The 72,089-nt window shown below is 37.8% G+C and overlaps 1 protein-coding gene across 2 annotated transcripts; it reads right to left on the reverse strand.

Annotated features, from left to right (window-relative positions):
* Positions 1–22,790: 22,790 nt before the first annotated feature.
* LOC113357665 (probable transcription factor PosF21) lies at positions 22,791–26,830 on the reverse strand. Of its 2 annotated transcripts, none has more exons than XM_026601105.1 (5): positions 26,491–26,830; positions 24,864–26,230; positions 24,648–24,780; positions 24,456–24,540; positions 22,791–23,305 (listed from the first exon to the last, which is right to left on the reverse strand). In XM_026601105.1, exons 2-5 carry the CDS (start codon positions 26,111–26,113, stop codon positions 23,064–23,066), a joined length of 1,710 nt encoding a protein of 569 aa, XP_026456890.1. In that variant the 5' UTR covers positions 26,114–26,230; positions 26,491–26,830; the 3' UTR covers positions 22,791–23,063. The 2 variants fall into 2 exon arrangements, with proteins under 2 accessions (XP_026456890.1, XP_026456891.1); XM_026601106.1 differs by having other exon boundaries at positions 24,864–26,182; positions 26,491–26,829.
* Positions 26,831–72,089: the final 45,259 nt, after the last annotated feature.

A 72,089-nucleotide genomic window follows, 5' to 3' on the forward strand; every position in this document is an offset into this window, starting at 1 on the left:
TAGCTACCTTATGTGTAATACCATATTTCTTCATCAGAAGCCTAAAAGGTCCATTACAAAATTGGACCCTCCATCACTAATTATAGCTCGCGGTGTACCAAAACGTGTAAGTATATTATTTTTCAAGAACTCAATCACAACCCTATGGTCATTGGTTTTACACGCAACCGCCTCAATCCACTTAGATACATAGTCTACAGCGACAAGGATGTATAGGTTACCAAAAGAATTGGGAAACGGACCCATAAAGTCAATACCGCACACATCAAAGACCTCAACAATTAGAATCGGGTTCAAGGGCATCATGTTCCTACGAGAAATGGTTCCTAATTTCTGGCAATGTTCACAAGTAACACAGTAATTGTGGGAGTCTTTAAACAACGAAGGCCAATAGAATCCACACTGCAATATCTTAGCAGCAGTCTTCTTAGCACTAAAGTGACCTCCACAAGCATGATCATGACAAAAGGAAATAATACTGGACTGGTCACTCTCAGGTATACATCTCCTAATAATCTGGTATGGACAATACTTAAATAAATAAGGATCATCCCAAAAGAAGTGCTTAACCTTGGCTAAAAACCTAGAACGATCTTGTTTACCCCAATGTTGGGGTATTCGACCAGTAACAAGATAATTCACTATATTCGCATACCAAGGTGCTTGGGTAACAAATAACAGTTGTTCATCAGGAAAGCTATCCCTTATAGGAAGGGATTCATCATGGGAATCAACAACTAGCCTAGACAAGTGGTCTGCTACTACATTTTCGGCACCCTTTTTGTCTCTAATGTCTGGAGAGAACTCTTGCAACAAAAGTATCCACCTAATCAATCTAGGTTTCGTATCCTTCTTATACAAAAGATATTTCAAAGCAGCATGATCAGTATATATGACGATCTTAGAACCTAAGAGATAGGGCCTAAACTTGTCTAAGGCAAACACAATGGCTAACAGTTCCTTCTCGATAGTGGTGTAGTTCAACTGGGCATCATTCAGAGTTTTGCTAGCATAATAAATCACATGAAGTAATTTGTTTTCTCGCGGACCTATCACAACACCAATAGCATAATCTGAAGCATCACACATGATCTCAAAGGGTAGGTTCCAGTTGGGTGCCTGGACTATGGGGGCGGTAGTGAGTAAAGTCTTAAGCTTCTCAAAAGCCTTTAAACAAGCATCATCAAAGACAAACTTAACATCTTTTTCAAGCAAATTGCAAAGAGGTCTAGAAATCAAGCTAAAATCCTTAATGAATCGATGATAAAAACCATAATGCCCTAAGAATGACCTAATATCTCTTACGGTTTTGGAGACCGGTAAAGTTTTAATAAGGTCAACTTTGGATCTATCTACCTCTATACCCTTCGAAGATACGATATGCCCTAGAACAATTCCTGAACGAACCATGAAGTGACATTTCTCCCAATTAAGCACTAGATTCTTTTCCTTTCACCTAGTCAACACTAATGACAAATGATGCAAGCACTCATAGAAAGACGAACCAAATACTGAAAAATCATCCATAAAGACCTCTAAAAACTTTTCTACCATATCCGAAAATATGCTCATCATGCAACGTTGAAAAGTCGCAGGGGCGTTACATAGCCCGAAAGGCATGCGTCTATACACAAAGGTATCAAAGGGACAGGTAAAAGTAGTTTTTTCTTGGTCTTCTGGGGCAATAACGATCTGATTGTAGCCTGAGTATCCATATAGAAAAAAGTAATGACTATGTCCAGGTAATCTCTCTAGCATTTGGTCGATAAAGGGAAGGGGAAAGTGGTCCTTCCTAGTGACCTTGTTCAATTTCCCATAGTCAATACAAACACGCCAACCCGTGGTCACTCGGGTCGGGATTAACTCATTGTTATCATTCTGGACTACAGTAATACCGGATTTCTTGGGAACAACCTGAACGGGGATGACCCACTTACTGTCTGAAATGGGGTAGATAATGCCTGCATCTAACAGCTTAAGAACCTCGGTTCGAACTACTTCTTTAATATTAGGGTTTAGTCTTCGTTGCATCTCTCTAGATGGTTTGGTATCTTCCTTTAAATAGATCTGATGCATACAAACAGTAGGACTTATACCCTTAATGTCAGCTATGGTCCACCCTAAAGCTTCCTTGTTGTTTTGAAGGACGGTCACTAGCCTACTTTCCTGATCACTATCCAAGTCGGAAGCAACAATCACAGGTAAAGTCTCAGACGGGCCTAAAAACACATATTTCAGGGTATCTGGCAATGGTTTTAGGTCCAACTTAGGAGGCTCTTCTAACGAAGGAACTAGTGTAGACTTAGAAACTGGTAGTGGTTCGAACTTAGGTTTCCATCCGTTACTAGTGTCTAACAAAGGGGTTGAATCTAACAAAGTATTCACCTCATTAATCACATTATCATCATCGAAATCAATCCCAAAGTGAGCTAGGTATTTCTCTAACGGATCTTCTAACAAAGTGTTTGGTAATGACTCCTCGACTAATGTTCCTATCATGTTTTCCTCTTCTATGCTCGAGTCATCTAGTTCAGATGGTAGCTTACTAATATGAAAGACGTTCAGCTCAATAGTCATATTACCAAAAGACAAATTCATAATACCAGTTCGACAATTAATGATCGCATTGGATGTTGCTAAAAATGCGCGACCTAAAATCACTGGTATCTGGTTCTCTAGGTCAGGGACAGGTTGGGTATCTAGGATAACAAAATCCACTGGATAAATAAACTTTTCGACCTCAATAAGAACATCCTCGATCACACCACGAGGAATTTTAACGGACCTATCAGCTAACTGAAGTGTCATCTGGGTAGGTTTCATATCACCAAGTCCTAGCTTGAGGTACACATGGTATGGAAGTAAATTAACACTGGCTCCTAAGTCAACCAAAGCTTTCTCAACACGGTATTTACCTATTGTGCAAGAAATGGTAGGGGACCCTGGGTCTTTATACTTAGGAGTAGTGGTATTCTGAATAATGGAACTCACGTGACTAGCTAGGAAGGATTTCTTTTGGACACTAAGCTTACGCTTTCGTGTACACAAGTCCTTAAGAAACTTGGCATAAGCGGGAATCTGCTTAATCGCATCCAACAATGGTAGGTTGATAGTTACCTCCTTAAAAACCTCTAATATATCATTAAAGTTGGACTCCCTCTTAGTTGGAACTAGCAGCTGGGGAAACGGGACTCTGGGAACAAAGTCGGGCTCAGCAGGACCCTCATTGGTCTCTTTAGAGACTCTATCAGTCTCCTCATTTTCTGGCTCAGAAGGGTGAACTACAACATGTTCACTATCAGGCATGGCAACCTTATGTCAACTTTCTTTCCACTCCTAAGGGTTGTAATAGAGTTCACATGATTGTACGATTTCTCTGCTTTAGGATTGGGTTGAGTTTGACTAGGAAACTTACCTTTTTCCCTCAAAGATTCATTTATCTGACTAACCTGGTTTTTTAACTCAGAAATAGCTTGGGAGTTAGCATAACCTATATTTTTACTTTCTTCTATCCCTTGAGCAACCATTAGGTTGATCTTATCAGAGTTTTTAATAAACGAGGCTAGAGTGTCTTCTAAACTTGTGATATTTTTATCCGAAGGGTTCTGAAACTGGGGTTGACCTGAAGAGTTCTTAGCATAATCAAAACCTGGGGGAGGCTGAGAATTACTAGACTGACCTTGATTATGTCCCTTAGACCAAGAAAAATTAGGATGGTTTCTCCAACCAGGGTTGTAGATTTCTGAGTATGGGTCAAACTTCTGACGGTTCTCAAACCTAGCGTTGTTATAGACATCATGGGATTGTTCTTCACTAACATGACCTTCCCAAAACGAGTTATTGGGCTCTACTCCACAACTAGAGACTTGGGCGACTCTAATCCTATCATCAGGTTCAACAAGAGACCTATATTTAGGCTGATTCAATTCCAAAGCTTCTAACCTTCTAGACAAAGCAGCAAACTTAGCATCTGACTCGAAGCTTGTATCTACCACATTGGTGCTACTTCTATTGACCAAGAGTCTTTTAGGGGGTTCAACACAAGACTCCCACTGTTGGGATTCTTCAGCAATAACTCCTAAGAAGGTAAAAGCATCATCAGCATTTTTACTGGTGAACTCACCAGCGCACATAGACTCGACCATGGCTTTGGTCGAATAATCTAAACCATTATAAATAATCTCAACAAGTTTCATCTTATCAAATCCATGGTGAGGACACTGGGATAGGAGATCATTGAATCTCTCTAAAAACCTATAAAGAGACTCTCCCTCTTGTTGCACACTAGCACTAATTTTCTGCCTAACAGCTGCAGTTTTATGCTTAGGGTAGAATTTCATATAGAAAGCAGCAACAAGTTCCTACCATGTTTCAATGGACTCAGGTGGTAGGTTGTTCAGCCAGGTCTTGGCTTTATCTCTAAAGGAAAAGGGAAACATCTTAAGTTTCAAAACTTCATCAGTGAGGTCTTTTATTTTAACTGTACCACAGATTTCCTCAAAGTCCCTAATATGAAAATAAGGGTTCTCATCATCTTTTCCTAAGAACATAGGGATCATCTGAAGAATACTAGGTTTTATCTCGAAATTAGTCGTACTGGCTGGCAATTTAATGCATGAAGCTCGGTTGGTCCTAGTTGGGAACATGTAATCTTTCAAAGTTGTCATCGCTGGCACAACTGAAGTACTAGGGGTACTTTCCTCACAAAGAGACAAATTCTCAAAACTGAAGTTTCCAAAAACGGGGCTCTCAAAAGAAGAGTCTTCGAGCTCCCCGCCTTCACAAGAAGAACTACTAGGTTTATCACTAATCAAGCGACCTAGAGTGTTTCTTTTCCAAGCCCACTCTCGAGTAACCTCGGGCATACACTAGAAAAACAAAAGAAAAAAAAAATCCTAAAAGGAAGGGAAGTTCTATGCAAACACAAACAAGGCTAACTCCACCACAGCAAACCTACTGATTTCTAGCAAACAAAAAGCATGATGGCTCCACTTAGATTGTTTCTAGAGCAACTTCTAATCCTTCGAATGGGAATTCGTTACAATTTAAGCAAACCCCTCTGGAATCAATCCGAGTCAAAGTAAGTTGAATAGAGGTGAGGGAAGTTGCGTAGAGCTTTGATACCCAAGGCCTCACCGCATTCCAAGGCGGCGCAGTCACGCATTCAACTCACAGAAACCATCATGAACTTCGAAGTATGCTCAAAAGAGTAACCAATATTTTTCGAACAACTTTCCTATTAAGCTCGTTACCCTATAGGTCTCGTACTATTCCAAATTTTAGGTTTAGGTTCGCGTTTGGTTTTGTTTTTCTAAGGAGGGAAAGAAGAGAACATTGATGAAATCCAAACCCTTATCTTGTATGGCCAGTCCTTGCCCTTTACTAGGAAATTAAAGCAGTCGTTTTCAAGTCCTCAGCATATATGCAAACGAAGGAATACAGTAACTCGCTGACAGGGGATTAGCGAGTGTTTCGACAAACTTACCTCCCGTTCCAGACAGGGGATGAACCGCTGAAGTCGACTCGGGCCACAACTCCAATGTCGTGTATGAACCCGAGGGGTCGAGGTGATATCGTAATCACCGTCCTTCTCTGCAAATAGTTTAATATTTAATACTACCCTTCCGTAGGGTTTAAAAATAAAAGAATGTCCAAATGTCCAAGTCCAAAGTCCAAAAGAAAAGGAAAGTCTAAAAAAAAAAATGACTCTCTTTTTTTTTTCTCTCTTTTTGTAATAAAAACAAAAAAAAAAATTCTTCTTTCGCTCCTTTCGCTTTGTCTTTTACTCCAAGTCTTTAAGTATTCACCAAAGCTTTGGCAAAATTTTCTTTCGCTCCATATTCCAAAATCTGTAAGGAAAAGACAAAAACCCAAAAACATAAAGAAGAACAAATAAAATAAAAACAAATAAAAACCTAAAAAATCTAAAAACTCTAGCCTAAAGACAAGCCCGCGTCGGCGGCGCCAAAAATTGATGTTTTTTTTCAATTGAGTTGTAGTAATAAGGTTCGTTGAGGCTTGTGAAAGCAATGGATTTTTAGACTTATAAAACATAAAAATAAAGAAAACTTATTACAAAATTGACTTCAAGATATGAGAAAATAACCAAGACACTGATTCCATTATTACACATGAATTAATGATGGTAAATAATCCAAAGCTCTAATTATCTTTTAAGTCCTTTATATCTTAACTCACTAATAATCAAGCAAATTCTCAAACATCAATTGTATCACTTAAGCATAGATTATCTAAACAAAGCATAACCTGTCTAATTGAATCACAACTGATTAGGAAAATTAGGCAAACAATTTAAAACTCTACAAAAGCAGTGATTGAGTGAATTATAATTAAATATTAGAGAAAATAAAATAGTTACCAATTATTCATGCGTAAATAGCTTCCTCATTGCCTTGGTTGTGGGAGAATTAGCCGCTCATCATGTTGGAAACACGCTCAAAAATCATTATTATTTCTCAAAGGGTGTTTACAAATGATGAAAATGGGAGAATTATAATAAAACCGGGTTTGTAACAATTATATTTGTTACAAATCAAAAAAAAATGATACAGAGGATGTGACTGTTACTGTTGCTCTAAGACCCACGGCTCTGTGTCGCAGACGCTGTAGCAAATAAGTTTGTCGTACTTGTGTCGATGTCACTGTATTTATACGACCCACGGCTAAGTGTCGTTGTCACTGTTGGAAAACGACTGTCCTGGTAAGTCTGTTCTTCGTGTTCTTCAGCTTTGCAGCAACAGAAATGGAGTTTCTGCAGCTTGATTTTTCGACTCTGTGGTGCTCTATTCCTCTCCCAAGCTCTCCGTGATCCATGTCTGCTATCCCAGAAACTATTTATAACCCAACAGCCTCAAAATATCACGCAATAACTTCATCGAATTATCCATTACTCGGTATTGATGAAAAATATTCTCGGGAATATTTTCTTCCACTTTTAGCTCTTCCACGCGTATACAGCTACTGAATCTTCCTCATTTAACTTCTCCACGCTTCTGCAGAGACCCAGCTCAATCCAAACACGATCAGCACACGTTTAACCACGTTGTAATCCCGTGAATATCTCATCCAGCGTACGTGTTGCTCTGACTTTTTCTTGCGGGAGAATCCATCCAATTTTAATCAATCAAATCACTCATGATAGTTTTGTTGGGACATATCACAACTACCCAACAAATTTCATCCCTTTAATCTACCTAGAACTCCTTCAAACTTCGATCGAAAATCACACAGTTCTGTTCTTCATTTTCCCGCCAAAATGAAATTTTGAATTTGTTAAAGAAGGTCACCCCTTATCCAGTGGTCGCCCCTTATCCGTTGCTGGAGTCCGAATAACATATGTCCTCCGGGTGCCTTTAACAACTTCTTGAGCCGAATTTTCCATCAATATTTATTTCCAAAAAATACCTACAAACACACAAAACACCATAATAAGTACGAAATCGAGTACTAACAATACGAAACATTGAGGACAAATTAAACACATAAATGCGTCTATCAAAAACCAAATTTCTTCAAAGCAGCAATCACAGCTTCCCAGCATACTGTATCACAAGCTTTCTTAAGGTCTATCTTTAAAGCACATCTAGCTGGACCTTTTCCTCTATGGTAATTCCTTACTAATTCATGAGCAATCATAACATTATCTTGAATGCTCCTACCAGAAATGAAAGCAGATTGTGGAGAACTAATTAAGGAGCCCATAAGATTTTTCATTCTAATAGCAATGATCTTAGTGATGCACTTGTAAATAACATTACAACATGAAATTGGTCTAAAGTCAGTGATTGAAGAAGGGCAATCAGACTTAGCTATAAGAGTAACAAAAGTGTTGTTAATCTCTTTAAGTAATTTAACTTTACTAAAGAAGTTTGATATGGCAGCAACAAAATCATCTCCAATTATAGACCAAGCTACCTTGAAGAAATAACTAGAAAAACCATCAGGTCCAGGGCTTTTACCAGAATGAATGGTTGATAGAGCATAGACCACTTCATCTCTAGAGATTGGGGCCACCAGTTGAGGAGTTTCAGCATCAGATAAGAGCTTACCAAAAGAAATATCCTGCATAACTGCCTCAATACCAGAAGAATCAGGGGATTGGCCAAAAAGAGTCTCAAAATAATTTACACAGTCAGCATCAATACTCTTATCATCCTCTAATCTTTCTCCTTCTCTAGAAACCAAAGTTAAGATATTATTTCTAGATTTCCTTTCCTTCACAAAATTATGAAAGAATCTAGTATTTGAATCACCCACATTCATCCATGAATCTTAGAATTCTGTTTAGCTAGAGATTCCTCATGTCTAGCTAAGGTAGCATACTTCCTCACAACATCCCTCTCAAGCCTAGCAGTTGTAACACATAGAGGAGAAGATTGTAGCCTAACTTGAAGATTAAGCATATTCTTCTCAGCTTCTACAACTTGTTCAGTGATTTTCCAGAATTTTAGAATCCTCCAATCAATAATCTTTTACTTCACCATCTTAAGTTTAGTAACCAGCTTCATCATAGGATTACCTCTAACTAGATGAGACCAAACTTCTCTAACAATCTCCAAGAATTCAGGTTCATCAGCCAGAAAATTACATAACCTGGGGGGGGGGGGGGGGGGGGGACATGCATTCTGCCTCCAAAACAAGTAACCACACTAGGGCTATGATCAGATAAACCAGCAGGTAGAAATTCAGCAGCAGAATCTTAGAATTGAGTAAGCCATTCAAAATTAACCATAACTCTATCCAATTTAATTAACAATCTATCTTCACCAACTTGATTATTACACCAGGTATAGAAGCACCCTGAGTACCTTAAATCAAATATATGAGCATCTTTAGAACATTTCAGAAATCAAAAAATTGGGAATTAGTAACTTCCACCCTGCTAAATTTGTCTTCAACTTCCAATATAGAGTTAAAGTCTCCCAAAAGAATCCAAGGAGCTGTATTGTAAGAAGCAAAGGCATTTATATCTTCCCATAACAATCTCCTTGTAATTAAATCATTATCACCATACACCATAGTTACCACAAAATGAATATTTTGGCCATATAAAATATCTAAGAAAATAGCTTGAGTTGAAGAGTGAATAACAGAAACCTTCATCACCTCTGGATCCCAACCAACCAAGATTCTTCCATGAATATTGTTAACATAATTATCAATAAAGTGCCAAGAAGGCTTTAATCGATGTTTTATTCTACTACTTTGAGACTCTTGAACATGAGTCTCAATTATTCCAACTAAAGACAAATTATTATTACTAATAAAATTACTAACAACTACTTGTTTCAAGGGATCATTTAGTCCCCTGATATTCCAACCCCCTAATTTAAACAACATTAATAACATGGCCAGAAATTTTCTTATGCCCCTTAGCTGACTTTTTAGGTTCAAATATTCTTAGATTATTCTTAGGATTACCTTGTCCAGAAGTCTTCTGAATAAAATGCGATCTTACTCCAGCTGACTCCTGCTTTTCAACTTCTATAGAAGAATTAGATTTCCCTTCTGCAATATTGGTTACATCAGATAAAATAGTAGGCTTCAATACAGATGAGGTATCCATTGCTTCAGGGCCACCTTCCAGTAGTGAGAATTTATTTGCTATTGTCAATGGAACTTCTACATAGCTAGAAATACTGCTACTGGGAGCATATTGATTCTTCTCAATGACTTGTGACTGGGTATTATTCACTACTGGCATTTCAGGTGCTGATATATCCATAGTCTGCACATCAACATTCCTTAGCTCCTCTGGAATAGATTGTGAACTACCAGTATCCTTTCCAGGATTATTAACTCTTGTTCTCTTAGGAGGTTTCCTAACCCATCCCTCTTTATCCACAACTTGTTTCAAAGGTTTTGCAATTGGCTTAGCAACAACAGTTATAACAGGTTGTTCTCTTGGTTTCTTAATACACTTTTCAAAAGAATGACCAAAAGTATTGCAGAAAGAACATCTTGGAGGTTTCCAAGGGTATTCAACTGGGATTTCAATTCTAGTATCGTCATAAATAATAGATACCATAGAAGGAAACTTACATGAAGGTGTGACTTCCACACAAATCTATGCATAACTCATTCTTGTTCTATTAGTTGTCTGTGTATCCTTCATTATAGGTTTACCAACACAACTAGCTATCATACTTAATCCCTTATTGTTCCATAAGTGAATAGGTACATTATAGAAGTTAGCCCATACCGGAACAGTCTTCAATTCAGCTATCTCCCGCTCCAACAAAGGTGTCCAAGCTCTGACTAAGAACAATTGATTTAAGATGAAAAAAGCTCCATGTTCTAGAGCTGTAGCCCTATCTTCAGCACAATCAAAATCGAAAACATACACAGAATCCCCATGGATTGTCATCTGCATATGTTAAGGATCGAGCAAGAGAGAGGAGAGCATAAACGCGGAAGCATTAAAAGACTACATTGATAATAATTCTTGGTGTGTCAACTTTCATGGCTCAACAGCCTATTTATATTGTTCACAAACTTGACGACCACTCAAGGTACTTTCCTAACTAAGATCAAACTCTAAACATAGACACTTTCCTAATATAACTCTCACAACTTAATGTGCATATCTCCTAAATATAGACTCTCATATATTATCTCCTAATACCCTCCCTCAAGATGGAGCATGTAGATCACGAATGCTCATCTTGGACAAAAGAAATTTAACTTCAGTTTTCTTCTTCTTTTTTTTCAACATTTTTGTGAAAAAAATCTTCAGATCGTAGTTTAAGGACGTTTCGGTCCCCTTCGTAGTTTAAGGACATTTCGGTCCCATCTTCTTAGTTTAGGGACATTTCGGTCCTATTTGTAGTTTAAAGACATTTCGGTCCCATCTTCATAGTTTTAGGACATCTCGGTCCCCTTTGGAAGTTTTAGGACATTACGGTCCCTTTCGTAGTTTAAGGACATTTCGGTCCTCTTCGTAGTTTAGGGACATTACGGTCCCATATTCGTAGTTTAAGGACGTTTCGGTCCTCTTTGTAGTTTAAGGACGTTTCGGTCCCATCTTTGTAGTTTAAGGACATCACGGTCCCCTTTGGAAGTTTAAGGACATTACGGTCCTCTTCGTAGTTTAGGGACATTTCGGTCCTCTTCGTAGTTTAAGGACATTACGGTCCCATCTTCGTAGTTTTAGGACATCTCGGTCCCCTTCGTAGTTTTAGGACATCTCGGTCCCATCTTCATAGTTTTAGGACATCTCGGTCCCCTTCGGAAGTTTTAGGACATTACGGTCCCCTTCGTAGAATACTTCTTGTACTCTTTAGACAACTCATAGGATTTTAACCTACTTTTGTTGTTCTTTCTTTCATCACAACTTGGTGATTGCTTCTCTTTCTTGACAACCTTGATGTTGTCTCTTCTTCTTCTCCATTCCAGTCACGCGCTTGTCTTGCGAAACTGTCCAACTTCTTTGTTTTTCATATTTCTTTGTTCGTAATATCTTGAAATGCCATGACATAATTGTCACACTTCTTTTTGCAGACATTTAAAACAAACACCTTCTCTTCTTCTCACATTCTCTTCTCCTCTCAAGGTTGTTGTAACAATCACAACAACAGTTTCTTTTATTCATCTCGGCAACCAGAAGAACCGATCATCTTCCAGGCCATCATCACATCATGATCACAGAGAACATAACCATGAACTGCCGTTGGCAGCAACTTTTTCTTCTTTCTCAGCCTTCTCGGATTTTGAAATCTGAGAACAACTCAACTACAGCCTCGTCCATCTCCTAATTCACTGTGCAGCAGCACAAGTCATTGTTAATAGATGTAAATCTCTTACCAAATTCCTGAACCACAATTCCAAGACTCCTCTCAATCTCGAGCATCATAGTTTCATCTCCTTTCATCCAACTACATTTTTCATCACCAGCCATCAATCACCAGTTGTGGTATCACTTCCAATCACTCATCGTCCCCATCGCTGCCATGCTCCATGCACCAGCCATCATCAACCATCGATCAGCATCACAGACTTCGAGTTTGAAACTCTTTCCACCAAGTCTCCTTCTTCACTGCACCTACTATTGATCAACATCACAGACTTCGAGTTTGAAACTCTTTCCACCAAGTCTGTGACGCAGCTAACTCATCCCAGTTGCTTCTCAGATTCGAACTGGAATTTTTTCACTATCTTTCAAACACAAGCTGTTCTTCATCACAGCTGACTCCATCGTCAATTCCTGAAACCTATTTCACAATCAGCAACGAGTCTTCTTCAAAACCATCAGTCCTGGTCACTTCATCGATCTTCTCTGTCTGTTACTAACCATCACCTGTGTTTATCATTACTGCCATAATTGTGACAACAACCATCCTTATCACCGATCCAGCAATACTACTCAAATAATAACAGCATCCATTGTCGAAACTGTCAATGGCAGCAGCAGCGAAACCATTTGGAAGTGATCAACCAAATACTCATCATGCAACATTAACGGCAGCAATCTTGTATCTTCGTCTCTGTGTTTTACTGTTTTAGGGTTCCACCTTGGACTAAATAACTCCACGTACTAGACCTCAAACCTCGCCACCAGATGCCATCTGTCAGTTCTCGCTCCATTCATTACCGATATCCATCAGTGATCTTCATCGTCTACTTACGATACAGCAGCGACCCACTACTAACAATAAACGGAAGCACCAATAAATCATCGTTGTAATATAAATCATCGGAAGCTCCATACTCTTCTCTGTCAACTCTGTCCATCAATCAACGTCGACAACACAACACCATGAGAATCATCAACAATGCCAGAGCAGAGATGTAGCAGCAGCATGTCCCTATCTTTTCTCGTTCCAAAACCACCATTCTTTTGTTTGTTCAGAGAACCCTAATCCTTCGTAACCAGTCACGATTTTTTTTTTTTTTTTTTCTTTTCTTTCTTTTTTTTTTTTTTTTAACGAACATGAATTTTTCACTAAAGAAAACCTAAAAATCATGAATTCTCTAAGATTATCTAACTCTCTCTAAGATTATTTAACTCTCTTCCCCTCCTCTCTCCCTCTCACCTCACCTCGCTCTGATACCATGTTAAGGATCGAGCAAGAGAGAGGAGAGCATAAACGCGGAAGCATTAAAAGACTACATTGATAATAATTCTTGGTGTGTCAACTTTCATGGCTCAACATCCTATTTATATTGTTCACAAACTTGACGACCACTCAAGGTACTTTCCTAACTAAGATCAAACTCTAAACATAGACACTTTCCAAATATAACTCTCACAACTTAATGTGCATATCTCCTAAATATAGACTCTCATATATTATCTCCTAATAGCATATCTCCTTTCAAGTTCCATACCTTCTTGACAGTATTCTGAACCAACACGAATGGTAATTTCTTACCTACAAAACAACCAATAACTAGTTCCTCACATTTCTTCAAATCCTCCTTCACATCCTCGGGTTGAATCACTATAACTGTTTCACCCTCAACCTGAGAAGTAGAATGAAAAATCATTCGTTCCTTATCACGAGAATCCAATTTCTTAGCAAAGAGTTCATTCGACCAATTAACTTCTCCCAAAGAAGAAATAGCACCAGGAATACGAGTTTCCATGACTGAATTAACAGGATCAGAAACCCTTGAAGAAAAAGACGCACCCACAAACGCCACGAAAGCAAAAACTAGATCAGAAAAGAAGAAACTGAAAGACCTAAAATAAAGACGCGAGAGAGATCGAATTTATCCAACACCTGAAACCTAGAGAAGAATAGGAAGATTGAAAGAAGAAGATCAAATCATACAAAACAGCTCAAGAATCAAACCTTTGACTAAAGTCAACCACTCCAGAAAATCGCCTCTCTCTCTCGCTTGGAAATGTATTAAGTTGGATGTGTTATGATGTTAGGTGTTTGCAGTCACCAAGTAGCGTAGATTAACCACTTCTCAATTATACCTACCAAAGCTTTTGCTAATTGCGCTTACAAGGTTTGGTTATTTATTTTGCTGTTAGATTACACAAATTAATATAAATAATGGACACAATCTTGAATTCGCGGGAGAAGGAAAAGTCACTCATTTTCATCTAAGGTGTGGTGCACTCTTGATTAGAACTAATACCAACCCATTGTGGGGCAATGGGCATATGCTTAGTAATACTACTTCTTTGCAGACTCTGGTGTCAGTGAAAGAAAGAATTAGTTCTTTTGGATTAATAATTAGCGCATTAATATTCTTTGAGTAAGCTTACAACTAATACCTAAAACTGCTTCACTATCAAAGCTTCCTTTAAGTGAAAGTTCTAAACTTTCGTTTAAAGTCGACCATCATCTTATCCTTTTATTTCTTCCAAAAAGGAAAACTTGGTAAATGGATTTCATATGAACCAATTTTGTCAAGATAAGTCACTATTAGATTGTGACAACTACTATTTTTATGAGGTATTTGCATTTAACAAAGGTTTTAGGTAAGATGAAGTGTCGCGCACTTGGAAATAGACCCGTTAAGGTTATGGAATGGGGCAGGGGTAGCACATGTCACAGGGTAGACAGAAACAAAAAAAAAATGTAGTTGCAGCAGAGAAACAAATCGTTCTCGCAATGAATTTTGTTATTAGCATCTTATTGTTGTTATGGTTTGTTTTATGGGATCTTTTCTTGTTTTTTCTTAACAGTGAATGAGTTTCATTCTGGAAAAAAAGAAGGTTCCTTGGTTTCGAAGTTCTAAGAACCTTATCAACGTGTCAGTGACAGTCATTGTAGCTTGTACACTTATTAGGTCAGGACTTTGTATAAATGGGGCCTTCACGTTCTGTTGGATTGCCCTTATTCTGAGAAGAAGCCAAGCGGTGTTTATATTCAGTGGATGCCAACTTACGTAACTTTAGAACAAAGCAAATGAATGAAAGGTCCTACAAAACTTTTATACAGGGATTTATACTTGCAATTCAAGATGAACCATAATTTTGGGCATACCAAAATTTTTCAAGGCATACCGAATGAAGACAAAAAAGGTTGTTGAATAGCAAAATCAGATAACCCCTTAACCCAAATTTTTTTTAATGGCAAATCTGCCCTTTACGTATTAGTGTTAATAATCTTGATTAGTGATTGAATATTTTGTTTAGAGATTAAGATAATTTTCAGAATTATAAGAGTTGTTTAGATGAAAAATATGAGGAAAAAAAATCAAAGTTTTGGTTTGGTTAAGAAGGAGAGAAAGAGAAGGAGAAAGTGAGAAAATTATAATTCTTGATTCAATGGAGGATGAGGAGGGTCATATATCATCTAAAAAACCTAGGAAAATACACATCAACTACACCAATGATTCCCAAATGGCTGATTTCTTAGATTATGAATCATGGTTCGGCGAAACAGGTTGAGGTTCGGCTCGCATCTATGAGCCGAATCTACCAATTGATGAACGGTTCGGCTTACTGAATCTGTTTACTGCATGCGCCGAACCTATAATTTCCAATTCCCACCCTTTTGCTAGACACTAGTTCGGCTTATATGAAAGTTTCATAGTAAGCCGAACAACATCCTGAATAGCCCGAAATAGAATCATTACTAATTCGGCTTACATATCCAAATTCGTATGTGCCGAACATAATTTTTTAATTTCTGGGTTGAAATATTGTTACTGGTTCGGCACATATGGAGAATATCGTATCAGCCGAAACCTCTTATGTTCAAGGTTCGGCACATAATATGATTATCGTCTGAGCCGAACATGAATTTGTTAATTTTTGGGTTAAAATATTGTTCGCGGTTCGGCACATATTAAGGATATCGTATAAACCGAAACCTGTAAATGTTCATAGTTCGGCACATAATGTGATTATCGAATGCGCCGAACCTGAAGGACAAATGATTCGGCGTGTAACAAACATTAGAGGATAAGCCGAACTCTGTAAATTCGGCACATAACTGTTAAGCTATTCATTAAAACATAAAATTGACGGTGTCCATAACCCAATCCCAGCACCATTAAAAACAAAGTTCAGCACCTTAAAGCAAAGGTGTTTGCAACACCATAAAAGTGTACTTAAAACTTAAGAAAAAGTGTACCATAAAAGTGTACATAAAAGGGCATTTAACCACGACCCCTCTTCTTAGTTCCACGACCACCTCTTCTTCCACCTTGGTCTTCATCTTCCGACGCATCATTACCGGGTTGGACGGTAGCACCAACTTGGCTTGTACCTTCACCAACTTGTCGAGATCTCTTAGTGGTAGGCCTTTGTTCGGGTTCCTAGGGTCCTTGTCCTTTTTTGATGATTGCATCCCACTTGTCGATGAGGTATTTTTGTTCTTCCACGGTCATTGTTGTTTTGCAACCAAGTTTGGCCTTCATTTTCTTCAACATCTCCCTACCCGCGGCAACCTATTTTTCATTTGAGAACAACTTATAACCATGAGGTTGAAGACATTTTTACCATAACTAATATATGAAAACAGTATAAAGTGAAGTCATTCTTACCATAACCTTGAAAGCCTTGACTACATCTTCGGCAGTAGACTTGTTGGTGATCTTGATTGGCCTCGCCTTCCCCTTATCAGATATCTTTTGCCTTTTCTTATTGATAATGAAGGGATGAGAAATTTAGTTATACCAATCCATATAGCCCGGATCCTCTTCACATGGATCATCAAGTAAAGGTGTTAACTTGGACGCATCTAATGTGTGATTGTCTAAATTATTCCAAAACTCAACGGTGGGATCAGGATCATACTTTGGTTCCCAAGATGAAGTGGTGCTTTTAGTTCCCTTACCACTCTTTGGTAACAACCTGAATTTCTCGTCAAACAGAGGAACCTTTTGGACACATCCTAATTGACGGAGTACTCGCCTAGGATCGTATATAACATAACCACCGGGATACCACAATGGCCCATGATACATACCTACCGGCATATCCTCATCTTCAACAACTTCATCAGGAGTGATTGACATCTCTCCAAAAGGTAATTGAAATGTGTAAGTTTCTGGACAAAAGCGCTCGGTAAATGCAGAGGCCGACACACTATCATATTCCTTATGTCCATAATTGATAGCAGGCCATAAAGCACTGGCTTGTACGTAAGCAATCACCTCAGGAACCTCTTCATCAAGACTCCATTCCGCTGCCCTCTGGTGTCTCAATACTCGGACTGCACGGTTGTGATCAGGAGTCTCATAAATTCTCTTCGCCCAAGAATCGGCATAACCAATCAACACATTTCCTCCATCTTCCGGAAGACCATGAGGAAAACCATCTGATCGAGGTGTAATTACGTCATCTTCATCAGGAATGTGTAAACCAGTGATCCGTCGATCATCATCGTTCTTCTCTTTCTCGGGTTCTGCCACCTTCTTACCTTCTTGTCTTTCTTGGGTTTTCCTTGGGGTTGTGTTTCTTGATGAACTTCTGATTATATAAACTTCTTCATCTTCAGCTATTCCTTCTTCGTCTTTCAATTCTTACTTGTCTTTCAATTCTTACTTCTTCTAAAGTTCCTCCTCTACCTCCCGCTCCCAATTTTTTCTTACCTCCTCCTCTAGGATCGGGAGTTTTAGAAGTAGAAGGTGTTACCTCCATCTTCTTCCTCTTTGTAGCTGCATTGGTCCTGACACAAGTATGAAAGTTATAAGACTAATTCGAACAACAAAGAGATTTGGAAAGCCAAAAAATTGTAAGAAAATAAGAAGGCTCGGCTTACCCGAAATAACACATATGAGCCGAATCATGTCTTGAAATTTTTATTAGCTTACACAGAGAGTGGATCGGCTCATACCACAAAATAATTATAAGCCGATCCCATATATTCGGCTCACAACCGATACCGTCGAATAAGCCGAATCTATGATTATGAACTCAAACATGTATTCGGCGCAAAACTAATACAACCATACAAGCCGATCCTAAGCACATGCAAAAAATTTAAAATTCAAACAACAATTATTCGGCACAAAACTAATACTACCATACAAGCCGATCCTACGCACATGCAAAATTATTAGCCGATCCTATATATTCGGCTCACAACCGATACCGTCGAATAAGCCGAATCTATGATTATGAACTCAAACATGTATTCGGCGCAACATGATATCATATAAATAAGCCGATCCTACACACTAGTAAAATTTATGAAATTTTAACAATGATATTCGGCGCAACCCTAATACTATCGAATAAGCCGAAACTAGACTTATGAATTCAAACATTTATTCGGCACAAAACTAGTACTACCATATGAGCCGATCCTATACACATGCAAAAATTCTGAAATTCAAACAACAATTATTCGGCACAAAACTAATACTACCATACAAGTCGATCCTACGCACATGCAAAATTTCTGAAATTCACAAAACATATTCGGCACAAAACTAACACCATCGAATAAGCCGATCCTAAATATAAGTCTCTGTGTCACCAAGTTCGGCTCAAAACGGATTTCAGATATACGCCGAGCCGTTCAAATGCACTTTCAGGGTTCAGTTTCAAGAACAGCTCGGCGCACATCTAAGATTTGTTTTGCGCCGAACCATACCCTGTAACCGCCGCAGAAACATGATTTTGACGAATTAAATCAATCAAACCAATCAAAAACATCAAATACGAGATGGGTTTGTAAAACTAACCTTCTTATTCTCATTTGTGGAGTTGGTTCTTCTTCAATCTCTTCTTCCGGTTGATTTTGTGGTTGATTTTGAGTTTCTTCTTCACTCTCTAAATCTTCTTCTTCTTCAATGGGTTGTTCAATCGCTCGATTAGAACGATATACTGGCTTACGGCGAACCATTATATAGATGAGTTTAATCGTCGACTAAATTTTCATGAATCGACGATTAAATTTCCGCGATGATACGATGAAGAAAAAAAAGGAAGAAGAAGGGTTCGGCTGTTGTGGAGGAGGAAGAAGAAGGGGTTAGGGATATGAAACTGATTTTGGTTTATTGATTATAGGTTTTTGTATTAGGGATAGGGATAGATTAGTAGTAATTTAGAGAATTTAAGGGCATATAGGTAATTGAACCACCCCATAGGGTACCCCTTATAAGGTCACCCAAGTTAAGACTAGTCCTTTGTATGCCTTGAAAGTTTTAGGCATGCCCAAAATTAGTGTTCTTCAAGATTCCTCAAAACCTCGTTACTCATGAACTCTTAGGCGTAAAATGGACTGGGTCAAATATAATATCAAGATCAAAATTAACAATGATTTTTTAGGGACCACGGTTTTTTTGAGGGGACCATGGTTTTATTAGGCCATCTTCCCTATAGTGATAAGGGGTGTCCTAAAATCTTGAAATGACTAACCTACCCTTAACCTAATTTAATTTAAAACCAAACCTAATAACCACCTATATATATAACCACCACCACCGCCCACCACCGCCGATTACCACCACCACCACCTCCGATCACCACCACCAACCACCGATTACCACCACCACCGCCGATTACCACCACCACCTCCGATTATCACCACCACCAACCACCGATTACCACCATCACCTCCTCCCACCACCACCACCACCGCCTATTTAAGAAATGTAACAACATCAATGCAATCACAATTAAGTTCTGTTACATGATAATTTTATCGAGTATAAAAGACGCCAGCTGCAGCCTGATTCTGCCATGGGACCACTCGAGAGGTATTTTTCAACAAACCCTTCACTTTAATTTGATTTTGATTGCTTCAATCGAATAGAAATCATCAAAATAGGGTTTTAGTAGGTACAGAGCCATGTTCGGTTAGGTCGATTTTCCCAAAAACCCTAGTTTACTAACCGAATTTCTTGAAAATGAAGAACACGAAGAACAGTTCGGTTCTATTGGATTTAAAACTAAGTCACCGAACTCTCTGTTCGGTTGTTTCGCAAAAAAATTTAAAACTACAAAGTAACCGAACTCCACCCTTAGAAACGAAAAAAAAATCCAGCCTAACCGAACTGTGTTGTTGTGGCCACTATCTTGAGTTCCAAAATAACCGAACTTAGCTAATAGAGTTCGGTTTTTTCGCAAAAAATTTTAAAACTACAAAGTAACCGAACTTAGCCAATAGAGTTCGGTTGATTCGCAAAAAATACTTTTAACCGAACTCCTTGTATTAGAACAACAGAACTCCATAAGTTCGGTTCCTTTGCAAAATAAGGATATCACCGAACTTTAGTTTACGAAAATAATGAGAAGTCCACAAGTTCGGTTCGTTCGCAAAAATGTTAAGTTTTCTTTGTAACCGAACTCTACCTTTGAAACTTCGTAACCGAACTCTACCTAATTCGCCAAGAAATAGATTTCGTAGTAACCGAACGTTTGCATAATTGCATATATAAGCCCAGTTCGGTTGATTCACAAAATATGTTGAAGTTTGCGAACCAACCGAACTTCTAACACTTGGTTACTTTTAACCTGTAGTTCGGTTGGGAACTTGGTTGCGTTGAAGTTTGCGAACTAACCGAATACACAAGATGTACCCAAATAAATTGTTAAGTTCAAAGTTCGGTTACCTACCATTTTATCCTAGGTAACCGAACATTACACTGTACGACCAAAACCTCCATTAACGAGCGAGTTTGGTAACCTGCGTGTTTGGAAAACGTAACCGAACTACACTTTCAGGTGTGTTCGGTTACATGTTCTTGACATATGGTAACCGAACTGACCCAAATCTACATAAAAAATTTCATTTTTTTTGAAAGTTTGGAGCAATTCAACCAACATTATCTAAGTTTGAAGCACACCTGGGTACCCAAATACCCTTCCTCCGGTTGTGGTTGGTAAAATCCATCGTTTTTCATGTTTTCCTTCTTCATCTTCTCTAACTTTACTCTCTCAATAATTCTACTTCTTTAAAAAAAACATCTGATTTTTTAATCTCACTAATTATCTTTAACTTAATCATCTCACTAATCATTACACTAACTATTATTAACACTAACTAATCATCATCCAAAATTAATCAGGAGGATAATTTAGGTATTAATATAAATATCCAGATAAGGGATGACCTAGATTTACTTCTAATGTCTTTACCCAAAATAAAACCATGGTCCCAAAAAAAACCATGATCCCAAAAAAATCGTTCAAAATTAAGTTCTCTACACTAGCAAGGTTTTGGTCCTCTGAGTAAGGTCCAGATGATAACTTGGCTCAGATTTTGGTCTAATGCAGTAGCTACAAATACATTTGAAGGCGGAGCCAGCTTGAATTATAGGTGTGTTGCACACCAAGCCCAGCTGGCTCCCAAACATAAGTTTTTCTTTTTAATATAAGCTTGTAAGTCCGGAGTTGGACAGGTTTCGGTAGCTTCTCTTTATGCAACGATGAAGTGGAATTCGTTGGCATATCTCGTGTTCATTTAATTAAATTTCCCTTGATCTTGTGAAGTATTTTGCATGGCAGAACCTCTTGTACATTATGGGATGCAATAAGAGGTAAATAGAAAAAGTCTTGGGTTCTCCGTTGCCAATCTAAGAGATTGTTGTTGTTTGCACTTGGTAATGTAAACTTTTAGCGTTGAAGCGTAGTATCTCAGAGAATTGCAATAAGAACCATTACATTGCCGGTTACAGGCCTTACAAATTTGCAGAGGCGAATTCAGGCTGTGACAACTACATATATTGGTTAGCAAGGCACCTCTACAGATGTTTAACTCTCTCCCAATATCAAGAACAGTTCATGTTGGAACAGTTACCGATTTCACACCAGCAAAACAAGGGTTAAACACAAAGTCCAAGATACCGGCTGAGTCACGATCAGGTCGCTCTCTTTAAGACGTTTCGTGGCTCTGCCTTGATTTTTTTTGTGCAAGCAGTTCTTTCTTCGTCACGACGCCCCCAGGATAAAACAGTCGAGAAAACTCTCTTCAATCTCTCACGCACGCAATGAGAGATTGATCACTTTCACTCTTTCTAAACTTGCTCAGAAAAATAGTCTCTTGATTCTCAGAAAAAAAAAATGGTGTAACAAAACTTTTTTTTTTCTGCTTCCCAAAACTGATTTTATAGCCCAGATCATAAATAAGAATTAATGGAAAATAAATTTTACTAATTGCTAATATTATAGATTCCACAACAGTAGAAAAACGGGCAAATTAATCATACAACAACGTAATTAAGGGCAGTAAAGATGGGTTGAAAAATAACAACGTAATTAAGGGCAGTAAAGATGGGTTGAAAGATATTTTTCAAAATCACCAAAAAAATGTTTCCAAATTCAAGAGACCTCCCAAGACCACGCTCCCGGACTAATGATATATATAATAATATATAATATATATCCAATCAGTAGGGCGAGGGATTCGATCCTAAGACCTCACCCTCAAGGCCCAAAATACTTAGCCACTGGGCCAAGCTCGAAATGTTGATATAAATGTACAAAAGAATTCTTTTAAAACCATATATCCCAACAGTTCATTTCAACGCTTAACTTACAGCCTGTAGCACCCGATCACCTAGGACAGGCTGGTGGATTGACATGAGGAGACCGCGAAGGCAGTGAGTAAACTTCAGGGCAATATTAAGAATCTCATAAATACAAGTTGCACTCTAAATGAAACAAAAATCTGGTGTTTTATACTTCTTAAACACCACTGTTAACGACATTTGAACTTGACCTTCAGTTAGATGTTGAGAAAAGAAAATCACCCTGATTGGTAGTCAACTAGAACTGACAGCCTGTACCTAGCAAACAGATTCCTGAACCGTATTACCAGAGAAACCTTGCGGAGACGTGGGAAACTAATTCGCCTATGTATGGTAACAGAAAGAAAGAAAAAAGCATCCTCAAATATGAAAGACAATTATGTGGTTTGGTTTCTTAAAACAAATGAAACAAGTTCATTTGTTATCATCAAAAGATCCGTAGACTAAACAATTCTTACAATATCAAAAGAACCGATAAAAAATGCTACATTTTGAACTACATGTGACCTCAATAAATAATAAAGGAAATACTATATTAACTATAATGTAAAAGATTGTATGTGTTCTATGATCTTCAATAATCTTAAAGGAGTGAAGGGGAGTAAGGTTAACCCTATAGTCTATAGAGCTTATAAAGTTATCATCTGAGAACTAACTTATTGGTTCGAGTTTTGCTTTGTAGCTGCAGTGTTCTGCTTCTGTTGCTGTTGTTCTTGTTGCCGTTGCTGCTGCTGCTGCTGCAGTTGGTAGAAGTTGAGCTGAGAACCCTGCTTACACTGCATATGGAACATATTCATCCGTTGTTGATCCAAACTAATGGAAGGCCGACCATCAGGACCATATTCGCCAATAGCAATCTTCAATCGCTGAACTTCAGAAGTCAATGTATCATTTAGAGCTGCCAGCAAACATTGAGCACTATTATTTAACACAAGCTGTTACCAATACCGGACAATCAAATATGATAACTAGAACAATTAGTTCACTGAAGAACACTCTTCTTTTACCCTCGAGATTATACGCAACATGATATAATACATCCGTGGTTTCTAAACTTCATACATATAACCAGGTCTTGCTTTTAGAAAATAATCACTCACAAGTCAAAAGTTGGGTTAAATGCTATTTCACTAGATTATCAAGACAGAAATTGACAGGATAAGAAATATATAGGATCTAAAGCATCTATGTTCTAAGGCGATTTGTACATTTAAACATGGACAACAAAAACTGTGGAAAGCACGAGGAATCACTTAAAAACATCTACCGTAGAGTGTTTGCCGAGTTCATCTGTATGGGCTGTTTCTGCTGTCATGGTTTTGTTTTTGCCTGGCTCATTTGTGTAGTTCTCGTTATTTATATTAGTCAAATTTTTGATTAAGTGTATATTCTCATGATTAATATTTTGGGTATGATATGGCCACAACAACAATTACTTGATCCAAGGGTGAGCAAAGCAGCCGTAGCTATTGACAGGAGAAAGGAACCGAGTGATACTGAAGTATGTTATACAAGTGGCCCATAGAGAGGACCGTCTAAAGTCGGAGACGAAAATTTAATTATCTCAACCAGATACACCAATATGAGAAAGAGTGCTGCACATAATATAACCCTACATTCCAACTGTACACCGATACAAAGTGTGATGAATTTGTGCACCTTACAAATGCTATCTTGACTGAATGAAGACATATACAATGTCATGTTCAAATCTAGGACTCTTTAGCCAGGCAATTGTTATGTCCCACATTGCAACTCTTCAATTTAAACTACTAGGATTATGGATATTGGCTACATCTCAAAGCACAAGGCAAATTAGTCTCATTCTGAACCCAAAATTTGCAATCTCAAAGGTCTAGAATCTCTAGATAACTATCTACTTGCTGTCACCGTCTTTAATATGGAGGTAAAGATTACTTACAAATTTAAATAATATGTAAAATCCAATATCCACGACGTGATTCAGGTATAAATAACAGTTTGGGTTACAAAATTGAAGGGAAATAAAAGTATATTTTAAATAATAGGATAAAGCCAAAGAACTATACCATCTCGCAATTTAGCCTGCTGCTCCATAGCTTGAAGGCGGAATTTCAACTCATTGTTCTGATTAGAGAGCCCAGCTGAGTCCCTCTGAAGCAAATTAGAAGCATCAGTTCAAGCAGCAATAGCAAATAGGCTGCAAGTAAAGGGGATATGGAAGCAGAACTTTTTTTAACATTCTTATACTTAATATTCACCTGTAAGAGTGTTAATTGTGCAGACAATGTTGTAGCTTCTGTCTGTAGAGTCTGCACTTTGTGTTCCAATTCTGAGATGTACCTCATCTTCCGTTCTTTAGATCGAGCAGCAGATTGCCGATTAGCCAAAATCCTGAAACCAATTATTCAGATTAGTAAGACTATTAAACTTCAATGCGTCAAACCAACGATAAGAGCAATTTGAAGATTCACTACCTTTTGGCACGTTTAGGGTCTGCCATTGCAATCTCAGAAAGTTTCTCATTTGCCATTATCTTTTTCAGTTCAGCTCCATTGAATTCCCCATTGGCGAAATCCAAGCTGAAAGCATTAGAGTTTCCATCCGCAGAGTTGTTCTGTGAGGTTCCAGGAGAGGGTGGCATTCCTAAGAAGTCATCCCCAAAACTTGGCAAGTTACCCATGAAACTGTCCATGGAAACACTTCTAACATGACGAGTTGTCGGAGCAATATCTCCACCTGCACTTCTTTTGTTACCTTCCTTCATTTCGGAAGATGAACTTATATTTGCCCTACCCACGCTGCAGCCACTTTCATTTGCACTGCTTGCTTCATTGTCGCTGCTGTCTGCCCCATTGGTCTTTGATCCACTCGCTCTGCTATCTAAATCCTCGCGACTCTCGTGGAAATTCTTGTTCTCGTTCCCAGATGTGTTCATAGTGTCAACAATATCCAAATTGAAATATGCAGATAACATGTCATCCATTACTTCCCCGTCTGATTTTATCTCCCCCAACCCTTCACCATTCTTACCCGAATCTATAACGCCCTGTGTTTCCCTTTTCAACAACTGAATTGGTTTGCCCATACCCAAATTATCTCTAGTAGGTGCTAACTGATCAAAGGCGTTTTGGCACCTGAACGGGATAAGGGGAGGTGGCGAATGGATCATTGAGGAGAATCCAAATGGGATATCACTCATGGACCGTCTATGCTCTTTCCGAGGAGGAAGGCTATGCATAGAGTTACCTCGTGCAGAAGAAGTGTGTGAACTACTGTCACGATCATCCATTGAAAGATCAGGCGAAGCAGGTTCGGAAATGGAAGGTGATGAGGAGTCCCGATAAGGCGAAGGGCTCATTGGGGGCAAAGAATCCAACGAGAACATTGAAGGTTGTGACAGAGACCTAGAATGAGAAGGCCCTTGATTGAAACTCTGAGAACCTGGTTGCTGAGTGGTCAATCTAGATACTGGGATTTGTGAGAAAGGGGATTGTGGTGGCATGTGTGGATGTGATGGAGGTATACCAAGTCTTTTGTTACCGTCTGGACTGAAGTTCGGGGAGAAATTCCTCACAGGAGCATGAATTTGAGAGTTATTTAATTGCTGATGAAGTTCAAACCGATTAATTGGTTGATGTTGTTTAGGAATAGAAGACGGTGGAGAACTGAATGAAGATTGAAGTCTTTGAGGCATATCGTTTCGCAATTGACTTGAGTCATCCATTTTCAATTGCTCCTAACCACAAAACCTAAATTTCTTTATCAATTGGCTTCCTAACACACTGCTTCGAACCTATATCGATGAATAAATCCTTGAGGAAATAACTCTAAAATCTCATTTCTGGAAAATAATAATAATAACTATTAAAAATAAATAAACATTTCAAGAATGCAATAAAACCCTAAAAAATCTCACTAAAAAGGAACCAATTTAAATAACGTTAAAACCCTATGTCCTTTGTATGTTTTATTTATATTTCCAAATTTTTCTTTTCTTTCTTCCATTTCAGTAAAAATCTACAACAACAAGTAAGACCAAGAAAGGTAAAGAAAATAAAATAAGTATATCATCAACAATAAATGAATAAAAAATAAATATACCTCTCGTCTTCTCTTCTCTTCTCTTCTTCTCATTCACGTTTAATCCGCCATTGAAAGATGAGATAACTAATCAAATGCCGGCTTGATCATATCATATGTTAACAAGAAGTGCTCCGCAGATATTTGGCGTCTGTTTTTTCAATTTTTCCTTCAATAATAATATTATCCAGACAAAGAGGGAGTCGCGAGTCAGTCTTTATCTTCTTCTTCTAGAAAAACCCCAATTTCAGACGGAAAATCCGATGCCACCACACTCTAAAATTCTCTCAGTTTTTCTTCCTACTCTCTTGTTTCTCTTGTTCAAAAACTTCCCTTTCTCTACTGAATTGTCTAAACGCGTCTATACACGTATTATACTCTTGTTCTGTATATATGGAGTTGAATTTCGGGGTGAATTTATAAAGAATTTGGATTTCATTCCGAATGTATTATTAGTCTATTTTATTATTTATTTTTTTACTATTACTACCATAATCGGCTGTTTAATAATCGTTTAATATTATCTAGATATGAAGTTGTTACCAGATTCCCGGATTGTCATTCGACTTAAAATCTTGTGGGAATTAAGTGTTTGACCCTCTCCTCACTCTATCTTATTCTCTTGATTTTGGTCTTGAGAAGAGTTTCTAGTTTTCGAGCCCACTTAAAAGAGAGGATTAAAACAGAAAATGTCAAGGTCATCAAAATAAATTCATTTGTTGACGTCATTTAAATAAAATAAAATATTTCCAAAGTAGCCCTTTTTCCGTTTTTCATTTATGAGAAGATGCTAAAACATAGATGAGAGATGGAGATGGATCGAGAGAGAGATATATATATTGAGAAGTACATATCGAGCGAGAGAAAATGAGAGAATGGTTACAAATTTGATTTTGAGTTTCCTGCTTCCGATCTAAATTGATTAAAAGGATATAAACAATAGATTTGTAAGATTAGATCCAGGTTGCAGATTCAGTTTAATGATCTTATCAATTTTGGACTGCTAAAGTTGCTCCTGATGGTGATGATTTTGATTCGTATTATACTCGTGTTTAAGGTAATTTTTAAAATATTTGCTTAATTTATTATGAAATTTAAGTGATTCTTCAATTATAAGCGCATTTGTCATCACATTTTGGTATATGAAACTTGTTTATGTATGTATTTAGGGTTCGATTAAACTATTGGATCTCCATCATCACCTTCGAATATGATATCAATAACGTATTCTCTAATTCGTGATTTTGGATTTGGTACTTATGAAGATAAGATTTCAATCTAACAATTGTTGAAATTCACTTTACTAATTGTCATGTTTTGAATTTGGGTGACTCAGCCTCCAATTGTTGTTTCAATTATTTTAGAAAAGTATTTGATGAATGTATACTAATTTTGATTTTGATGGTTGTTCACAAGGTGTTTTTAGGTGTAGAGACTATCCAAGAAACTGAGGAGATAATTAACGAAATGAAAGAAAATGACCCGATGCGGCTACTGAATCTAGAGGTTCTAAGGATAGTGTGTCGTATCCAGGTGTTCATGATTTTCTTTTCTCTTTCGTGGTCGTCGTTTTCATATCTAGAGATGTTGGCCAGTTCGAATTGTTTTTGTGGTGGATTTGTGATAATGAGGTGATGAAGATGTAAAATGTGGTGATTGTTGTGCTGACATTAATTAGATTATTGATGCAATTGTGGTGATTTGTGAAACTTTCTGAAGGTATATATGATTTTCATTCTATGAAGACATTAATCACACCTTCTTTTTTTGTATATACTATTCACACAACTGATTTTCTGTAGAAAATATAGACATATCAACATAAACATGCATACAAAGATAGGAGCTGAAAAATGCATATCAACTATTTTCCATACCTCATGATTTAACGCTTCCATGTCTTTCAGTAATTGAAGACATAAGCAGATATTTTTCTTTCACAATCTTGTAGTCATTGGAATGTCCAAGGTTAAGTGCTATGATGGTGATCCATACTTAGTTGTAGAATCACTTCGGTCTCTATTAGAAAAAAAAACATAGAAGGTGATTCCAAAAGTTGCTTAGGAAATCATCAGTTAATGATAATTAAGCCTTTAGTAGGTTTTAATCTTTCTTAACGGCAAAAGAACGAAGCTGGCCAAAGGTTCAATTCGAAACTGATTCGGAAAACCTGCTTCGATTCTTAACATCAGACGCCGAGCCTCCTTGGTAAATATTAGGAATGATCTCTGAAACCAAACAAATCATGGGTCAAATCCCTCACTGCACTGTCAACCACAATTACAGAGAAGGAAATCAAGCGGCCGACGGACTGGCCAATCGGGCAGCAGACAACGGCCAATTAGGGAACCTTACAACTTTATTTTAGGACCATACAGTCCCACCGTGCATCAATCAAATTGTAATGGATGATTCCTTGGGTATTACTTACCCTCGTGTAATTGCCGCTTAATCTTAATAATATCTTCATGCTTCAAAAAAAAAAGAAGTCTAATAGGAGATTTTGCAAAGAATGAGGATGTCAAAATAAATACAAAGGGTTTAGAGTAAGTCTTATCTAGATCTTCGAAATGACCTATTTTCCAATAATTTTTTTTAAATCTAATTAAAAAAGTCATATATAAAAGAAAAAGTAATTGTGCGTTCTTTAGTATCATTTTTTTCTTTTTGCATCATCGTTTTCTGGTACTGCGTTTTGTTTGTAAACCGGGGTTTTGCACACTGCAAACAGGTATGTTTTCTTTTCAGTATTTCTTAGTGAAAATTCAACCTTCAACAGTGTGTGTTTCTAGTGATTCCTGATTTTATTTACATCTACGGATTCAATGTGGATAGTTATTCATATTGTTAGAGCAATTCCAATGGGCACACTTAAGTATGCTCATCTGCTTGTCCACGTGGATAGGAAAACTCAATTTTCCACAGCGGTAAACGGCAAAATAATAGGCATTTTACCGTGGGTTCTATTTTTTAATATTTGTTTATGATTTTGTGGGGCCGGTTTTAATAAACTAAGTTATAAAATCTTACAATTTGACCCGATTTTAATTTATTTCTATCAAATCCGCATATAATATATTTTAAAAAATAATTCAACTAACATAACTAATTGTTTTTAGTTTTAATAATATACCTTCTGAATCAAATTGAGACAATTGTCCCAATTTGATCTGCTTGTGTCTCAACCTGAGACCCGATGAACAAAACCTTTTATTTGAAGATTTGTCCATCCATTTTGCTTATATGACATTCCCACTATGGATAATAATTGGGCAACTCTGCATGTTTTCCAATCCCACTGGACTTGCTCTTACATCTCATGAATTAAGTTTTTTTTTTCTCTTTGAAGAAATCCATTGCTTGTTAAATATTTGAACGAATCCAAGATTTATTCATACTCAATCGATTTTTTTCCTTTTAAGTTAGAGATTCAGATTTTTACAGGATTTATCTTTGATTGAGTTTTCTTAAGATCATTTTAGTATTGGAAATTATCTCAATTTTTATACTTACTAGAGAAATTCAAGGGTGTATTCCCTTTTATGTAGATACTCAGACTCTCTTGTTGCAATTTTAGTTGCAATAATGTGAATCTAGATAATAGAATAAAAATGAAAAATATTTAAGTTACAATACTGGAACATATTTTATTCTTAATGATGTTTTTACAGTGTTTAAGCTTAATTTGTTCATAGCTTTTCCAATTAATGAACTTTTTCTTTTTGATCGTATATCACTTTTGTTTTTACTCTGTTGTATATGCTAGCATATTTTAATCCAGTTTCATCTTGTGAAATAGCCTAATGGTTCACGAACCGTAGAAATTTGAGTTCGGGAATAGCAGGACGGTTCACGAACCCTAGCTCCATGATTCATGAATTCACGAACTGGCTAATGGTCCATGATCTATTTCACAAACCTACCCAGTACTGGATTTTGCAGATGCTCATATAAATGTTTTTATAAATATATTTGGCATTGCTAGAACTCTCATAGACACTTATAAGACAACTTTGTTCACTAAATCACTCTGTGATTGTGGACTTTTATTTTGTCTTGAGTGTTATTGAAAACGATTATTTCTTGAACGTTCACAACCTTCTTGGTTCATATGTGAACTTATGGTGCATGGTCCTTAGTGACTTATATATACATATGTATGCGTCGTCTTCTTTGTCAAGGAAGTCTTTTCATACGGTTTTGGTTGTCATTCTTGATGTAATTCCTTGCGGAAAAGGTTAATTCTTCCCCCTAATAGTAAACCTAATCTTGTTTTTACAATTTTATAATTATATCTTAGAAAAGATGATCATAATTTTTGCTGAAATCCAGTACAAAAATCCTTCTCTTAGGATTAGAGAAAGGTCGTTTTTGTTGTTCTTTTGAGAAAGACATAAAATAGGGGAGAGTTCAATTTAAACTTGTGCTTAATTGTCATATCTTTGTAAGGTGCAGTTGTGGAATTGTACGAGATATTTGTACCTATATATCTTCTTGATGAAGACGTTGAGTTATTTTGGTGAAATCGTCTAAATAAAAGTTGGTGCGTGTTTTCTTGTCTCAATACTCTTTTGTTTAATTCATTATGATCACTATTTTTCGCACTTGCCAATTTTTTTGACAAAAAGGGGGAGAATTATTTAGTAGAATCTTACTACAACATATTGCTTCTAGAAGCATTATGTTAGGGGGAGTGGATTATAATCTATAGGTTTTAGTACCTATTATAAAAAAGAAGTAAGTATTGACTAAGGGGGAGAACATATAACCGTAGTAATGCTTCAAAGTTGTGGTGCAATTGGACTTTCAGAATCAAAGAGGTTGAAGATGCAAGAAATTAAGAAGCATAGTGGAATAAGAACATATGTAAAATGGTTTTGACACTAAAATTGACAAATGAAGAGATTGTTAGAGAATTGCTCGGTTGAACCCACTACAGTTGGTATGCCAAGTTAGTTGTCAAATTTAGATGACAAAACACATTCTTGATTTAGTCTCCTAGAAGACAGTTTCAGACTAGATTAGATTTAAGAAGTAGAATATGGAATCAAAACTATCCTTGAAGAATGAAGATTACATGAAGACATCTTGGATAACTTCATTAAATGTTAGTAATAAACACTTGATTCTCTTGTTTACTTTATCTTTCTATCCATCGAAACAAGTGCTCACTTTATGGAACAATTCATTTGATGCTAAATACATATTTATGTATACACTCGAGGATATTTAAGCCCACGACTTTTTTGAGAATTACCTTTGTCTCTAGAAATGTCCCCATGTTTTAGTGAATGAGAATACGAATTCAACGAGCCAAGAATCACTTAATTCCGAGTTATAAAGAAGAAGTTATGAGTGATTTATTAAAGCAACGCTAATCATGTGTTGCTAAGGTTGATTCGTGAATAATAAATTGTACACAAACTTTTGGCAACAATCGCGAACTAAAAACGTAAATACATGACTAAAGGAGAAGGTACCAAGTACACCACCAACTTTTCGTTCGGCAACCTGTATGGACAAAACCTAATATAATTGCGAGTAGACCAACTTAATGATCCTTGAAAATATGTATATAAAGTTTATCTATCTATCTCTGAAGCTGATTGTTAAGAAGAATACTTGCATGCAATCTTAGGTTTCCCTCTGACAGAAGCGAGACGATCTCAAAAAGCAATAACTAAGATCAATCTAGTCATATCCAATATATTCAGATCCGAATTCTACCAAGTATGAAACTTGTTATCTATCTTTCAAGATACGAATTCTACAAGAAACAAGTCTCGTAATCGATCTTAATTATATGCACATACCTACTAGAATTGTAAACTTGCTACTTGTGTAAATCCTATTATAACGATAAACAATATAACGTGGAAAAGGAAAAATACTAGATACCAAAAGTTTTGTTAACGAGGAAACCACAACTTCAGAATAACCCGAGATGTCGTCCAGATTTGAACAGAAAACTGTATTAAGCCGCTACGAATACTAGCTTACTATCAGACTTCGGACTGGAATGTAGTTGAGACCGAATCCACCTCTAAGAAATTCAGTTATAATCGTGCTCTTTGCTTCTCTTGAACCTTGTGAGGCTCTACACAATTGATTCCCTTAGATGACGTCCTTTATATCCTAAGAGTTGCTTCAACCTAAGTGAATACTTTTGATACAAATCTCCTTCTAATAGATAAGCCTATTTGATTTCCCTTTAGATCAAAGATCAAGGCTTGGAAATTTGTTTACAACAGACAAAGCTACCAAACCTCATGTAGATAGTGGATTTTCAACGAGGGGTAAAATCGTAAACTCATAATTATACGAAGCTCTGATTCAGGAATCAGACGTGAGTATTGAGACACGAGCCTCTCATCGAATTCTCAACGGAGAGTACTTTCTCTCAGAGTATATGTAGATATGTAGTCTCACGACTGGACAACGACATATCTCATGAATATTGAACACTTTCAGTGATTATTTCTATATAGTATCACGAGATGGACGGCTCCTAGACAGCTTGCTCTGCTAGTATACATCGATAACGTCTTCAGGAACAAACAACGAGTTTACCCTGACTATATAAAGGATATGACTTACCGACAAGCTCATATCGGGATAATTAATGCTCCTAGACAGCTTGCTCTGCTAGTATAGAGCCACAAAGTTAATTATTCCTAATTAAGATTAATTCTGTCGTGACATTCACTACTGAATTCCCAGAATAATCTATTATTGCTCCTATTCCATGGTCGAATCCACGACTGGTCCCATGGAATGGCAATAACAATTGCTCCTATTGCATGGTCGAATCCACGACTGGTCCCATCGAATGGCAATAAAAAATTGTTCTGATTCTATGATCGAATCCACGGCTTGATCTCATAGAATAGCAATAACTATATTATCTCATTACTCCGATTTCATGATCGAATCCACAACTGGTCTCATAAATGGTAATAGATAAATCTTAATTACTCCGATTCTATGGTTGAATCCACGATCCCATGGAATGGTAATGCTCACTTTATTATTCTGAATTCGTAGTCGAATCCTCAGCTGATCTTATGAATTAATAATAAACATCTTATTACTCAGTTTTGTGAATTATTCTCCACCGAATTCCACAATTAGTAATAAATAATCAACAACCGGGCGTCTGAGCTACCTCTAAGTAAGCCCCGATTCAAATGGTGAAGGTGTATTCAACGACGATACACTAACAGTCACCGCACGAACGAGTATTTCAAAATACAACGAAACGATGAACCTATGCAAAATAGGGAAGAAAATAATAAATAATTAAAAATATAAACCAGGGTGCTGGGAGCACGGACACACGACCGACCGACCGTTCCGTGGTCAATCCCACACCAGTTTTATATTTTTAATGCATTTTTATTATTTTCCATGATTTGATGAAAATTCTCTCATTTTATCAAATCTCCTTCGTCTAGAGGAAACTCCTCGGTTTCATGGTATTTTCATAAATTCATAAAAAATAATATAAAATTAAGGAAAGAAGTGTGGGGTGTGACTGTTGGCCAACCGGCCATGCCTTGGTCCCAGCCAGCCCCACACCTCACGGTTCCTCATTATTTTATTATTATTATTATTTCTCTAATTTCATGAAAAAACTCCTTGATTTCATGGTATTTTGCACAAATCATCAAATAATAAATAAAATTATGAAAACTTGTGGGATCGGGCTACTAGCCCGCCGGCCATGCCCTAGCCGGATCCACACACCCCTTGTTTTATTATTTTATTTTATTTTCCTTGAATTAATCAAATTCCTTGATTTCATGGTATTTCTATCAAATTAGGAAAAATTCCCTCAAATCATGAAAAATACTTAAAAAATATAAAAAATTATGAAAACTCGTGGGACCGGGCTCCTAGCCGGCCGGCCACGCCCCCACTGTCCCACACGCCCGTGTTTTTATTATTTTAATATTTTTTGCTTCCTTGAACTCATGAAAACTCCATCAATTCATGGAAACTCCCTAAATTCATCAAATTTCTTAAAATTCATGAATTCTTCATAAAATCATCAAAAAATATTATAAAATTAAGAAAAATGGCACCATGGGACCGTGGTCACGACCGGCCGACCATGCCTTGGCCTCGGCGGTCCCACGCCTCCTTATTCCTTATTTTATAATTATTTTCCATCATCTCATGGTGTTTTCCTCAGTTTCGTCGAAACCCTAATTTTGGCATATTTTCTCGAATGGATGCTTAATTGCACGCCAGAATATATCAAAATTCTTAGGACTGAGACGCGGACGCCTTGGGGACACGAGCACGCTATCTTGACCGACCAAGATTGGCTCTTTGTCTTACAGAAGCCGGTCCCATCAAGTTTCACAGTTTTGACCTAATTTGCACAATTGCACGTATTAGGTCCAAGGCTCTTCCAAACACTTTGGATTTTCATGAAGTGATCATCAGGCGGTCATGTGACTACCCAGGGCCGGTTTCATGACCCCATGGTCGGTCCCTCACTCCGTCATAATTAATTAGGTTTTCTCACCTACGGCTCAGACGAGCATTTTCGAATAAATGATTAAACCAGCATTTAATCATTCTTTCACCAACAAATCGTCAACTCTTCAGGAGTTCTTTGTATTTGCTCACGTGAGCATATGGACACTACATGTAGTCGCTCCCTCCTTCGTCCCATGGTTAAACTTCTGACGAACCATGAATTGATCATCAATTGATCAAATTAGGGTTTCTGAATCCAAGGATCATCATTCCAGATTCCAACCTTAATAATTTTACGACGACCTCATGGTCATTAATTTTATTAATTATGCTCGGCTCAACGACCAGTATTCTAATTAATATTTTTGGTACGCTTCCAATAATCCATCAGATGAGCAACACATGCTCAGACGATCAAATATTCAACAATTCATCACATGAGAAACACTTGCTCAGATGATAAATATTTTCTCAAACCAAGGAATATTGGTTCAACAATCAATATTCAATGATCCATCGAATGAGCAATACTTGCTCACTTCATCGTAAGAACTATACCTCTGTCTCATTACAGAACATCATGTTCAACTCAGCAACTACATGGACTCACCGTCCCATCAAACCACGAAGTCATCAATTGACTAACATACCACGAGACGTCAATCGTGTCACTTTGGGGGGATATCACTAAGGGTTTTAGTCTGGCGGTCTACGGCACGTGTGTTCAAACACACGATGGAATGTGAGAAAGTCGTACAATCAGTTGAAGGAATTCACGAGGTAGTGGGTGGAAAATCGACCAAGTCTCCACACGTTGAGCAACTGGTTTCAAACACGATCTCCACTTCCCCACTCCTTGATTCCATCAACTGTCACACTTCATGGGGTCATGGGGTCTAAAATTCCAGCAATATAAATAAGTCTCTGAATCATGATTGAAGGATCAGCATCAACAGTATCATCAATCTCACGTCTCATCGACAACACGAGATCATCAACTCATCAATTGAGCAACTACTCTCAATTGAGCAATTTCAATCATTCAGAGCTTATCATATTCAGAATTCACACACCCACAATCTTTGATTACCATTGATTCCACACATTTCCCAGCTTCCCTCCTACAGATCAACCCATCCTCTCTTGTGAGCGAATTTACTCTAGAACGGTCATTGTCTTGATTTAGGCTGGAGTACTACAGATTGATCTCTCGAATCTAAAGCACCCCCTTTGCAGCGGTGCATCTGTGTGAGGTTTAACATTTCGCTCGGTTCGAGGAGTCTCCTCTGTACGGTCGTCTCCTCAATTCCTTAAAAACCAGCAAATCGTTTTTCCCTATCTACAGATTGGCGACCACAGTGGGAGATTAATCTCTCGGTTACAATCTCAAGCTTTCACAAGATGGTTGATCTTAGGTCACGCACGATCGCAGATCCTAACATAAATGATGCTAACACTAGCAACGACACTAATGATGATATTCCAGAAACCATTCCTGCTTCCAACAATGGCGGTGGCGTCATTCCTCATCAGACTGGAGCACATCCCCTGTTTGGTCGTTCCCCTGAGGAAATCAGAGAAAACCCACCTACCATTGCTGATCTCATCAAAGTGCAAGAGACTCTTGCAAAGAATAAAACCGATATGGCTACAACACAGAAGGAGCTATTTAATCAACTGAAGGCTCTCACTGATACAATGTCAGGGAAGACCCAAGGAAAAGGAAAATAGAAGGAAAAATCCTCAGACGCTGATCCTGAGGTAATTTCGATTCATACAGTAGATGATGATGAAGTCCGCAAAGCTGCAGACGATCTGTCGGCGAAGGAGTCATCAAACTTCATCACTCAGGAGGATTTGGAACGCCTTCTGGAGAACCGTGGAAAGGACAAGACCCCACATGTCCATCATCACCAGCCTCCATACCCTGCTGCTATGCAGAGGATTCCTCTTCCAAAAGGTTATATCTCTCCAACCTTTACTTTGTACGACGGAACCGGAAATGCTCGGGAACATGTTTCTCGGTTCCTGGAAGCTTTGGGTGAACATGAGCATAACCATGTTGTTCGCCTCAAAGAATTTTCAAAATCCTTGAAAGGGAGAGCATACACCTGGTACAACAACATTGCACCAGGAACTATCAAAGGTTGGGGAGAAATGGTTAATGCTTTCTATAGGAAGTATTTCTTCGTTTCAGAGCAAATTACCTTCTCTGATCCCGGAAGGATGTTTCAAAGGAACAACGAACATCCTAACGATTATGTGAAAAGGTTCAGAGTTCAAGCGTTGGATTTCCATGATCCGAACATCACGGAGAAGCAACTGGTAGACTTGTGTATCAACGGCATGATCCCGGTCTATAGAGCTTTATTGTAAAATATCCGTTTCCAGACCTTCTCAGAGCTTCATGAAGCGGAAAAGAGATCGGCAACTACTGCACCCTCTTTACTGGAAAGAATAAAAGCTACAAAGGTTGAAGAACCGCGAGACACTCGAGGTAGCAGACGTCTGATCAAGAAGCAGTAAAACCTCCAGCCTTCCACAAACACTGTTGCATAAGGGAGCAAACGGAAAGCCAAACCGTCGCGCAAGCATACCTCATATCCTTCAAAATCACAAAGGAAGGATAAGCAAGATGCACAAGCCTCTGACCAACACACAAGAGTTCCTGATCAAGAAGCACCTGACTTTCCTTTTTCCATTAAAGAGGTGATCGAACTCCTGGATGTCTGGGTCCAAGATGGTGCAATCAAGTTGACATGTGTCAAGAAAGAACCAACTGAAGAAGACATGGAAATTCCTCGTTACTTCCGCTTCCACAGGTTCGTCAATCATCCCACAAGCGACTGTGGAGTTTTGAAGCACATTTTCAAATAGAAGGTTGATCCACAATATCTTCAACTGGGGACTGAAGGAGTACACAATAATCCTCTCCGAGTCAAAACCTTACACTCTCTGAACAACCTATCAAAGAGGCAGTTCAATCCTTGGTCGAACATGAATTGCGTTATCTGTCGAAGGCACAAAGGAGAGACATGTTCACAGTACTGAACCACATCGTGTCAAGAAGTCCATTCCGAAAATACTTCTTGAGCCTCCAACCACAGACCAAGATATGTACGACTGGGGACTGCTTACCACAGTCAATCTCAGAAGAAACGAATTTGGAAGAACGTTGATCGATGCTGACACCTCCATCAACAAAATTCCACTGAAAACCATCGGATCCACATGCATCACTCGACAAGAAGATACTCATGCTCCATCTCAATCAGAGACCTTGAAGGAGCGCTCGGAAATACTTATGGCTACATCATTCTCAAAGTGAACATAAGTTCAACCTGGACAGAAACCAAGTTTCACATAATCAATCAAGAAGATCCAGGATATGACATGTCCTTCAGACGAGCGTGGATCCATGCTGAAAAGATGAGTACTTACAAAGCGCCTTTGGTTACACATCTCTCCAACGAAGAAAGTTCTAATCCAGAAGATTTGACGGACATTCCTTCATCAGAGTACTTTGAGTAATTTCGACGAGGTTGAAGCAAGAACCTGCAAAATATGCATAGACATTCATCAAGAGGTTCCGCGCTCAGGCAAGTCTCATTCCATGTCTATGTCATTTATTTCCCCACATGCTATCCTAGCATGGGGACTTAATTATGCTAGCAACTCTACAAGACGTTATGAATGGTAGCTTCACCGCATTAGTATTTTACCAAGTGGTTGAATCTGACGTTTCTCCGAATCAAGCACTGAAATATTCATTATTGACGTCCAAACATGGCAAAGAACACTTTGGGCGTTTCTCCTGCAAGTCCATGTGTTCCACAAAATCAGAAAGCTCTGATGTCTGCACAAGTGTCGAATCCCACTACTGCAACGAAAGGGATGCTGAATCAACAGAAGATACTCCAGGGCCGAGACGATCAAACCCCTAAGACATTCGATGCTTAAGGAATATACGTTTCAACGCTCAAGCATCTAAAAAAGCCATCAAATTGTACTCCCAATCAAAGAGTACAGCTTCAGCACAAATATCTCGACGATGACACATTGATTCAACACCAGCACGATCAAAGTGTAACTAAACGATAAGTCTTCATTATCCCATGATAAGACTTCTGAAGCATATGCAACATCATGGATGGCGCTAACTCCTTCAATATACACCGGGCAACCTGAGGTGATTCCGTGAAACTTCATCAACGGGTTTTCGCTATGTCACAAGCCCCTGCATGATTGAGGAACTTTCTCTCTTCACCAATCACATCCAGTATGAAAACTCTTGATGCCATCTACCGCAACAATGTCGACTCACTGACAAAGCCAGTTCGTGGTAAAGTTATGCTTTCAGGAGCATTCAGGTTGAACTCTCAGTACACCTTCATCTTACGGACGCTCAACTCATCAACTAGTTCGTGAATGTAAAAGGCTCACTGGATGAAGTAGCAAAGATTATATCTATAATCATGGTTCTAGCCTTTTCGGTCTTTGGAGAAACTTCATCCATTCTTCAACACGGCATCACTGGTGGTGAAAGGAGTGTCACCTTCCACTGCTTTCCTGATAGCATCAATCTTTTGACGAAGCCATTTCAGATTGAAGCCAAGTTCTTCAGCTTTCTTCAAGTTGTACTCCCAATCAAAGAGTACATCCCGGGTGACAGTATTTCCAGCTGTGATGCGGATATCATTTATAACACGCAAGATGGCTTCTACTTGCCTCGTCAAGAAATAACTATGCTCCGGATCCTTGGTAACGACGATGTGCCCATACGTCTTCCACGGTTTCTTGTACATCAGCATATCTAATGGGAACGCTAAATCCACCAACAAACCTGCGATATGGGAGTATCTCACCAAATGAAGGAGTAAAAGCAGTCCCTGCGTTGGGATACTCATGCACTATTATCCGGTTCTCAGTCGCTGGAGCAGCGTCAGCAATCATAGGAACAACTTCGGTTGAAGCAGCTTCTTCCATTCTCGATTCGGGTTCCACCATCCCACGCAAAATTGGAGTTTCAGTCACCTCCACGGCATCAACAACAAGCTTTCCATGACCTTGAGGTACAGGGATGGAGGTCTCATTATCAACGGCTCCATAGTTGCTCAAGTCATCATTGTTGGATCCATTATTCCCAACTTCAGCATTTGGCACCTAATGTGAAGATTACATGGGATTAGAATGATTCAAGCGTGGAAACCCAACACAACCATAAAATTCAGAATGTAAGTGAACTAACATCATCTAAGTTCCTTATTATGCACCCAAGACATGCGCAAATAGTGTAGAAGTCATGAAACACGTTTTCAAACAAGCTCAGCTGAAGAGATTTTACACTGCCATGTATTCAACGGGAACTGGGAGCAATTGATAAGGAATTTAAGGTTGGGTCATATACCATTATCTTCGTATGGATGTTGACTACAACATATCAAAATTTCATAGCAATCGGATGAACGAGCTAACAGATGTGGCCAAAACATCGGACAACATGCAATCTGGAAAAGTTCTGAAGGTCTCCTGGAAGTTCACTATTTCGCCTTTTTCAGGCCCTAAACATGCTCAAACTTCAAAGAGCTTCTTGTTAAAGCTTGGAAATTTCCTGGGCTTGAAGATACATATGCAAACCGAAAAATCTGACTTCGGACGAGGATTCTACAGCGTTTCTAGTAAAATCTGAAGTCTGAAATTTTCTGGTGACGTATTTCGGCAAAGTTATCCATAAATTCACATGGATTTTCATTCATTCATTCACGAATCAGCGATATCATACTTCTTTGAAGAAATTACAGGAGATATACTTACTAAGGGAGTCTCTAAATCATTTGAAGCCTCGACAATGCCAGAATCTCCGTTGACAACACCACTATCTCCATTCGATTCGGGATTTCGGGAATTCTCCATATTCCCATGTCCCAAAGAAGAGTGCGCTTCATCAACATGCTTCTTATCTACAATGGTTTCTTCCTGGATTCATCAACAAAAATTATTATTATTTCATTCAAGGAGATGCCGTGATCACCTGCACGAAAGAGATATTTACATCGACTTCTTCATCAGTACTGGATTCCTGAATTGTTCGCCTGGGAACAAGTTGAAGACCGTCAATCGATGGAGAAAAGGTCTGAAAAGAAATAACAAAACCTTGGTCTCGTGATCCTAATTGCACGGGCAGGAAAAAGTCATGACACAAGGAGCGCTAACAACTCACCAAAGAAACGGCTGGGGACTGCACGTCATTTGCTAACATCCTGTAGTCCTTACTTCTGGGTGCTCCGCCCCGAAGACTTTCTTCCATTTCCGAGGAGTCTACATTGATCTGAAACCTCACTACACGATCATCCTGTGGTATAGTTGATGAAATAACCAGGAGTACAACTCAGTATGAAGGATCTCTCACCATCACTCAGAGGTCCCAGAAGTACCATTTCTTGAAGTTGCACCCGCGGAGATGTCATCCCTGGAAACATCGTCTTTGAAAGTGTCATCATGGGAGTCAGTCATTCTTGCAAAGTGGTTGTGACAGATGCATAACATTCAGCGCATCATTCAAAGCGCATTCAACAAAACAACGAATCATGGAATAAAGATGCTCACATCAGCGTCTGCAAAAATGGTAACTTTCAACTCTTACCTGTTTACGATTCCACTAACAGTACATGAGTTAATACTTCAAATCTTGCTCGTTCCTTCAAACCTGCTAAGACGAGCAAAATTCTGACATGATTTTCATAAAACCGTGAACAACCCACGTAAATTTTACAATGTGAACATTCACTGGTTTCTCAAAATCTGGACAGACGTCCATTCTACGATTGTGAAAACTCACATATAGACATTATTTTACCATGTATAATGGTCTACATTCAACAGTTGTTCAAAATCAAAACATGATTTTACAAACTATATAAATATTTAACGTGAAACTCACGTAAATTTGGAAAATATATCTATATTTTTGCTCCCTCGCACGAGCATCTGTCTCTGAAGCGAGAGTATATTCTCAAAGATTTCTGAAAGCTCGAGATAAAAAATTTCATGAAAGCTCATAAACAAAATTTTATTACTAACAGACGCACGTCTATTTAAAAAAAAAAAACTTTTCTCTCGTACGAGCATCCACCTTTGAAACGAGAGTTTATTCCACTTTGTGAAATCTCACATATTTAAAAAATAAAATTTTGTTTTCGTGAAAGCTCATAGACAAAATTTTTATCATTAGACTCAGGTCTATTTTGTTGTTTCTTAAACTAAAACGAACGAGCGTCCGTGCTAAAACGGATTCCTTTCTTGGGCCCGGCCGCGAATCCTAAACGACCAAGGTTCATCACCAAATCAGCGGTGCTACCACTTTATGCTCATCAAACGATGCTCCAATCATGACATTGAAGCCTTCATCAAGTCGTGGTTTGCTCATGCTCTCTAAATCCGGTAACGTCTCAACTTACGACTAAGTTCAATTACTGGTATTATTATTTATGGCCGGAAAATCACCATTTAATGCTGACTGAGGAACACAGCTTTCCTCAGTAAGCAGGGGACTTAATGTAGATGGTGGATTTTCGACAAGGGCTAAAATCGTAAACTCATAATTATACGAAGCTCTGATCCAGCAATCAGACGTGAGTATTGAGACACGGGTCTCTCATCGAATTCTCAACGGAGAGTACTTTCTCTCAGAGTACATGTAGATATGTAGTCTCACGACTGGACAACGGCATATCTCATGAATACTGAACACTTTCAGTGATTATTTCTATATAGTATCACGAGATGGACGGCTCCTAGACAGCTTGCTCTGCTAGTATAGAGCGATAACGTCTTCAGGAACAAACAACGAGTTTACCCTGACTATATAAAGGATATGACTTACCGACAAGCTCATATCGGGATAATTAATGCTCCTAGACAGCTTGCTCTGCTAGTATAGAGCCACAAAGTTAATTATTCCTAATTAAGATTAATTCTGCCGTGACATTCACTACTAAATTCCCAGAATAATCTATTATTGCTCCTATTCCATGGTCGAATCCATGACTGGTCCCATGGAATGGCAATAAAAATTGCTCATATTCCATGGTCGAATCCACGACTGGTCCCATGGAATGGCAATAAACAATTGTTCTGATTCTATGATCGAATCCACGACTTGATCTCATAGAATTGCAATAACTATATTATCTCATTACTCCGATTTCATGATCGAATCCACAACTGGTCTCATAAATGGTAATAAATAAATCTTAATTACTCTGATTCTATGGTCGAATCCACGATCCCATGGAATGGTAATGCTCACTTTATTATTCTGAATTCGTAGTCGAATCCTCAGCTGATCTTATGAATTAATAATAAACATCTTATTACTCAGTTTTGTGAATTATTCTCCACCGAATTCCACAATTAGTAATAAATAATCCACAACCGGGCATCTGAGCTACCTCTAAATAAGCCCCGATTCAAATGGTGAAGGTGTATTCAACGACGATACACTAACAGTCACCGCACGAACGAGTATTTCAAAATACAACGAAACGATGAACCTATGCAAAATAGGGAAGAAAATAATAAATAATTAAAAATATTGAACAGGGTGCTGGGAGCACGGACACACGACCGACCGACCGTGTCTTGGTCAATCCCACGCCAGTTTTATATTTTTAATGCATTTTTATCATTTTCCATGATTTGATGAAAATTATCTCATTTTATCAAATCTCCTTCGTCTCGAGGAAATTCCTCGGTTTCATGGTATTTTCATAAATTCGTAAAAAATAATATAAAATTAAGAAAAGAAGTGTGGGGCGTGACTGTTGGCCAACCGGAGATGCCTTGGTCCCAGCCGGCCTCACACCTCACGGTTCCTCATTATTTTATTATTATTATTATTATTTCTCTAATTTCATGAAAAAACTCCTTGATTTCATGGTATTTTGCACAAATCATCAAATAATAAATAAAATTATGAAAACTTGTTGGACCGGGCCACTAGCCGGCCGGCCATGCCCTAGCCGGACCCACACGCCCCTTGTTTTATTATTTTATTTTATTTTTCCTTGAATTCATCATATTCCTTGATTTCATGGTATTTCTCTCAAATTAGGAAAAATTCCCTCAAATCATGAAAAATACTTAAAAAATATAAAAAATTATGAAAACTCGTGGGACCGGGCCCCTAGCCGGCCGGCCACGCCCCCACGGTCCCACACGCCCTTGTTTTTATTATTTTAACATTTTTTGCTTCCTTGAACTCATGAAAACTCCATCAATTCATGGATACTCCCTAAATTCATCAAATTTCTTAAAATTCATGAATTATTCATAAAATCATCAAAAATATTATAAAATTAAGGAAAATGGCACCACGGGACCGTGGTCACGACCGGCCGACCATGCCTTGGCCTCGACAATCCCATGCCTCCTTATTCCTTATTTTATAATTGTTTTCCATCATCTCATGGTGTTTTCCTCAGTTTCATCGAAACCCTAATTTTGACATATTTTCTCGAATGGATGCTCAATTGCACGCCAGAAAATATCAAAATTCTCAGGATTGAGACGCGGACGCCTTGGGGACACGAGCATGCTGTCTTGACCGACCAAGATTGGCTATTTGGCTTACAGAAGCCGGTCCCATCAAGTTTCACAGTTTTGACCGAATTTGCACAATTGCACGTATTAGGTCTAAGGCTCTTCCAAACACTTTGGATTTTCATGAAGTGATCATCAGGCGTTCACGTGACTAACCAGGGCCGGTTTCATGACCCCATGGTCGGTCCCTCACTCCGTCATAATTAATTAGGTTTTCTCACCTACGGCTCAGACGAGCATTGTCGAATAAATGATTGAACCAGCATTTAATCATTCTTTCACCAACAAATCGTCAACTCTTCAGGAGTTCTTTTTATTTGCTCACGTGAGCATATGGACACTACATGGTTGATCCACAGTCCCATGTAGTCGCTCCCTCCTTCGTCCGATGGTTAAACTTTTGACGAACCATGAATTGATCATCAATTGATCAAATTAGGGTTTCTGAATCCAAGGATCATCATTCCAGATTCCAACCTTAATAATTTTACGACGACCTCATGGTCATTAATTTTATTAATTATGCTCGGGTCAACGACCAGTATTCTAATTAATATTTTTGGTACGCTGCCAATAATCCATCAGATGAGCAACACATGCTCAGACGATCAAATATTCAACAATTCATCACATGAGCAACACTTGCTCAGATGATAAATATTTGCTCAAACCAAGGAATATTGGTTCAACAATCAATATTCAACGATCCATCGAATGAGCAATACTTGCTCACTTCATCGTAAGAACTATACCTCTGTCTCATGACATGTTCAATTCATGAGTTTCAGAACATCATGTTCCACTCAGCAACTACATGGACTCACCGTCCCATCAAACCACGAAGTCATCAATTGACTAACATACCACGAGACGTCAATCGTGTCACTTTGGGGGGATATCACTTAGGGTTTTGGTCTGGCGGTCTACGGCACGTGTGTTCAAACACACGATGGAATGTGAGCAAGTCGTGCAATCAGTTGAAGGAATTCACGAGGTAGTGGGTGGAAAATCGACCAAGTCTCCACACGTTGAGCAACTGGTTTCAAACACGATCTCCACTTCCCCACTCCTTGATTCCATCAACTGTCACACTTCATGGGGTCATGGTGTCTAATATTCCAGTAATATAAATAATTCTCTGAATCATGATTGAAGGATCATCAATCTCACTTCTCACCGACAACACGAGATCATCAACTCATCAATTGAGCAACTACTCTCAATTGAGCAATTTCAATCATTCAGAGCTTATCATATTCAGAATTCACACACCCACAATCTTTGATTACCATTGATTCCACGCATTTCCCAGCTTCCCTCATACAGATCAACCCATCCTCTCTTGTGACCGAATTTACTCTAGAACGGTCATTGTCTTGATTTAGGCCGGAGTACTACAGATTGATCTCTCGAATCTAAAGCACCCCCTTTGCAGCGGTGTATCTGTGTGAGGTTTAACATTTCGCTCGGTTCGAGGAGTCTCCTCCGTACGGTCGTCTCCTCAATTCCTTAAAAACCAGCAAATCGTTTTTTCCCATCTACACCTTACCAATCCGTAACACTTACACTCAGTGAGATGAGAAGCTTGGATTCTTAACCACCTTTGAAGAACAATAATGAACTAATCAATTAAGAATAGTTTTTAGATATCTATCTTGTGGAATCACAAAGCCTCGGACGAAAAGAAATTCGTGATTTCTATCAATCTTACCTGAAAGAGGTACGAAAACTTCGACAACATAAAAAGCAAGATCAAGATACACGAACTATCAAGGTAAAGATAGTCGAACCTGGCTTCACGAACCCGCAGGTAAGTCTTTAAGTAGTTGACCTAATGATGTTTCGCAGAGGAAATCTAGGTCAATATATGACTACTCTAGCAATTAACTAGGACAAAAAGTGTCAGGGATTTAATTTCCCAGTTGAAAGAGTATCTCTATTTATAGGTGTTCAAGACCGAGGGTTGTTTAAAATTCAAGCTAAGATAACTTGAGAATGAAGCAAACACTTTCTCTATTTAGATTAAACTCTTATTAAGTTTTCAAGTAAGCATGCGAGAAGTTTTTCTTGAAATCACATAGAATAATATACACGTTGGTCCGGATACGTTAACCGTGTCTAATGATAGTTTTTGGAAAATCCTTTCGAATTAATAACCAATATCGTGTTCATTTAAACACTTAGGAATTTAATCATGATGCATGTACACAAGTGTTCTGGTGATCATAGATGTCTTATATGTGTTTATGAGAGTTATAGCAATGTTAAGCATATTTTAAAAAATAAGTCTTTGAGCATCTGTTAAATATTTACTGAGACCGTTGGTGAGACGGTTCGTGAATCGTTAGGCAGTTCACAAATTCAGGGTGCTACGTTTCATGAACCATTCAACGACTTGTGAACTCAGGTGAGAACAGTTCGTGAATTGGGTTCGCCAACTGTTAGTCTCCTCACCAATTTCAGATCACCATATTTCGTGAACCGGGTTGGTGAACTGTCCCACTATGAACCTACGATTTGTGAACTGGTTCGCCAACCTTCCTGTATTCCAGAAACTCAGGTACCTATGGTTTGCGAGATGACTCACCAACCTATCCTGAGTCCAAATTAAAATATCTCTCTTTGATGTTTGAAACCTTCCTATTTGCCATAGATATAGATATCATTGCTTATGCAATTTTCAAATGATTCAAAAGACTAGTTCTGGAATAATAAATTATTTTGAACTAATTTTTCAAAGGACCAATGAACATCCATCACTTGAATAATATTTCGATATGTTTAACAAGACAATCTTGGAGCGAAATTTCTTCTTTGCGATAAATCTACTAGAAGTCATACGACATAGTCTCGAATAGATAGAATGCTAAAACTTGTGATTAAATAGAATGGTTCAGACTTCACATACCTTGTTGATGAAGTTCTCCAAATGTCTTCATCGATCTTCAGTCTTTGAGGGTGATATTTGATAATCAACTACCAACTTTTGTACCTAGTCCGAGACTTGACTTAGTAGACTAGAAATCAAGATATAGTTTTATTCACCTAACATTAACAACAAGCTTAAGATAGCAAAACTTGTGAGTTCGACCGAGCAGTGCTCTAACACAAGGTAATTTTGTTTTAAAGCAACCTATCCTTGATCATTCACTATAATTAGAGATTTCATGTAGCCACACAAACTATTCCTTAGAAAATTGTGTGTGTGTGTGTTGCATAAGGTTATTTTCCATATCTTTGTTTTTCACGAACAAGACTGAGATTTCAAAAGTCTTTACTTGAGGATCGTAAACACACAAGAAAGTTATTTTCTTTGATAGTTACGGAAACTGTTTCTAGGTGTTTTCCTTAGATTTGATAGATCAAGATATCTCTAGATTATTTTTAGGTGATCTTGTGAGGGAAAAATCAATTAGGTCAAGGGACGTGTAAACTCTAATTGTTGAGGAGCATCTTCTAAAGGGAATTAACGTTCTGCTAGAAGATTTCCAAGAGAATCTTTAAAAGAGAATTGATGTTATGCTAGAAGATTTACGAGAGCAATTCTTAAAGGGAATCGGTGTTCTGCTAGGAGTTCTACAGGTGCACGTATACAACTGAAACAGATATTACATCTAGTCTGAAATCTGGTAGTAGACAATTGGTGTAACAACTTAGGCTTAGTTTGGTATTGTTGCGGCTTTTGTAAAAGCACTTTTCTGTTGTGCGTGGTTGTGCTGTGTTGTGCTGTGGGAAAAAAGCAGTTAGACGTATCGTAAAATATTAATTAAAGTTAAAGTTTAATAAAAAAAACAATCAAAGTGTGTTTGGTAAAATATTAGATTCAACCGTTGTTGTTGTAGCAAATGACAAAAACAGACATATCTCTGAAAATAGTTTTATTTATTTTTATTTATTTATTTACTATAAAACATAAATATATATAATATTAAATTTACTTATTGCTACTATTATTATGATTGTTAAAAAATATTATTTTACTTAACCACTTTTTAGTTTAAATAAAAAATTGATTGTATATAAATTCAAGGGTAATTTATGTCATTTATAAAATAAAATAGGGATAAAAAAAGATAAATCAAACATTAAATTTAAGTGAGATCAAATCTTATGCTTTTGTAGCTTTTTAAAGTTCCTCCTCCCCCGCTTTTAAAAAGACCGCGGTTGTACATAGAGCCAATTAAAGCTATATACAATGCCAAAGTTGTGTTGACTTGTGTCAATGTAAACGGACGAAAAAGTAGTTACTTTGAAAACCCAAAAACAGTGGTTGACCACCGTTGTTCACTGTCTCCGCAAATCGTAAGGCTAAACTCCCATTCTGGCGATGATGGATTTGAAGACAAACATTTTTTAATCACATTCGCAAGTGCAGGTTAAAACTCAGCTGGCAATGAGATATACATGTGTAGAGGATAATGTAAACATGGGTTTGTTAAATGAATGATAATGAATATTTCTCCCTGTCATCTAATTATATTTTTCCTCCCTTCTCTCTGTTATCTTCTTATATCCACCACCATTCCCCGACACACCACCATCACTATCACCACCGAGATGCCATTAACGGAGTTTTTTGAAGAAAAAAAATAGCTAGCTTTGTACAATCAGTTGCTGATTGATTACTTTGCCTCTCATGTTATAAATAAAACATAAAAAAGGACCCTAAATAAATCTTCGATTTTCTCAATTCAGATTATTTTCGAATTTCTAAATCTATGAAAAACAATAAAAATACTTCAAAGGGAAAGGATTTTATCTTTGTGACCAAATCATGAACTGGAATGGGGAATAAACGATATGAATTGATGACTGGGGACATAAATTGTGTATAAATATGTTTGTACCTAAAATTACTTTTAGGCACCAAACAAAATCGATTTGATGATGATGCAAATTAGGTTAGAAAACGAATTGAAAATAAATTGAGAAACAAGAATTTAACGTGGTTCGGCTAATTATGCATACCCCTACGGATAAATCCTCTTGGGGAGCGATGTTTTATTGATATAAGAATTACAATGGATTTTTTCTGTATTAGCTAGCATAAAATCCTTTTTTCTTAAGGGTTTAGACCCATGTATTTATATCGCTGTATAGACTTGTCTATCAAGTAATTTGAAATATTCTAGAACTTTCTTCTAGAGTTTCAGGAATAGGCAGGTGGAAACGGGTCGCTGGAAATGGGTCGGCAGACTGGACCAATATATACAGGCTGCTAGGCTTGGGACGACATATACTTTCCTTTAATAATAATGTAGTTAGCCCGTATTGGTACCCAAATATTATGGTACAAACAAAATCATTTTGAGGAAAAGGAATAAAAGATCATGGATTCAAACTTAATTTTTTAGTTCGCTCCATCTGAACTAGGCTTTCTATTTAATCAGGGAGGTCTGATTCTCGAGGACAAGGTGAGCAATTGTTGTTTTACAATTGTTACAAACTTAAAGCTAATACAAATCACAAACAACGGTTTGATCAAATAAGTGTTTTGTGATATGGGTTTGAAGTTTGAAGGTACTTCCATGGAGATTTCGGGTGGAGGAGCAGTAACAAGGGAAGAAATTAGAGGAAGAAGATGGTGGTGGACGGTGTTACTTTCTGTCCTTGTATTTATCACCTACAAAATACACTTGTTTATTTTGGCCATGTGTAGAAAATCGACTTGTGAACAAGATTGCGGCATGTATATAGGCGCGGTCTTTAAAAGTTGAGGAATTTGGGAAGTGCTTTAGATAAAAAGCACTTTATTTTATTATTACCAAACACTAATTTCAAAAATTATTAACATATACAAGTTTTGAAAGTGATAAAATAAAATAAAATAAATAAAATAAAAGACTATACCAAACACAGCCTTAAGTCAGTGTGTGTTCAATCTGGACTATGTCCTGGGGTTAATCTACAAAATTGTAGTTTTCCTCTTTAACAAAAAACTCTGCTATTTGTGTTATATTTTTACGCATTATATCGTTTTATCTTTATAATTGAGATATCACAGTATGTATGTATTTAAACCTATATAGTATTAACTCAATTGTAAAGAACTTACAAGGCTCGTTCTTGTTTAATTTGTATCTTGAAATATAGATTACAACACTTTTCTTATTGGGATTCGATTCTTAAGCAGTTCGGGTATTACTAGGTTTACCTTGTTAAAACAATCGTAAATACAGCTTCGTAACCCAACATGTAGATTGTACAAGAATTGTCCATATAGGCTCCCAAACGAAAAATTTGGTGGTGTACTAGTTATCCTCTCATTTTCATATTACATATGTCTACTGGAAATAGGTAAACGTACTTTTATGTTTTACCAAAGTCAGTTTGAATTCCGAAGACTGTATAGGTCCGTAAACCCACTTTGCAAACTATGTACATCCGAGTTCAGGAATTGGGTAGGTTCGCAAACCAGATATGCAAACCACTTCCACCTGACTTTCGCAAACTGCCAAGGTTTGCAAACCCTTGCGGCTTTACTTTCGCGAACTACCAAGATTTGTAAATCCTTGTGAAAAGACGAGGGTACCAAAATACACCACAATCTTTTATTTATCAACCTATAAGTCCTTTACCAAGTGTGATCGTCTATGAACTGATTCGAGACAATACACCAACTTCGGTACACGATCGTCTATGGATACGAAATCGAGACAATACAACAACAAGATCACTTGTGTGATTGACTGTGGATTCAAGGTCGAGATGATACAACAACGAAATGATCACTTGATAATAGGTTCGGTAATAACCGAAACTCTATAGGATCAATTTAAAGTGTTATGGATTAGCGTACTGATAGGGGTCATAAACACCTAGATTTATTATCTATTGATTATGCTTTCTTTGCAATTTTTCGTGTGAATTGTGTATTTTACGCTTGTTTTGAGATTTTAGGCGTTTTGGAGACATATGGAGCAAAGGAAGAAAAAATCACTCAATTTGAGAGAAAAGGGCAAAATTGTCATTTCATGAGCGAACACTATCTGAAGCCCAGTCAAGGTTAAGGGGCAGCTCTATTTGGAGGAGTACTAAACACAGACCAGCTGAGGATAAGGGGGATGTCAATAAGTGGGTCGTATCCAGCAGTGGGGTGTACCATCCAAACCCAAACCACCTAACCCTAAAACCGAGAGTTTATTCTCTCGTTCTTCATTTTCTGAATCATCAGTACACCTGAAAGGCGCAGCCATGGAGAGATCGAGAGTTGTGGGTGACTGTTGTCGTTGATATTCGAGAGATGAAAAGGGGATCTGTGTTGAATTGAGAACGAATAGAAGATGGGTTCATGGTGATTGTCAAGGAATTGGAAGAAGAAGTACTTTTGTTGCTAACAAGGGTTTGAGGAATTTGACAGAGAGAAGGAGATGATAAATCTGAGCTGTGTTTCTGTCAAGACGAAGACAATTGATGAAGATGGATTAGATCCAAAAATTAGGGTTCGAGGTTGTTTCTGAATCGAAGAAGAAAAGGGTTTGTTTGATTCTGAGAATTATTGAAGATGGTGATGAACTTGCTATTGAATCGAAGATGGTAGTCTCTGTTGAAGTTTCGGTGGAATGGGTATGAAGCCGAGAAGGGCTAGGAGAAGATGAGTCTGCTACTGCCATTGATTGAAGTTGTTGTCGATCTCAGAGAGGATTGAGATACAGGGAAGAGGAATTTCTACTGGCGATCCCAAACATGGGTTCTGCTGAAATACTTAAAATCAAATGGGTGTAGCTGTAACTTAGAGAGAAGATAAAATTTGAGAAACTGCAAGATAGAAGAAGGTTCTGCTGCTACGAACTGGTGTTACAGAGAAATGGGTTCGATTGGAAGATGGGTCTGTGTAATTGAATCTGGTGAGAGGTATGAAGACTAGGTTAGTACTGCAGCTGAAGCCTGAAATGAGTGAATGATATTTGAAACTAGATGAATGTTAGGCTTCTTAGCAGGTGAAGAAATAGGCCTGAAATTTGGCCTGGGAATACTCCTGAAACAGAGGAAACTCTGTCCAGTTTTATGCACCGGCGAGTCAACTCAGCGATGACCGATCCAGCCTAATTCAGCAGTGATATTCAGGTAACCGATGATGTCTTTTCCGGCTAAATTCCGGTGATGACGTCATCAATTCCGGCGACCAGTTTTGGACCCAAAATTCCAGAGACATATTTCTCATACATGGGCCTAGTGGACCACTTGGAGATGGGTTTTGAGAAGACCTAATATTGGAAAGAGTATCCTTTGGATTGGGAGAAGCATATAAATAGAAAAGTTTTTCTCTAAACCTGTATATCTTATTATCTTCTTCTCTACTTTTGTTCTAGGGTTTAGACATGGAAACTCTTCTCTTTATCCTTGTTATGAACTCCATTAACATGAGCTAGTTTTTATTATTGGTTAAGGAATAAGTTGAATTTCCAAACATGGGTTTTGTTCAATAAATTAGTTTTGTTTCACAATTATCGATTATGATTCACTAGAAATATCGCATGTATGATTGATTGTTAGTTTCATCAAGTTGCAAATTGGTAAAACTCGTAATCATATCTATTGCTAGTTTAGGGTTTATTATACGTAAACGTGATACACCTTGAATACAAGTAGCATAATTGTGATTATTGCTTGTAGTGATACATCCTAGTAGTCACATGTGAGTCATAACCTTTGTTAAATCGGATTAGTGCTTTTACACGTTCGATTGCTTTGATTGGCCTGATTTCATAAAACTTAGTGCATCTAGGGAATTAAACGTGATAGTGCTTTTACATGTTAGGTTGTTCTCTTAGGTAGAATTCATATTCGCATCTTTTAATGTTTATTGATGATAAGAGGAAATTAGCGGGATATTCTTGCGATCAAGGTATCCTAGGGCCTTTGATAAAAATTGAAATTAAATATCAATTCTAGTTATTGTTGAAAAACATGTTTGTGGATGAAAACTGATCCTTAATCAATTTCTTTCATCTTGATTTGCGTGTTTGCTTCGCTTTATTTGTTTTTTTGCTTTTATTTTATTTTTATATTATAAAAATCAGAAAATCCCCCCATTATTTTATATAGGAAACCGGAACATATTGACAACCCAAGACCTCTTTGTGTGAACGAACTCTTTCTTGTCACATACTATATTTATATCTAGTTGAGCGAGAAAGTGAATTATATTTGCACGGCTGACAACCGGTCACGTACAGGTGCAATTTACTTTAATTATAATAAAATAATTATAATGCGGAATAATAAAGTAAATGGCACAACAAGATTTTGTTAACGAGGAGCCCGCAAATACAGAGAACCTTGGGACCTAGTCCAGTTTTGGATACACTCAGAATTAAGCCGTTATACAAAATCTAATACCAACTTTATATATTTCATACCAAGTAGACTACCCCTAGCTACTTAGTTTTGATAGAGCATTGCTCGGTCGAACTCGCAAGCGTTGCTATCTCAAGCTTGTTTGTCAAGTTTAGTTACCAAAACTATAAGTATTGATTTCTAGTCTACTAATCTCTAAGCCTCAGTTGAGCTCTAGACTCCACGGTGTTCATCATGCAAAGACGAAGGACTACTCAAGGAACTGGTGGAACTTCATTGACAAAAAGGTATGTGGAGACTTGAACTTATCTATCACTCAAAAGTCTACTTTATCTATTATCTTGAGACAAAAGTCGTATTGTTATATAGACTATGATTATACACATGTACTATTTCGAGCTGAGTTTATCTCGCTTATCTATTTCTAGAAATATGTGTCGGTAAGCTTTCGCTTTGGCAAGTTCATCTTTACTAGTGACAAAAGTCTTATTAGTTTCAATTACTTGAAAATTGCTTTGACGAAAAATAGTTTGTGAACAACAACTATATAACGTCCTCTAAGAATGTTTCAATTATTGAAATGAGAGTTTAGAATACATAACCATGGTTGGATATAAACATTGTGAGATAACTCATATGTGTGTGTTGATGGTGGTTTTTAGTTCAGGGATAAATTTGTAAAATCCTGCATTTAATGTGTCGTCACTCTGCAAAGAAACGGAACCACGTAAAGTGACGAGTGTTCAACCTCTCCACTGACATATTTAATGAGCAACTCAATATATATATGTGAAATTTATCCAGAATGGTCATGTAGCAACAATCCCAGATATTCTGTAAATTTGGCGCCTTGCCTATATTATTCAATTAACATAAGTTTCTTTGAATGCTTTCTTTTTTATGTTCCCCGGCTGAACCCTTAATATTGATATGTCATGACAATTTGTGTTCACTCGCAGCAGAGTAGCACGAATTTCCAAGTATCAAGGCTAAGGTCCTTGCATAAAGTATTCAGTCAGGAAAGCATACTGCTCTCTAGCAATGAACCTAAAGAACTCTATGTCAATACACAGAACTCAATCGATTTTGTGATAATTCACAAAATTCAGATATTACCCTGATTAATTTGCAAAAAATTATGGTTTTGCTCCCTGCGCAGTATATTAGACCTTGCTTGTCGAAATTAATCCTAGAAGAACTAGGTAATTAATCCGCCATGGATTAGTAGGTACAAAATCCTACCCAAAAACAGAAAACAAGAAGTAGAAGAGCCGCAGAATAGGAACAACAACAAAGGGAGGCGTGGACATGCCTTAGGACAGCCGGCGCCACTTGCCCTCGACCAATCAGGTCCCTTAAACCCGCCACACAAACACATAAGTTGTGGCTGGGCCAATACTTGTCGGCCCTATTTCCCATCGACCAATCAGGTCGCTTTAAACTTGCCACACCTACACCAGAAGTGTGGCCACGCCCGTGTTTTGGTCGGCCCTCTCTTTCGACCAATCAGGTAGCTCAAAACCTGCCACAGTATTAAAAAGAGATGTAAAATTGGCTTCCCAAAATTTGCGCCAATGCGCTAACTAACATGAAAAACGTGCATGCCCAACATGCCAGACGTGCCACTTTGCCACAAAAGCATGTCGAAGTGGCAGCATAGCATAAATAGTGCACTTACGCGCCAACCCATATTTTGTCCGCGGCCAACGACATAACAGACTTCAATGTTGTCGGAACCATATTTGGGTTTAACACCAATATGCCAAAACAGCTGCCACGGCTACGCCACTGGCATGCCGCTATGCCGTGGATACGCCAGGCGTCACTATGCCAATGGCGCCACTTTGTTATACAACAGGATGTGGCCATAATCAATGGCCATCCTTTCTCATAAGCTACAATCTCGCCGTCCAAATTCTCCATGGAAGGCATGTGGCAAGTTTTAGGCGGCCAGCCAAGGCAAGCCTAATAGCATCACATGTTATTTTCCTATGGAAAGTCTCTTGACTTTGACTTGCCACACGTAGCAATCTGCTACATGGTATTGGTCTGGCGGTTTACAGCGTGCGACGTGCAACACGTCCATCATAAGAAAGTGTCAGGAAAACATGGCAGTTAATGGAGGAAAGAAGTAGTGGGTGTAAACAAACCCACTTCTTTCATAGTGGAGCCGTGGTTTCTGGAAGTTACACATTACTCCAATCTTCCATCACTCAATCACTCCCACTTCCTACGGAACCAGGGTGTATTCGATTATGACTTGTATAAATAGGTTTTACCTATTTCCATCAAACAACAAGTTTTGGTTAGAACAACAACACAATATCCAGAAAAATACCAAAGAACTGATAGCTTTCATTCCGCAAGCCAGTTCCAATTTCTGATACAAGTCATAAAATAGCCACACCTTCAGAATTAACCATTCTGGTCTCAACAAATTCTTCGCTTCCCTCCCTAAGACCAACCCTTCTCCTTCACTTTGTGACCGAAGCAAGACTGGAACGGCCATTTCTTGGTTTAGGCCAGGAATGTATAGATTGATCTCTCGAATCTAAAGTACTCCCGTGCAGTGCATTTGTTTTAGGTTTAGATTTGTTTCTTGGTTTAGACATTTTTGATGTCTCGAATCCACACACCCAAATTTACAAAAACCAGCAGAAACAGTTTTTACCCACAAACAGTGTGTAAGTCCAATATCCTTGAACCAAAGTATGCATACTTTGCTGCTCAGGATAACCGGAACTAAAGTCCGCGTACTGCCGGAAGTTCACATCCCGTGAGTTTCTGCTGGAGTTTGTGAACTGAAAACAAACTTAATCTGGGTACTTAAGTCCACCTACTAGTATGCGCACTTAAGTAGGTTATTTTCTAAAAACAGTTTAATTCGTTAACTAGGACATTTATATTTTAAGGAATGCAATCTTTGCAAACCGTGGCTATAATGTTCATGAATCGATTCGAGTGAATCAAAACTGTTTTTGGTTCGATTGTGTCTTATACTTCTATGAGACCTAAGCAATTGAACAACTCTCTAACTAGTTCATTTGAGTCATTTGAACTAGTTGTGGTAAAGAAGAATAAGGTTGATATGAAAGTGCTCATATGGCTAACCTATGGTTAACTACCGTTGAACCAACGACTTGTACATATTTAGGTACGGTTACTCAAACCTAAATGAAGTTACATTTCATGTGTGTATAATAAGCTAAGTTCGATCTAACGGTTGAAAGATATTAGCTTGAATCTAATCAGGTTTTCATCTAACGGTGAATATTGAATGCTTTGTTACCTAGGTATCATTGATTGCATACCCTGATTTGAAGATTATATTGAAAATGCAGGGGTCTAACAACCACACCCAACAATTCGTGGGGCAAACTGAGAGGACTTACTCCAATACACTTTCTAGAGAATCAACTAGACCAATGTTCAAGTGTCAATCAATGTAAATCAACAACCAAAGGTTGGATATTCTAATTGATTGATCTTAATGCACAACCTATGATATTTCAATTATATAACAAAATATAATGCGGAAAAGAAATAACACAAACACCAGAATTTTGTTAACGAGGAAACCGCAAATGCAAAAAAACCCCGGGGCCTAGTCCAGATTGAATACCACACTGTATTAAGCCGCTACAGACACTAGCCTACTACCAATTAACTTCGGATTGGACTGTAGTTGAACCCTAATCAATCTCACACTGATCCAAGGTACAGTTGTGCTCCTTACGTCTTTGATCCCAGCAGGATACTACGCACTTGATTCCCTTAGTTGATCTCACCCACAACTAAGAGTTGCTACGACCCAAAGTCGAAGACTTGATAAACAAATCTGTCTTACAAAGAAAATTCTATAGGATTGAATAAATCTGTCTCCCACATAAATACCCAAGAGTTTTTGTTCCGTCTTTTGATAAATCAAGGTGAACAAGAACTAATTGATTAACAGGACTTATATTCCCGAAGAACAACCTAGTATTATCAATCACCTCACAATAAACTTAATCGACTAGCGAAACAAGTTATTGTGGAATCACAAACGATGAGACGAAGATTTTTGTGATTACTTTTCTATCTTGCCTATTGGAGATATAAATCTCAAGCCAATTTTACAATTGCACTCAATCGCGATAGAAACAGCAAGATTAGATCACGCAACTACAAAGAGAATAGTTGGGTCTGGCTTCACAATCCCAATGAAGTCTTCAAGTCGTTAACCTACAGGGTCTTGAGAAGAAACCTAAGGTTAAAGGAGAATCGACTCTAGTTATGCAACTAATAACACACATGAGGTTTGGGGATTAGGTTTCCCTGTTGCTAGAGTTCTCTTTTATATAGTTTTCAAATCAGGGTTTGCAATCCAAGTTACCTTGGTAATAAAGCATTCAATATTCACCGTTAGATGAAAAACCTGATTCAACCAAGCTAATATCTTTTAGCTGTTAGATCAAACTTAGCTTGTTACACACAAATGAAATGTACCCTCATTTAGGTTTATGTAACCGTACCCAAACGTGTACACCATGTTGATTCACAAATAGTTAACCGAGGTTAGCCATATGTTTGCTCTCATTTCAGCCTTATTCATCTTAACCATAACTAGTTCAAGTGACTCAAATGAAACTAGTTAAAGAGTTATTCAATTGCTATATTCTCATGGATTTATACAAGAACACAATTGAAGCAAAATCGGTTTGATGCACTCGAATCAATACACGAACATCATAGCCACGGTTTGCAAAGATTGCATTCCTTATTGATAAATGTTTTAGGTTCATGTACAACCGATTTTAGAAAGTAACCACTTAAGTATGCGCACGGATTTGAGTTTGTTTTAGTTTTCAAATTCAGCAGAAATTCACGGAAGTGAACTTTCCGTCAGTATGCATACGGGTACGCATACTTTAGGTAACCGGATGATTTTGGTTTTGGTTTTCAAACTCAGCAGAAATTCACGGACGTGAACTTCCGCCAGTATGCGTACGTGTAGGCATACTTACCCAGTCTCCTACAATCTTTTTGTATGCACACAAGTATGCATACTTTAGGCTCCCGGTTTTGGACTTATACACTACTGTGCGAACACACTATGCTTATATCCAAAGATGTTTACAAGATTCTAAGCTCTTTATTTCAATCATTCAAACATTCTTCTATAATGACAATAGCCGTTTTCACATATTATTAGCATCAAAGCAATTTTCAAGATACTGAAATAATCATTATCGAAACATTCCAAGTCTTTCACCAAATGATTGTATCACACAAACCATGTAAGATGTTACTCGGCAATTTTCTCATGATATAAGATGAACTTGGTTGAGGCGAAAGTTTACCCACACATATTTCGAGAAATATGTAAGCGAGATATACTCAGCTGGAAATCTCAAATGTGTATAGAGAAAACTATATCGTAACACGACTTATGTCTCAATATAGGAGATAAAGTAGAAATAGACTTTCCAACTGATATATGAGTTTAAGTCTCCACATACCTTTTGTCGATGAAGTTCCACAAGCTCTCCTTAGTAGTTCTTCGTCTTCAAGTGATAAGCGATGTGCAGTCTAAGCTCAACTACACAAACTATCATAGTCCGAGACATCTATAAATAGGCTAGAAATCAAGACTTGTAGTTTTGATCACTAACATTGACAAACATGCTTGAGATAGCAACGCATGCGAGTTCGACCGAGCAGTGCTCTAACAATCTCCCCCTTTGTCAATTTTAGTGACGAAACTATCAATACATATGGATTACAAAATAAATAAAAATTGTAGCTTCTCAACCAAATGCTTGATCTCCTTGGCATCTTCAACGCGACTCGAAATCTTCGTCACTTCCAAGTACTCCATGATCCTAAAGGTTGTAAGTTCAACATCATAGTTGTTAAAGATCCGTAGCGATAATAATGAGAAAACAAATGCTCTCAATCATTGTTATACAGTGTCATAGTATTATTACATAACATCAAAGTTCAATTGTATCACAACTTTGACAACAATACTATGGTGATATGTATCACTCGCCCTTAGCCAATACTTCATCTCGACATGAAAACCACTCCCCATTACATAATAATCCGTAAACCATATGTATTTGTAGTACCACACTGCACATTAATTCTCCCCCTTTTTGTCAATATAAATTGGCAAAGGTAAGAAAACTAGTGGGATCCTCATGAAATTTTCATAGAGATACTTCATGACCAAAAGAGAATACCATATCAACTTATATAGATGCCATCATAAAGCCGAAGATAAATGCATTCATCAAGGAGTTTATAAAGATACAAGATAACCCCTATAATATTCCACAGCCGCACTCCCCACAAAGATTTGGAAATTAAGCACAAGTTCAAAAAGAATTCTCCCCCATAAAATGTCATTCCCGAAATAACAATAAAGGCGACCTTACTTTCACAAGAAAAGAAGGATTTCTTTGGACATAACCAAATCACATGAAAACATGAATTTGAGTACAAAGTATTCAATTGAATTATTCACAAAAGAATTCATGATTAATCCAATCGAAATGCATAACTAAATTAACCACAAGAAAACCCATGATTAATTCAATTGGAATTACACAACTAAATTAACCACAAGAAAGTGATCAATTCAGTTGGTCATGCTCGTCATAAGAGGACTTACGGAGCAACAACTAAACTGACCACAAGAGAATGATCAATTCAATTTATCATGCTCAAACATAAGAAAACTTATGGAGCAACACAGTATATATGCACAAAAATGTGGATCGGAGATCGGCCAATACTGCAGAATAGACAAGGATTCATTCTATTTTCCATCACTATTTGCACAATGACATACAATAGACTTAATCCTTGTAAACAAAAGTTTTATCCTTTCTTACATCAAAACAATGACATAAAATCCTTTAACTTTTGTAATGTCAAAAGTTCATTCTATCTTCTATCAATACTTTCATACCGACATAATAGAGATAACTTTTGAACAAGTATGGGACAGTCACAGGTTCATGGACGTAAACAACATATCCCATAACAATTTGCAATATCTAAAATCATAAAGATTAAAATTGCAAAAATCATCTTCCAAATAACTTAGAATTTAAATAAATAAATCTGAAAACATTGAAGATGAAAATCGTTGGACATAGCTATGTGTACTCACAATAATGGCTACTCCAAACCATAGTTATTCTTCTGAAAACATAAAAAAGAAGATTTACTAGACAAAAATAACAAAGGGCTATTTTGCGTTTCCTCCCCTCCCAATATCTCTAATTAGAGTTTCCTCCCCAAATAGATTGAAATTAGTGTTTTCTCCTATCGTTTGTTTTTCCATCCATTGCCCGGTTAGCTGAGTCAACATTAATTTACACGTGGAAAAAAAGTACATGTGTCGCGTAGACTACCAAAAATACCCTTTTTCATGTTTAGATTAATTAAACCTAAGTCACATTTTCGCTGTATTATAAAAGCAAAATCTCTGAAATCAAATTCTCCTGTGAAACCCAATTGCCGTCGGAAGATAAGCTTCAACCAGATGTTGTTCATGTGGATTCGACTCTCTTTCACATCGATGGAAATAGAATGAAGTTGTGGTGCCATAGAATGATAAGAAAACGAAAGGGGACGGAGAAATTAGTTTCCATCGTGAAGATATGGTTCCAATAGTACAGGAAATGATGATTGTTTGACAACATCAAATATTGGGGTTCTCATATGGATCTATGTTGGGGTTTTGATGTGGTACAAAATTGAATTTTAGATGAAATCTTATGAAGAGAAATTCTACAGACCAAGAAGAAATTGATCGAGTTAGAGCTGATTTGATTGTTTTAATAGATCGCTGCAGTATCAGTAATAATGGTGGATTTGATTTCTGTGGCTAATTGAAGTTCTGGTATTGTTTAATAGTGAAGGTGGTGTTGGATTCATAGGTGTTGTTATATTCAAGCATCAAGAACAGAAAGATTTAGGGTTTTCGAACTGGTGAGGATTTAAGTCATATATGACCTGAATTATATGCTGGGAAATTAGATCTGATTTATTTGTTGTTCAAACGAGTGACGAACGGATGGGTTTCGTGTTGGTCTGTGTGTTTGGTTAATTTGCGTCTGCTGAGAGTTCTAGTGCAGTGGTGTTTGAGATTGGGTTTTACCCAAATATGGTATTGAATAACGATATCATTTGGCGTAGTTTTGAACTTTTGAATGTGGATGAATGATAATTCAATTGATCTGGGTAGGCACTGCTGGTGTTAAATGGTGGTGGCGGCTAGAAGTTTATGTGATCTGAAATTGGAGGTTATTGGCCGAAGAGAACACGCAGCAATACAAGCAGGAATTGGGAATAACTTTAATGGACTAAAAGTGAGTCGAATTGAAAGTCTGGGGAAAGCTAACTGAATCCATGGGTTGTGTGAACTGATTTAGGAGATTCTGGTGATGTATGGAGGGGATTAAAAACATGTGTCTTTGATTTCTTCTTGGTACTAAATGGTCGTGTATTGAGGAGTGGTCCTGATTTTGAAGATTTGGCTTGATATTCTGTTATCTTTAATTTCATATCAGTCTACAAAAAAATCTAATCGATGTGAGGAAAAGGCAACGGTACTGGTGCCGGAGGAGGAGGATATGTGGTTTTCTTAGAGGGTATTTTTGGAAGATCATGAAAAACGTGTCAAATCTATGCCACGGTTGCACCAGTGCTGACTCAGCTAACCGAGCAGTGGATGGAAAAACTAACGATGGGAGGAAACACTAATTTCAATCTATTTGGGGAGGAAACGCTAATTAGCGATCTTGGGAGGGGAGGAAACGCAATATACCCCAATAACAAATCTAAAAATTAAAAACACTTCTCAGGCAGAGATCAGAGCTCAGGTACGGAGGCTTCACTGGTACCTAGACTTTCAAGTTTTTGACTGACATAGTTGACAACATCTTTAGACACGGCATTGAGACGATCCTTAAGTCGTGTCCTCATAAGAGCAATTTTAGAGTTGACATTTATCAACTCGGTTCTTAACACATCAAGATCTTTGAGAGTGTTAACTAGTAACTTCTTTGCATCATTAAACTAATCAATAAAGTTTCGAACAACTTCATTAGAAATCTCTTCATCATCCTCAAAATCTGAGAAGTTATCAGGAGATTCAGAAGATGTGTCATCAACTTCCACTAGAGAATTTTCCTTCTTCTCTTCGAGACAAAAACCCTTATCAAGAAATCCTCTTGGAAAATTACAAGTTTCCGACGGAGAAGCCATTCTTGACGAAAAGGCAGCCTGAGTATGCGTATTTTTTAAACAGGGTTTGGTATTTAAAAGGCTTCACAGGAACCAGGAGATTAGGGTTTCTAAAGTAGGTCCGTAGTATGTAAAGGATACCCGTACGAACACAAACTTGGCCCGTTATCCATAAACATCTCAAGAAGAGAAAATGCTATGTTAAAAAACTTTTCAACACAAAATGTTTGCCTATGTGAGAAGTTTCACAGATCTTAGCTCAATAAATTTTGTATACTCATATGAGAGAAAATTTAGAGCATAATAGTAGCAATTTTTGATATACAAAATTTCAAAAAGAAATTAAGAAATTAAAAGCTTGACAAGACAAACACAAATACTTATGCAAAAATGTTTGTGATTGATAATCCAGCTAAGAGCGATAAGAAAATAGCTAGAGAATCACAAAACACTTTGCCATCAAGTATACCTGACTATATCCCACTCAACTAGGATTTTTTGTGAGTGAGATTTCAACCGTGTGATTAATTAGCACAAGTATGAGCCTTGAGCTCATCAAATGACCGTTGTTTACGGCTAAATCTCTTTCTCCTGATCTCTGAGGAAAAACCGTTATGATGTGAAAATTTATCATAAAATTTTCTATCATCAAAATATGACGCATAGTGTTGATTCTTACCTGAAGACTTTTTTCCCAGAGGGAATAGATAGCCTGCTGATAATTTCTTTATATCCTTCAATTATCCCTTTTAGTTGTCTTCCATACCTCCATTTTTCCTTCCTTCTTCTGGTACCTTTTTAAAATCATGTACAACATTATCTCCCCTTTTGAAAGAAGAAAAACCATGAGTCCTTCTTGATCGAACAACATTGGGAAGTCTGTTAAATTCTTGAACATTTGAAGAACACCTCGAAATGACTTTCCCGGTAGAATACACAGGGTAAGTACTAAAGCCAATTGGTTTAGACAGACGAATGTTAGTTACACATTTGAAAATTAAATCTAAGGTGTGTTGAAGACGACTGAAAGAATTGTCATTCAACCTAGATTTCTTCTTTTGTTCTCCATGACCTTTTGAATCACAAAAGAGACATACTTTATGATCACTTGAGTGATTAGAAGGAACAGACTCAACACTGTTGTTGGGAGACTTCTTCCTTCCAAGAGATGTGGATATTCCTTGATTAGAGGAAGATACAACCACATTATTTCCAACAGGAAGGGATTTCTGTTTTGCTTTTGAGACAAAAACTTTTACAGTTTATCAGAGGCAGTTGGTATTGTGGACTCTTTGGAACATTCTTGAACAGAGAGTTTTCTCAAGAGATGTTCAATTTCCAAAGCATCCTTTTTGAGGTTTTTCTCAATGAATGAGGTGTTTTCCTCTCGAAGGGCCTTCAGAAGAGAGTCATGCTTATTAGCCATACCAATAAGGACATTGAATTTATGTTTCAACTGATTGACATTATCATCCTGGATCCTAAAAAGTTTTAGAATCGTTGAGCTCTCTTTGGTTGCAATCCTTTCAACTTCTGAGTCAGACTCCTCAGTAAGGTAGTCAGGGAAACACTTGTCAATGTATGGTTGTTTCATTGGAACACTAGGTTCATCTATATTCGAGATTGAAAAATCTTTATCTTTAATAGACTTCATAGAAATAAAAAATTTATTTCTGGCGATGCGTTTATCAGAGAGAATATCGTCCATCCTGAGATCGCTACAAACACAGAGTTGTAAGGTCTTTAACGTGTTTTCCTACTCTTATACCAATTGAAAATACGAGGGTCTAACATCCACACCCAACAATTCGTTTGGCGATCTGAGAGGACTTACTCCAATACACTTTCTAGAGAATCATTAGACAGTCAGACTCAATCTAGAATAAAGTATATCAAAGAGTTTAATATCTCTAACTCTTAATTCAATCCGCAATCAGCAAATAGAAATCTGCGAGCCCGATTGAATATAAGAGGAATTACTTGAATGGTACCAAAGACCAATGTTCAAATGTCAATCAATGTAAATCAACAACCCAAGGTTGGATATTCTAATTGATAGATCTTAACGCACAACCTGTGATATTTCAATTTTATGACAAAATATAATGCGGAAAAGAAATAACATAGACACCAGAATTTTGTTAACGAGGAAACCGAAAATACAGAAAAACCCCGGGACCTAGTCCAGATTGAACACCACACTGTATTAAGCCGCTACAGACACTAGCCTACTACCAAATAACTTCGGACTGGACTGTAGTTGAACCCTAATCAATCTCACATTGATTCAAGGTACAGTTGCGCTCCTTACGTCTCTGATCCCAGTAGGATACTACGCACTTGATTCCCTTAGATGATCTCACCTACAACTAAGAGTTGCTACGATCCAAAGCCGAAGACTTGATAAACAAATCTGTCTCACACAGAAAAGTCTATAGGATTGAATAAATCTGTCTCCCACATAAATACCCAAGAGTTTTTGTTCCTTCTTTTGATAATTCAAGGTGAACAGGAATGTAGATGGGGCAAAACGATTTGCTGGTTTTTACGGAATTGAGGAGACGACCGTACGGAGGAGACTCCTTGAACCGAGCGAAATGTTCAACCTCACACAGATGCACTGCAAGAAGGGAGTGCTTTGAATTCGAGAGGTCAATCTGTAGTACTCCGGCCTAAACCAAGACAATGGCCGTTCCAGAGTAAATTCGGTCACAAGAGAGGATGGGTTGATCTGTAGGAGGGAAGCTGAGAAATGTGTGGAATCAATGGTAATCAAAGATTGTGTGTGTGTTGTGTATTCTGAATAAGATAAGTTCTGAATGATTGAAGTTGCTCAGTTGAGAATAATTGCTCAATTGATGAGGTGTTGATCTCGTGTTGTCTGTGAGACGTGAGATTCTGGTATATTCAATCATGATTTCAGAGACTTATTTATATTGTTGGAATTGTAGACACCATGATCCCATGAAGTGTGACAGTTGATGGAATCAAAGAGTGGGGAAATGGAAATCGTGTTTGAAACCAGTTGCTCATCGTGCGGAGAATTGGTCGATTTTCCATCCACTACTTTGTTAACTCCTTCAACTGGTTGCACGACTTGCTCACATTCTATCGTGTGTATGAACACACGTGCCGTAGACCGCCAGACCAAAACCCTAGTTTATATCCCCCCAAGTGACACGATTGATGTCTCGTGAACGTGGATTCTGCAGGGCAGACGTGTATTTAGTCAGTTGTTGACTTCATGGGATGAAGAACCCATGTATTTGCTGAGTTGAACATGATTCTGCAAAATGTTCTGAAACTCGTGAATTGAACATGTCCGTTGAGACAAATGTGTAATTCTCACGTTGAGGTGAGCAAGTATTGCTTATTTGATGAATTGTTGATAGTTGAACCAATATTCCTTGTTTGAGCAAATATTACTCATCTGAGCAAGTGTTGCTCGTTTGATGAATTATTGGTAGCGTGACCAAAATAAAACATTAATTAGTATACTGGTAGTTGAACCGAGCATAATAAATAAGAATACTGATCATGAGATCGTCATAAAGTTATTAGTGTTCGAGTCGGGAATTATGATCCTTGGACTCCGAACCCTAATTTGATCAATTGATGACCAATTGATGGTTTATTTTAAATTTAACTATGGAATGAAGGAGGACCATCTACATGAGACCGTGGGTCGATTATGTAGCGTCCATATGCTCGCGTGAGCAAAATACCAAGATCTCTTGAAGAGTTGGTGATTTGTCGATGAAATAATGATTAAATGCTGGTTTAATCATTTATTCAAAAATGCTCGTCGAGCCTTAGGTGATAAAACCTAATTAATTATGGAGGGATGAGAGACCGACCAAGGGGTCATGAAACCCCTGGATGGTCGTGGGATCGAATGACGATCACCATGAAATTCCAAAATTATTTGGAAGAGTTTTGGACCTAATATGTGCAATTGCGCAAATTAGGTGAAATCATGAAAATATGCGGGACTGGCTCATTGCGAGCCAAAGAGCCAACCTTGATCGGTCAAGGTAACATGCTCACGTCCGTGTCTCAGTCCTGAGAATTTTGATATTTTCTGGCGTGCGTTTGAGCAACCATTTGAGAAAATATGACAAAATCAGGGTTTTGCTGAAACTGAGGAAACTTCATGAGATGAAGGAAAATAATTATAAAATGATGAAGCGTGGGACTGCTGAGGCCAAGCATGGCGGCCGCCAGTGACCACGGTCCGTGCTTTTCCTAATTTTATATATTTTTCATGATTTATGAAAATATCATGAAATCAAGGAATTTGTTGAAATTAAGGAGTTTCCTTGAAGTGAAGATTTCCATGGGATCAAGGAAGCAAATAATATTAAAATAATAAAAATAAGGGCGTGTGGGACGGCTAGGGCATGGCGGCGGCTTGGGCCCGGTCCCACGAGTTTCCCTAATTTTATGTATTTTTGTGTATTTTTCCATGATTTGAAGGAATTTTCTAATTTGAGAAATACCATGAAATCAAGGAATTTCATGGGATCAAGGAAACCTTAAATATAATAATATAAAAAAGGGGCGGTGGGACCGGCGGGCATGGCCGGCCGGCTGGGGCCCGGTCCCACGAGTTTCCCTAATTTTATATTATTTTCATGGATTTGTGAAAATACCATGAGATAAGGAGTTTTCATGAGATTAGGGAAATAATAATAAAATAATGAGGAACCATGAGGTGTGGGGCCGGCGGGATCAAGGCATGGCCGGTTGGCCAACAATCACGGCCCACAATATTTTCCCAATTTTATATTATTTCCTTCATGCGAAGGAAACACCATGAAACTGAGGAGTTTCCTCAAAACGAAGGATATTTGTTCAAATGAAAGGATTTTCATAAGATAAAGGAAAATAACAAAAAATATGATAAAATATAAAACTGGCGTGGGATTGGCCACGACACGGCCGGCCGGTCGATGAGCCCAATCCCCTGGCGCCTTGGTCAATATTTTTAATTATTTATTATTTCCTTTCCTATTTTGCATAGGTTCATCGTTTCGTCGTATTTTGAAATACTCGTTCGTGCGGTGATTGTTAGTGTATCACCGTTGAGTACACTTGCACCTTTCGAGATGGGGGCTTACTCAGAAGTAGCTCAGATGCCCGTGCGTTGAATATTTATTACTAACCCATGGAATTCTGCTGGAAAGAACCATAGATTGAAGTAACTAAATACTGCGAAAATATTTGAATATTTTCGGAAATTCAGTGGATGAATCCAAGAATTTAGGAATAATTAACTTATGGCTCTATACTAGCAGAGCAAGCTGTCTAGGAGCATTAATTATTCTGACATGAGCTTGCTGGAGCTTCATATCCTTTATATAGTCAGGGAAACTCGTTGTTTATATCCTGAAGACGTTATTGCTCTATACTAGAAGAGAAAGCTGTCTAGGAGCCGTCAATCTCGTGATTCTATATAGAAATAATTACTGAAGTGTTCAGTATTCATGAGATATGCCGTTGTCCAGCCGAGAGACTACATATCTGCATGTACTCTGTGAGAAAGTATTCTCAGTCAGAGGATTCGATGAGAGGCTCGTGTCTCAATACTCACATCTGATTGCTGGATCAGGAGTTCGTATAATTATAGGTTTACGATTTTAACCTTTGTCGAAAATCCACCATCTACATTAAGTCCGCTACTTAGTGAGGAAAGCCGTGTTCCTCATTCATCATTGAATGGTGATTTTCCGGTCATAAACAATATAAGTAATTGAACTTAGTCGTAAGTTAAGACGTTACCGGATTTTGATAGTGCGAGCATACCATGACTTGAATGAAGATCTCAGTGGCATGATAGAGCATCGTTTGATGAGCATAAAGTGGTAGCACCGCTGATTTGGTGATGAAACCTTAGTCGTTTAGGATTTGCGGGTCGGGCCCAAGAAATGAATCCGTTTTAGCACGGACGCTCGTTCGTTCGTTTAAGAAACAACAAAATATACCTGAGTCTAATGATAAAACTTTTGTCTATGAGCTTTCACGAAAAACAAAATTTTATTTTTTAAATATGTGAGTTTTCACAAAGTGTAATAAACTCTCGTTTCAAAGGTGGATGCTCGTACGAGAGAAAAGTTTTTTTTTTTTTAAATAGACGTGCGTCTGTTAGTAATAAAATTTTGTTTATGAGCTTTCATGAAAAAAAATTATCTCGAGCTTTCAGAAATCTTTGAGAATATACTCTCGCTTCAGAGACAGATGCTCGTGCGAGGGAGCAAAAATATATAGATATATTTTCCAAATCTACGTGAGTTTCACGTTAAATATATATATAGTTTGTAAAATCATGTTTTGATTTTGAACAACTGTTGAATGTAGACCATTATACATGGTAAAACAATGTCTATATGTGAGTTTTCACAATCGTAAAATGGACGTCTGTCCAACCAGTGAATGTTCACATTGTAAAATTTACGTGGGTTGATCACGGTTTTATGAAAATCATGTCAGAATTTTGCTCGTCTTATCAGGTTTGAATGAACGAGAAAGATTTGAAGTATTAACTCATGTACTGTTAGTGGAATCGTAAACAGGTAAGAGTTGAAAGTTACCATTTCTGCAGACGCTGATGTGAGCATCTTTATTCCATGATTCGTTGTTTTGTTGAATCCTGCGATTTGAATGATGCGCTGAATGTTATGCATCTGTCATAGCCACTTTGCAAGAATGACTGACTCCCCTGATGACACTTTTCAAATACGATGTTTCCAGGGATGACATCTCCGCGGGTGCAACTTCAAGAAATGGTACTTCTGGACCTCTGAGTGATGGTGAGAGATCCTTCATACTGAGTTGTACTCCTGGTTATTTCATCAACTATACCACAAGATGATCGTGTAGTGAGGTTTCAGATCAATGTATACTCCTCGGAAATGGAAGAAAGTCTTCGGGGTGGAGCACCCAGAAGTAAGGACTACAGGATGTTATCAAATGACATGCAGTCCCCAGCCGTTTCTTTGGTGAGTTGTTAGCGCTCCTTGTGTCATGACTTTTTCCTGCCCGTGCAATTAGGATCACGAGACCAAGGTTTTGTTATTTCTTTTCAGACCTTTTCTCCATCAATTGACGGTCTTCAACTTGTTCTCAGGCGAACAATTCAGGAATCCAGTACTGATGAAGAAGTCGATGTAAATATCTCTTTCGTGCAGGTGATCGCGACATCTCCTTGAATGAAATAATGATAATTTTGTTGTTGAATACAGGAAGAAACCATTGTAGATTAGAAGCATGTTGATGAAGCGCACTCTTCTTTGGGACATGGGAATATGGAGAATTCCCGAACCGAATGGAGATAGCGGTGTTGTCAACGGAGATTCTGGCATTGTCGAGGCTTCAAATGATTTAGAGACTCCCTTAGTAAGTATATCTCCTGTAATTTCTTCAAAGAAGTATGATATCGCTGATTCGTGAATGAATGAATGAAAATCCATGTGAATTTATGGATAACTTTGCCGAAATACGTCACCAGAAAATTTCAGACTTCAGATTTTACTAGAAACGCTGTAGAATCCTCGTCCGAAGTCAGATTTTCTCGGTTTGCATATGTATCTTCAAGCCTAGGAAATTTCCAAGCTTAATCAAAGAATATATTTGAAGTTTGAGCATGTTTAGGGCCTGAAAAAGGCGAAATAGTGAACTTCCAGGAGACCTTCAGAACTATTCCAGATTGCATGTTGTCTGATGTTTTGGCCACATCTGTTAGCTCGTTCATTCGATTGCTATGAAATTCTGATATGTTGTAGTCAACATCCATACGAAGAGAATGGTATATGACCCAACCTTCAATTACTTATAAATTGCTCCCAGTTCTCCGTTTAATACAGGGAAGTGTAAAATCTCTTCAGCTGAGCTTGTTTGAAAACGTGTTTCATGACTTCTACACTATTTGCGCATGTCTTGGGTGCATAATAAGGAACTTAGATGATGTTAGTTCACTTACATTCTGAATTTTATGGTTGTGTTGGGTTTCCACGCTTGAATCATTCTAATCCCATGTAATCTTCACATTAGGTGCCAAATGCTGAAGTTGGGAATAATAGATCCAACAATGATGACTTGAGAAACTATGGAGCCGTTGATAATGATACCTCCATCCCTGTACCTCAAGGTTATGGAAAGCTTGTTGTTGATGCCGTGGAGGTGACTGAAACTCCAATTTTGCGTGAGATTGTGGAACCCGAATCGAGAATGGAAGAAGCTGCTTCAACCGAAGTTGTTCCTATGATTGCTGACGCTGCTCCAGCGACTGAGAACCGGATAATAGTGCATGAGTATCCCAACGCAGGGACTGCTTTTACTCCTCCATTTGGTGAGATACTCCCATATCGCAGGTTTGTTGGTGGATTTAGTGTTCCCATTAGATATGCTGCTATGTACAAGAAACCGTGGAAGATGTATGGGCACATCGTCGTTACCAAGGATCCAGAGCATAGTTATTTCTTGACGAGGCAAGTAGAAGCCATCTTGCGTGTTATAAATGATATCCACATCACAGCTGGAAGTACTGTCACCCGAGATGTACTCTTTGATTAGGAGTACAACTTGAAGAAATCTAAAGAACTTGGCTTCAATCTGAAATGGCTTCGTCAAAAGATTGATGCTATCAGGAAAGCAGTGGAAGGTGACACTCCTTTCACAACCAGTGATGCCGTGTTGAAGAAGATGGATGAAGTTGCTGAGTTGACCAAGAAGCTGGAGGCGGAAAAAGCTGCTTTGCAAGTCTTGGAGGATGCAGAAAAGGAGAAATCTTATTTTGTTGACTTTCTTTAGTTTTCTTTCCATGATATCTTGAACCTTGGACTTCTGAGAGATGTGAGGTTTTATTCTGGTCTTGATTTCTTGGTTGGTTTTGGATTGTGAGATTGATCGTCTTGACCAGTGGACCGTCAATCCCCAGTATTTTGTTGAATCTCTCTCTTTCGTTTTCTCTTCTTCTGGCAGGACCTAAATAG

This window comes from Papaver somniferum, chromosome 3 (assembly GCF_003573695.1).
Source record: "Papaver somniferum cultivar HN1 chromosome 3, ASM357369v1, whole genome shotgun sequence".
Lineage (NCBI taxonomy): Eukaryota > Viridiplantae > Streptophyta > Magnoliopsida > Ranunculales > Papaveraceae > Papaver > Papaver somniferum.

Bases quoted from the DNA above. Each gene is read 5' to 3' on its own strand.
- LOC113357665 (XM_026601105.1), bottom strand. From the start codon at position 26,113: ATGGATGACTCAAGTCAATTGCGAAACGATATGCCTCAAAGACTTCAA. The intron at 24,781-24,863 runs GTAGTGAATCTT...AATTGGTTTCAG, and splicing joins GACCCTAAACGTGCCAAAAG to GATTTTGGCTAATCGGCAAT. The intron at 24,541-24,647 runs GTGAATATTAAG...AATTTGCTTCAG, and splicing joins CACAATTAACACTCTTACAG to AGGGACTCAGCTGGGCTCTC.